This window comes from Quercus lobata, chromosome 11, assembly GCF_001633185.2.
Source record: "Quercus lobata isolate SW786 chromosome 11, ValleyOak3.0 Primary Assembly, whole genome shotgun sequence".
In the NCBI taxonomy this organism is placed as follows: domain Eukaryota; kingdom Viridiplantae; phylum Streptophyta; class Magnoliopsida; order Fagales; family Fagaceae; genus Quercus; species Quercus lobata.
In genome coordinates this window covers 34,030,000-34,102,088 of record NC_044914.1, presented here as the reverse complement: position 1 = coordinate 34,102,088, position 72,089 = coordinate 34,030,000, and the positions used below count along the sequence as shown (strand labels likewise).

The following is a 72,089-nucleotide window of genomic DNA, read 5'->3' as shown; positions in this document are numbered from 1 at the left end:
TTATTTTATTTTTATTTTTTTCAGTGATACTTCCATGGCAGCATCTTCAGCCTAGAGTGTATTGGATTTTCCTGAATCTTGGGTTGGTTGTATGCTCTTCGTCCTCTAGTCCTTTAGGTCTGCATGAAGCCTTGAGATTGACTAGCTAGCTAGGCTGATTGTCCTAACCGGCTAACACTCGATGTTCCATTTACGGTTTTTATGTTTTCTTGGGCCCTAACCTGATCTTAAGGGGTGCCAAGAAACAACCTACTGTGTCTCATTCGAGCAGTGTTGAATTTGAATATTGCTGGCTAGCTCACATGTGCCAACTGCCAAAACCATCTAAAATATAACGTGTTATCGATCTCCAAGCTGGTTAAACTTTACTATGGCAATCTAAGCCCCATATACCTACATTGCTTCCAACCTAGTTTTTCCATGCTAGCACCAAGCACCTTGAGCTTTATTATCGTTTCATCCATGAACTTATCCTATAAACTATTGCTGTGTATACTTTGATCCTTATACCGATCAATCTGTTTATCTCTTCACCAGGGAGCTCCATAAACATCGCAACAGGCTTCTATGTCAAAACTTGTCCTCAGATCATTGAGTTTACAAGGGAAGCGTTAGGCTACCCTGTGAGTACTGCTCTACCACATCTGTATATTATGCTGTATATTATACACAATCAAAGAGCAATGCAAGCGCACAGTTTTTAAGCATTTCTACATGGTTCATAATAACCTATGCCAAATATTAGGAATAAATATCCAACATATCTTTCAGAGTTTCTTTATTGCATATTCTTTCTGCTTCAGTGAGGCACAATAAAACCTATCTTCACGGTATTTCTCCTCAACACCTCCCCAGGCTTTCATTCTTTCCTGTAACATTTAATCGTTGTGCATGAGTATACCATATACGTACTGAGAGAGAGAGAGAGAGAGAGAGATCACTATGCCATCAGAAAGTAAACTTACATGAAAACTATTATTTAATAAGAATGCATCTTATGGGTGATCCCTCGGCACCAACCAACCTAAGGGGTAAGCAATGTACAGAATATATTCCGGGTTGGACGTCATCAAGCTTTAGGCCTTCCACGAGTATGACTTCCTGAAATATTTGAGCAATCTTAGCATCTTGTGTTGACCCTTCTAATTTTACATGAATCCATACATTGTTGCACAAACTAAGTTTTTATTTATCCTGTAAAAGAAGCCAGAGACATATAACGGTATTTCAACTTCAATCTGGAACACCTATAGACTAGTCAAATCATATTTTCCAACTATGATGTTGCACTCTTGATTGCAAGGGACAAACTTGTAGGGAAAAAAATATGTCAACTACTACTCCACAGATCAAGATGAAATCATCCTTCACCTAGTAGATAGTTACTGCTCAACAGCTATACCATATAAAAACGGCAAAACACTCGTAGAAAGTTAACTAGAATGAATCACTAAACTATCAGACATATTTTCTTACCCTGCCTTCATGAAAGACAAGATGAGTTGGGACCAAATGATCATAAGCAGCAGCAGATAAGTAATCAACTCCTACAATTCGTAACAGGAAAATGCGTTAGTGCAACCATTAGATTTGCAATAGAGAGCACATAAATGAGAATATCTTAAACAGAAAGGAGTTTCACCAATGTTCCCTCCCTGTGGATTAGTTGAACATTCCTCTCAATACTTTTCATTGAATTTTAAAGGGGTACTAGCATATTGCAACAAAGAAATTTTACATAGAATGCTTTTTGCAGTATCTGAAGTATTGAAGAACCAATGACAAAGAGATGATTGAACCTTGGCATGTTGCTGAATGCTACAGTAATGGCATATGAAAAGGAGGAGGAGAAAGGAATTTGTTCCTTAGTTCCCACATTTTCTCAAAGATGAGTAAGTAGAGTAGGAACAGGGAAAGAGAATTTATGTGTCAGTCAAAGCATTTAATTTGTGATGCTCAAAACATTTTTTGGAGAGGCTAATTCTCAGACTTGAACTTGCAAACTGTCGCTTTTAGTGGAAGGAACTTGCCATAGCACCAAGGCATGACCTCTCCCAGACCGCACAAAAGTGAGAGCTTTGTGCACTGGGTATGATCTTTTTAGTAAAGGCTATTACCCGTCTTACTCCTTCCCAACAACAACAAAGCCTTAGTCCCCAAAGTTTTTGGGGTTGACTATGGATCCTCAACAAATTAGTAAAGATCAGGGTGAGTAGAACCAAAATATTCATCAATTAGCAACCCACAAAAATACTGTATCTTTTCCATCATCACAAACTTAGGCTGAAAAGGATGCTGCCTATAGAATTAGAACAGCAATATCAAATCAATTAACACCCAGATTATTGCATAATCAATGTTTAATATCACCTTGATGAGGGCATTGAAAACACCATCAGATAGCCCCCTTAACATAAAGAATAATGAACTCCAAGTCTCCAACAATCAACAAATTCATATGAGCATAACTGAAATGGGGATGTGATATAGATAAGAGGCAAGATAAAAGGAGATGAATGACAAATGACAGTCATCTGGGTACAAATTGAGAGATTATGCTAAGATGGCTACATCTTCTACAATGAAGATTATTGACTCCTCCAGTTACAAGTGCCAAAAAGGACAAAGGTTGAGGTGAACAGAATAAGGAACAATGGTATCTTATTAAATGGAAAGTATGATCTAGATACGGTGGAATAGGAATCACAACTAATGTAATTGTACCTTGAAAATTAGAAAAGACACTGTTTAGTTTATTACACTGAGACAGACAAAATAAAGATAGAGAACCTAGGAATCAATGCCTCAGCTTGCTTGGAGTCACCACCAAGCAAGAGACAACTTCAACACCTAGGGTTGGCTAGAGTCAGCACTAGGCCATTGGGACAATTTCAAGAGAAATTTTATTCATAATCAAAATAATCCCCCTCCATAGGAATACATTATTTTGTAGATAGTGTGTTATTTTAGTTCAGTATCTACATTATGTCTCACACATTACTCTTTTAAATTGAATCCAAGGCAACATGGAATCATAATTTTGTCTTGGTATCAAAATAATACATCAATATTAAATATGGCAAAATTCTAATTTTTACTTATACTAAATATTTACTCTAAACTTACTAGATACTGTCCATATCATAAATTAAGTGAAAATTTGTCTGTGATTATTACTTGAAAGATCTTAGACATCCTATGTAGTGATTGAGGTTCCATATCATAAACAGCATACATTAGTGACTACGTTTCGAAAATTAAGTGCTGTCATCTAACATTGATGCAAGATTCCACATGGCAAAAAGGCTTAAAGTGGCTCTGAAATTTATCAAAGTCAATCTATATCTTACCAACAAGTTTGATGTCAGTGTTGTCCACCAACCATTTTGCCCCATCCTTCATAAATCCTACAAAGCTTGTGTCAAACTCCTTTTTGAACATGAGCTTCCTGAAATGGGATAAGTTTTATTTCAAATCAAATTTTATAATTATTACTGTTGCAAAGGTTCAGCATTTTTAACTCAAACAATCATTTTCAGGACGGGGAAGTAGTTGGAAGCAAGCTGAAAGGGAGGCTATAGTCATCACAACAAGACCCTTTCTCGCTTTTCCAATAATACAGCAACTTGCTGAATCCAACAAGCCAGTTTTGTCTAGGAGAATTATTATGTATCCAGAAGAAGAAAGGTGAAGGAGTACAGAGTACTTAAAATCCAAGGATAAAGGCTTTCTCATATATTATAATATTATATCTTACCTTTTCTTAATAACTTCAACTTTCATCTTCACATGGTCATTTTTCCCACTTCATCATCATTAATTATCTGCCTTTCCTATGATGTGCACTATCACATTTTTCATAACATTATAATGGTCTTTGATGCTTAACCCTTAACGACATTCTACTGTCTACAGGTTTACCTCTTTTAGGGCTAGTGTAACCAACAGCGATGATTATGATATTCTGCTGTCAATATGTTTACCTCTTTTAGGGCCACTGTAACCAGTGGCAGAATTTTGACAATGAATATGATATAATGAATTGTGTTATCTAGAGTCATCTAACCACCTGCAAACCATGAGTTTTGAACATGAAGCAACTTATAATGGGAAAATGAAATGAGAAGAGGGGGGGGGGGGGGGGAGAATTCATCTGATAAGGATTTGTAAATAATATAAACTCATTTTGCATCACAAGAGAGAAATCTATATTTGTTAGCTAATATATGAACCCACAAGAACCAAATAAAAGGGAAAACTGATTTTCATTAATATGATTCTAACATCATATATACCTAATAATTTGACCATTAATAAGCTCAAGAGACAATTGAATAGAGAATAAAAGGTAAAGAAAAAATCAGTATGATATGTTGACCTTATGCAAGTACAAAAAATTGTGGCAAATTTTTTTTTTTGATGGGGAACCTGGAAATTTCAATAATCAACAACAGAAGACAAATGGATTACATCCTGAGCACACGCATGCTCAATAAGGCTAGGAGTTTCCACCAGCCAACCCACAAGGTCTTCAACATTGTTTAGCATGCTGAGCAAGTACACGGGCAGGCATGTTAAAATTCTAATTCCTGACCTCCTTTGATGGCATTCTTAAAAGATTGCATGTAGTAAGTACAACCACAAAACAAAAATGACTCTGATCTGAAGATAAACTTTAGTTCACAAATAAAAATGTCTTCCATAAACCTTTGATTGTGAGGGGAAAAAATATAGCAATGAATATTTTCAGTTAAAAAGAATCTTAAAAATTACAGTTTTCTGATATCATGTAAGATGTAAAATTTTCAATCAAACCATTAACCAATTACCAATATCATGAATATTAAACCTATTAAAGCAGATTTATTATTTGTTAGCCAAAATTGTGAACAGAAACTGAAATACTATGGTGAAAATCTTCAAAAAAAAAAATTTAATCTAGAATTACCTGTCAGTATTTAATGTTCTGAAAAGCACACGGCGTACTCCCTTGGGGATATTTAAAGACTGCATAACTTCAGCTGTCAGGAGAAGACTTCATTAGGCCTACTGTCCAAAACTTAAGAACATCATACACAACATGTTCTCATCACTTGTACATTTTCATTTAGCTTTCAAAAAACTTGTTACATAGCAGGGGCATAAGAAGTGCCAAATTTAACATGGCACAATCATACCCTCAATTAAAACTATGCCAAAATACATGATTGGTCCCTAAACTTTATTCCACGAGTTAATTACTTAATTTAGTCCCTAACACACTTTATGCGATCGCTTTTAGTCCATAAAATACTTAAAGTGATCACTTTTAGCTCCTAAATACTTAAAAGTGATCAATTATAGTCCCTAAAACACTTAAAATGATCAATTTTAGTCTAATGGAGTGACGACGTGTCGATTTTTAGTTTAAAAGCGATCACTTTTAAACTTAGAAACCAACAGAGTATTTAAACCAGAAAAGTTGAATAAAAATATACATACCAGTAATGTTCTTATCCCTTGGAACATCAACTAACAATGCCGGACCTATCAAAACAAACAAACACATACATATAATCATCTATCACATCACATTTGCACAATATATAACAACTAAACCTTTAAAAAAAAAAAAAAAAAAAAACCCAAATTAGTATATCAGAACTAGCATCAAACACAAAAAGCAGAGCAGAGCAGAGCAAGAAGGAGTAGACGAGGCTCGACTCGAGAGTGTGAGATAAAGTAGTACCATTAAGAACTCCCAAGTCAAGCGTGTCGATATCGAAGCCGGCATCGAAGTAGTGATCGAACATGTGACCCGGCGCGTCGACGTGGGTGCCGGCGTGAACGAAGAGGTTCCTGAGCTCGGAGCCATTGTAGAGAGAGCCGTTCTTCATGGAGTCCCTGAGCCTGAGAAACTGTCCAACCCCATTTTCAGAATCACCACCTGAGGGAGTTTCAGGAGTGTACTTGTGAGTGATATCTATGATTCGACCGTTATCGTACACTTCTCTGCGTTCAGGTACGAGGTGGTTGTCGTTGGTGGCGGCGATCGGGTGCAGTAGTGAGCAGAGTAGTAAGAAGAGAAGGGGCTTGACCATCATCATGGTGATCATGGCTTTGTGATGACTGATGAGAGAGTGCAAGAGTGCAGAGACAGAGAGAGATTTTTTTTTTTTTTTTGAGAGAGATATATATATTAAATTAATTTGTTACAAATGTATGGCTGTACGTGTTCCGCGTGTTAAGTAGTTAGGATTAGGAAGAGACTTATTTTAGTTTGAGTGACGTGTTTTTTTAAGATTAAATTGACTTGCAAATGTATAGCTGATATAAGAAAAACTAGTAATAATAAATAATTGATTCAAATATTACCAAAAAGAAAAACTAAATAAAATAATTATTACTATAATTAAATGAGACGGGGGCCAAGGCGAAGGACAATATAAAAATGAATAAAAAAGAAAACATAGATTTCAAAGCACTATACTAGTATACCATGCGTGATTGGCAGTTTTGTTGTCTAGTATTAGATGATTAGATTAGATTATATATTATTCACCATACCTAATACCCCTCTATCTAGTATGAAATTATTAATTGTGGACATGGTTTTAAAAACTAGACCGTAGTAAAACTATTTTTGGTTTCCATTCCCAATTCAACCTAGTTTTAGGGGGTTTTTTGGGACCGAATTGGTGGTTGATTCTCAAATCAACAAGTCGGACAAGCTAGTCCAGTCTAGTTTTTAAAACCATGATTGTGGATTCTATCAATATTTTGGTGAAACCTCATTGCCACATAAAAAAAGATAAAGGGTATTGAATTTATTCTCTTTTTTTTTTTTTTTTTTTCAATAATTCAAAAGTTGTGAAGGAGATTTGAACTCTAAATGATTCCATTGGAAATACCATGAAGAATCAACTAGTTAAACTCACTTCTAACAGCTAGATTATTGGAAATGTGATGTCTTGCAATCTAGATACCTAAGAATGTAACTATTTCTATGTTTAGTTTAACTGGGAATCTAATAAGATTCCTAAAAATGTGAGATTATAATGTTTGGTTTATTCATAAGAATCTTAAATGAATTGTTTATTTTTGTCATACTATCCTTAGATTTGTAAATTCAATATCAAGTTTTTTTTTTTTTTAAATCTTCCTCCAAATAAATAATGACAAAGAAAATGTAAACTATAAATTATGACAAATTTATTAAAACTATAGTCTAAGATTTCAAAATGACAAGTACAATACAAAAATAACTATTTAAATTCTTATTCTTTACGAAAATCTTGTTAATAAAAATAAATAGTTTATTTTACTTTAGCATCTAACCAATCCCAAATATGGGATATAAAAAGGGGAAAAAATTAATTTTTAACCATAATTTTAAAAATAGCTTAACCCATAACAAAACAACCTGGCAGAGTTTAGGTATATAAGATATTGATGATTTGTTTTATGTTTTATCTTCATTGCTTAAATGATAAGGAAAAAGGGTTAGAATTGTCAATTTATAAAAAAATATAATTTCCTTTAAGTTTGGGAATCTACATACTTACATATTTTAAAGAGAATCCACATTCCTACAAAACAGAAGTTAAGGGAGAATCCAAATACCTCTGACATGTGATTCCTTGGTGTGATTTGCAACCAAACATAGGAATATTAAACATTCTTAGGAATTCTAGAATATTACTCGGTACCAAACGCCAAGACTCTTAATGAATTTATTCAATTGAGGAAACCTAACTATGACAACATATTAAAATTATTATTAAGAGAATGAGAAGAGGAGAAGAATTAACATAGTTTAGCTTGATAACTGACATCCACAACAAATGGCTATATTTTTACCATATAGAACAATGTATTAGATAATAAGTCTAACATTAAAACAAATTTCACAACTATTAAAATGATAATCGGTAAAGTTTGTAGCGGTCCGACACAAGACTTAGAGGGCAAAATGTTTGCCTGTTTGGTGACATATTTTTTACAATTTGCATGGCCTAATCTCATTGGGTATTATTTGCCCAATAAGCAAAAGACCAAAAATAAGAAAATAGGAAATGGCTCAATAAAACTATTCCTTACAGTTCATGGGTTGGACTTTGCCCAAGACGTCTTTCTCATCTTTTATTTTGTCCCATATCCATATACACCACTACACGAAATGGGATAGAAAACCCACTAAACCAAAAGTTACAAAATTCCCCTTAGAGCCAATCGAGCCAAGGAAAGCCAATTGGGCCCGATGTTTTCTCCACTCACAAGACTACATGGCATGGGCCAAACTTTGTCTGTAAAAACCCAAGATTCATCACCTCACTACTCACAAGCTAGGTAGCCCAAAATCCACCTTATGGGAGCCCAAAGGGAAAGAAGAAACCCACACAAGGAAAAGGCCACTTGGACCATATCAATATCATTAACTATTGCTTTGATTTTGAAATTATATATTGATAACAAAAGGTGAGAGAAGAGATTGGTGATTAAAAGAGCTTTGTTTGCTTCTTTACATCTGTTTGGAGATTGAGAAAATTAAAGCAAATGTTAATGGTAAGAAAGTTTTTGACACAATCTTAAAATTATAATAACTCAAATGAAACATTTCAAAAGATGAGAACCATTTTAAAACTTGGAGACTAAGGGTCCATTTAGAGAGTAGAAAAGTGGGAGGATAGAAAATGATAAGATGATGGAAAAGTAGATAGAAAAAGTGAATTTATATAAATTTATGCATATACCCTTATTAAAAAAAAAAATGATGCCCAATTAAAACCCGAAAAGTGACAAACAACCAAAAAAAAAAAAATCAATCACCTAAATTTATTATAAAAAAAAAAAAATCATATCCATAAAAAATAATAATAAAAAAATCACATCTAAAAAAAAAAAATTACTAGACAAGCCTGCCTAGTAAATCAAAAAAACAAAGGTAGGTAATGTAGGAAAAAAAGAAAGAAAAAAAAAAGTGTGAAGAAAAGCAATGTGAGTGAAGGTGCATGTACTTGGGCATTTTTGTCCAAAAATGATGTTCAATTTCTCTCTTCAGTTTTCTCTCCATTTGGGAGAGAAAATTTTTTGATGGGCCAGGAGAGAAAACACCTGGACCCCACCATTTATTTTTCATCCTTCCCACTCAACCAAACACACTCTTAAAAAAATTTCCTTCCCATTTTCTCTCCAAAGTTTTTCATTAACCCTATTTCACCTTCAAACAAACATACCCTAAATGTGTATAAAAAACTTTCTCCCATTCTTTCATTTCTTTCCATTATGGTGCAAGAGCTAGTACAAGATTGGTTTCCTCATTCTTCTTTCATTAATTAGGATTTGTTATAAGCTGTTCTGTATGCAAACTGCCTGATCTTTCATCGTTCAAACTTCAAAGACATTCAATTCAATGTTACGTTCCATTATCTTTGAAATCAATGAGGGATATAGCCATAAGATTCTAGCTACAGCCTACTGAAACTATTTATTTTTCTGGTTCACATTTATCTCCGATTTATTGATCTAGGTAAGGCACAATGAAATTCAAAAGTAAAAATACTGCCCCTATTTTCTATCTTTACTGTCAAAAAAAAAAAAAAAAAAAAAAAAATACTGCCCCTATTAGCTCCGTAGATGTACATGACCTTGTCCTAGACTCTGCTTCATGAATAGCCGCTGTTATTGCTATAAAGTATAAACTGATTGCGATAAATAAGGGATTATCATCTTCTCCTACCAATAGTAGGCCAGAAATTCCTAGCATGCAACATTTTAAGGTTTGACCTCTCTATTCACCACTCAGTCCAAATGATTATTCTAAGTGATGGATATGTTTTGATGGGCATGTTTAACAATGTAGGTGTGTGTTTGGTTTTCTTTTTTGGCGGTTCTTTTTTGTTGAGTATACAAAAATTAGGAATAATAGTTTTATTACCTGTACAAAATGTCCAAAAAAAGCCCAACCAATTTATTACATTTGCTGAGTTTTTACCATATGTTACTACATCATATCTCTCCTGCTCTAATTTAGCACAAGAAAACCCATCTCCACATTCTGATTCCACTCGCCTTCTTAGGCTAACATTGTTTCCCTGTAACAATTTAACCAATATGCATGAGTATACCACTAAAACCAATAAGAAAACAGGTTTCAGATTAAATGAGGAAAATTATTGCATAAGATAGATCACTTTCAGTAATATACACTTACAAGGAAACTATTATTTATTTGATGAGAATGCATCTTATTGGTGATCCCTCAGCACCCAGCAACCTAAGAGGTAAGCAATTGACAGAGTATATTCCTGGCTGGACGTTATCGAGCTTTAGGCCTTCCACAAGGATGATTTCCTGAATTTTAAAGCGTTATTAGCATCGTGTGTTGACCCTACTACTTCTATATAATCCAAATACAATAAAATTCAATTGTTACTTTATATTTTAAAGCCATGGCATAGACATATAATAGCATTTCAATCCCAATCTGGATCACCTATAGACTAATCAATGATGCTTTCCAAATGGGACATTGCACTCATTAATGTAAAAGAAGATAAATGTGGGAAAACAAACATGTCTGAGATTAAACCAGAACCAGCTGCTCTACAATTCAAGATCCCAGGCATCAACCTTCTGGTAGATGCTTATTAGCCAAATACAGTAAGGGGGAAGAAGACATTGATTGAGAGCTTGACTAAATTAACAATCTCTACAACGGCCAACAGGGGAATATGACTCTTGACCAAGTTATATAAAAAGTCAATGCTGGAAAGATAATGGCAGTTTTTTTACTGTAAATAACTAAATACCACCACAATAGCCAGTCATCCACAACTTTTGCTTGAACAAATTGTTAACAGAATTTTTTAATGTTATTTTAGATTTTTTTAAAAAAAAAATTTAAATACAATATACTTAGAAAAGAACCTAAAAGTGGTTTAAAGAAAAAGCAGTCAAAATACTGTACATAAAGAGGTGAAGCCCCCACTAATATATAGCCCTAATGCCATTTCCTCCTCCCATAATAACGGGATGGAAGGTGAGGTTGTGGGTTCAAGCCCCACTGGTGCGTTTGTAACTTACTAGTCAAAAAATTTTCCATCCAAAATATGAGGTTGAGGTTAAACCAATTAATGACAGTGTTTGTGGGGTCTGGGACAATGATGATTTTCATGATTGGAGAAGGGTAGTAGGGAAGTAGTCTGATGCATTTGGCTCATGTTGACATCACTGCACTAACAGCCAAGAAACACACAGCAAACGGAGGTAGCTATGACCCAATCCTGATATACACTAATGATTCACAATTGAATGACAACATTACTTGAGACCAGATCTTATGTCATATTGGCCCCAATCACCAGGACAACATTACTTCAGATTCATAGACACAGAATCAACCTCAGAAATCTCACAAGAATCTCTAACATAAACCCAAACAATGAAATACCAAACTATATATACAGTTGGACAAAAGAATCTCAATTTTTGAAGCTAGAAAAATGAATCCTCACCATATATATTATGCTCAATTAAAATACTTAGGTAAAATTAGCAAAACATTTCTAAAAGTCAAACATGGAAGATCAAACAAAGATTTTCTTACCCTGTCTTCCAGCAAGACAAGATGAGATGGGATCAAATCATCATAGGCAGCAACAGATAAGTAATCAATTCCTACATTCCATAGCAGCAAAAGGTGTCAGTGCAAACACTAGATTGGCAAGAAAAAGCACAGAAATGCAAATATCATGAACAGTAAGGAAATTGAAATTCACTAATGCCTTCTTGATTTGCTATAACTAAAAACACAACTCTATTTGCAGAGTCAGTTTTCAATGAATTTTATAAGGGTTAGCACATTGCAAGAAAGAAATTTTTTGTAGAATTTTTTGCATTATCTGTTGAATTAGCAGGAACTGTTAAGGTAATTCACAACTGGAATACCCAGTAACAAAAAGAGGAGAGAGAGCGTTGGCCTATCTTACCAACAAGTTTGATGTCTGTGTTGTCTACCAACCATTGTGCCCCATCTTTCATAAATCCCACATAACTTGTGTCAAACTCCTTTTTAAACATAAGCCTCCTGAAATTGCAACGAGTGTTAGCACAAACCAAAATGCGTAATTATTACTTTCATAGTTAAATACGAAATAACCTTTAACAACTTCTTTTTAAAATATGAGAAATGCAATAGTTCTTCTTCTTCTTCTTTTAATTAAACATCAAATGCATTAGTACCAGTATCACCAATGACAACTTATAAATGCGAAAACAACATAATATAAGATAAAGTCATCAGTACAAAAAGTTCCACTACAGTAGGAATTCTGAACTTGCCTGTCAGTATTTAAAGTTCTGAAAAGGACACGACGTACTCCCCTGGGGATATTTAAGGATTTCATAACTTCAGCTGTAAGGAATAGACTTTGTTATCTCCAAATATATCCAAAACTTAGGAAAATATAACGCAGAAAATGTTCTCATCACTTAGAAAATATAACAACATTCCATTTAGCTGAAAAAAAAATCATGTTGTGGTGGGCCTTGTGGCTAATAAGCACCTGCCTTAGATCGCATGGTAAGTCTATTTATAAATGAACACATGTTTTTTAAATTATAATATTCAAGAGGTTCCAATCTTTAAGAAATCAAAAGTGATCTTTTAAATAAAAAAGTGTAATTTTCATACAATTTTTAAATATAAAGTTTAATCCTTGAAATTCTCAATTTTGTTTGACAAATTACTATTGAACTTTATACAAAGTTGAAAGAAAGATATCTAATTAAAACTCATAATGTTAAGAAGTTATTTATCAAAAATAGAACATGAAAATAAGAAACTCAAGAGATATTAAATCAATAATCTTCAAATGGTGTTGGTTTACACCTTTCTCAGAAAACATGATATTTTTCACTAAAACTTACGCAAACACACACATACACAAATATATATATATATATATATATATATTAAATATAACTGTTGAGATCTTGTAAATATATATATATATATATATATAATTCTATTAAAAACACCTTCCCACCCCACCCTCAGCAACAAATCTAGGCTCTGCCCCTGCAGGCGACACCAACTGATGCAGCATCTAATTTCATCACAGACATATAAAGTAGAATTTCAATGTTGCTGCCCAACAAAAATGAAGTAGCATGTTGAAAATTTTGTAGCAGCACCCCCCACCCCCTCCAAAAAAAGTTTCCTTTAAACATAGGGAGAAGCTAATCACAAGTAACAAAAAGAGGGTTCTTTAGAAATACATACCAGTTATGTTCTTGTCTCTTGGAACATCAACTAACAATGCTTGACCTATTGCAATAATCAAATATAATCCCATCATCACCAATAATATCTCATCAAAACAATAAAATGTAATTACTATATATCTAAAATTGATCTTACATTTCATCACAGAAAAAGATGGGAGAAATTCCCATTTAGATGCGCAAGGTATGAAGAGCAAAAACATATCAAAAAATAAAAGAAAGCATGACAGATAGTATAATAAGCATTTCTCGAGAAATCAGGAAGGACACTTTACCAAAACAGTCTCATAGGAACAATGAACTAAACATATCCTTCTGTTTCAAATCAAGCTAAAAAAAAAAATCTAACATTCACATTTCAGATGCACCAATCCACAGAAAGAGAATCTGCTCTCCAAAGGAGGAGGAAAATATCTTCTTTGCAATTACGAGACAATCAGAGAGAAACCAGTAGAAGATTTGACATTTGTTTATATGAATTTAACAGTCTTCATAAACCATAAGATAGAACATGAAACTCGAATTTTATCTTCAACTATATTAGAATGCCCCATCCAACATACATTTTGCCCATTTAAGCTTAACTCATCCCATGAAGAAGTCAACACATAATACCTTACCTTCCTTTTAGTGGAACAGGCACTCTCCAATCCACCATCCATTCAAAATTATTGCACACAAGCCACAGTATCCAACAAGAAAGCGGTAAAGTACAGAGAAATCACACAGAAGAGCTTTGACCACCAAAATACACACTTATACAAAAAAGGTTAAATTTCATATTTACTTTTAAAAAGTGCCATCATTTTTTAGCCATTAGATGATTTATGAAACAATTTTGAAATTATAGGAATTAAATCCAAACACTTTCTAAAAGTAAAAAAGACGATTTTAAAACAAATGTCAACGGTAGAGAACCAAACATGCAATTTAACCAAACAAAAATTATCTAATAACAATAAGATCAAAACCCTCGTTAAATATCAATCAACCAAAAAAAAAAGCAGAACAAAAAGAAACCCTTTTTCAACCTAACAACTGAAGGTAACTTCCACTACCTTTTCCCCCACAAATTCCAACACTAAAAAAAACCATGATTAGTCAAAACATCCACTGATTCAATCTACCACTACACTACACGAAAAAAGACACTGAATATGAACATCATAAATTCACAACTGTGTAAATTAGACATAACATTGACAACTTAGAACACACCAAACTTTTTTTTCTAAAACAAACTGCTGAAATGGACCCCATTGCAATTGATTCATAATAAAAGTTAGGCTTAAAAGTGATTTTTTTTTTTTTTTTTTAATATAAGAAAGTGGTCAAACACAAAGAGCAAAACAAGAACATGATTCAACATCGAACACAAAGCCAAGAAAACAAAACAGAATAAGAACAGTGAATAGAATACACGAACCATTGAGCACGTCCAAGTCAAGCGTGTCGACATCGAAGCCAGCGTCGAAGTAGTGATCGAACACGTGTCCCGGGGCATCAACATGGGTACCCGTATGAGTGGGAAGCTTCATCTCCGAGTTGTTAGCGAGCGAGCCATTCTTCATGCTCTTCGGAAGCCACAGAAACTGACCCACCCCATCAACCGAGTCCCACGACGGCATGTCCGGCGTGTACCGGTGGCTAATATCGATTATTCGGCCGCCGCCGTAGACTTCCCGGCGAACCGGTGCAAGATCAAGCTCGCCATTGTTTGAAAAGTCCGTGGTTGTTTGGGTTCCTGGGATTGAAGGATAGGCTTCTATGTTGGCGGAGGATAGGGTGGGGATCGTGTGCGACGCGGTGCAGAGTAGGAGGATGAGGAGGACCAGTGAGGAAGAAGAAGTAGTCATGTTTTTGTTTGTTTGATGATGATTGCGATGATGGTGGAGTAGTGTGGAGGTGCTTTTATAATGGTGTGTGCGAAGGCGAGTGATAAACACGCGATTTTCGGGAGCGTGGGGATAGAATCTGGTTCTAGTTTATGGATAAATAGATTAGGGGATATTTGGGGACGGGCAGAATAAGGGTATAAAATACGGTAAGTTAATATGCGTCTGAAATATAATTGCAAACTTGCATTTTGAGTGTTAGAAACTTGAGTTTCATATAAAATTAAAGGCTTAGATCTTGTTTGGTTTAAAAAAATGGTCACTCATCACTCAGTTTTTATCACCCATCACTCATTACTCAGTTTTCATCACTCACCACTTAAAACACCCCACCCCGTTTGGTACCATCACTCACTTGTCATCATTCAATATTTTCAACTATTTGTAGGCCTCATACCTGTATCTTGTGCAGCTTTTACTTTTTTTTTTTTTCCCCTTCAACCCCTAGTACCCAAACTCACCGAAACCAGTGAGAAAAAAAAAATTTTAAAAAAGAAAACCCAAACTCACCGAACCCAGTGAAAAAAAAAAAAAAAAAAAAAAAGAGGAAGAATTGAAGACCGAACCAATGAAAAAAAAATGAAAAAAAGAAGAAGAAGACCAAACCCAGGAGGAGAAATGAATAAAAAAAAAAAAAGTCAAAGATCAAAAGATGCGGCTGTATGTCCTTCCATGTGTGTTTAATTACAAAAATGTCATTGAATTATGAGTTATGGAAACTGAAAACAGCTAAAATGTGTTTTTAGTTTCCATAACTCATAACTCAAAAATCAGATAATTGAGTGATGAAAACCGAGTCACGGATCATGAGTCATAGAGTCCAAACAAGTGCTCTTCCGTGGACCCCACCAGTTTTGGATCATGAGTTATGAAAACAAGATAATATCACTCAAAACTCTCTTCATCCAAACATTACCTTAAAGACTCACTTTCTACTTGCTGAGTTGGATACTATTATGTTACATAGATCTTGAGTTTTAAAGACTCTAGTTCTACAAAGCAAAACCAAGTCTTTGAGACTCGATTTTCTTCGAGATATGCCGTTGATCTTGAGCCTGCAAGACTCAATTTCTACCAAAATAAAACCTAAGTGTTTTATGTATCTGGTTTGGGGTTATGTGGAAATAAGGGAAAAACAAAATTCCCAGTGGATTGACGTGGTTTGATAATGAATAAATGGGAGTAGTGATAAAAGATAGGAGAACTACCAAATGTTTGTCAGTAAATATAGAAGGAGAGGGGCCGTGTTTTACTATTGACCTCAATGCGAGATAGTGAAAGAGCTAAGTGAGGTTTTGAGTGAGAGGTCATCGATGAGAGGAGACGAGAGTTTTTTTGCCGCCGATGAGATGCGCTTGTCTCTGGTAGAGTGAGTGTTTGGGGTTTGTATGTTTGGGTGTGAAGGAGAGCGAGAGTGTTCTAAACGCTTAAGTGAGAGTGAGAAGTGAAATAAAAGTTGAGTCTGTGTTTTGTGTTTGAAATATGATCACAAATCGAGTAGTAGAAACTCGATTTCAACATGGCTCCACGTGGAAAAAAGTCCACGTCAGATGTTTGGTAGCTCAGGATCTCGAGTAATAGAAACTCGATTTCTACCCAGAACTCGAGTTTTAAAAACTCGAGATGCTACTTTTCCACTTTGTTTTGAAACTAGGCAACTAACAAAATCCTTAGCAATCTAATGTTAAATGAAAAAAAAAAATTTCAAATAGTTTATGTTGAGACTTGGGACTTGGGAGTGTTGTGTTTGTCGTAAACATAAGGAAAAAAAGAAAAAAAATATCAAGTTGGGATTTTAATTTTTCACTTTCGTTCCTTTGATTGTATTTGGAAGTACCATGAGATTCTAAGAGTTTTAGTTAAGGAGTGTCTTTGGGTCATTTATTAATGGATTATTTTAGAAAAGTTTCAATACAACTTTTTAAAAAAATATAAGAAGTTATTAAAAATTTAGTTACATTTTTCTTTTTCTATAAAAAAATTTAAAAAAATATTTCATAAATCAATACTTTTAGAGCATTCATTAACTTTTCACTAAAATATAAAATTCATTAATAACAATATAAACAAATATCCACATATGTTGAATTGAAATTTTATTATTAATAATGATAAAAAAAAATTGACATAAAATTCATTAATCATAGAAGAAAGTTGAATCAGATTGCTTGCGATTTAAAAAAAAAAAAAAAAAAATCCTAAAATGAAGTTAAGTTTAGGGTTTTGAGGTGATAACTGCTAAGGTTTTGAGGAGGGAAAAGAGACTCCTAATAGGAGTCTTTCTCTATTTTTTTTTTCCCCTTAATCCTAACTCTTTTTTTTTTTTTTGAGTCCTATCAGAATTTTTATTTTTATTTATTTAAATACTGCTAAAATGTAAAATTGTGGAGAGGTCAATATATATATATATATATATAGATTATCAACGTTTTAGTTTAAATTTAAGTTGGACTTGTTAGAAAGATAGAGTTTCAATCCTTGTTAAGTTTGGATTAAACAAAAATAATTTTGTTTATATTAAGAGATTTTATATTTCTAGCTAAATGATTCATAGTTGTCAACTAAAGAAGGATTTAGAGCCCTAGTGAACTTAAACAGCCAACATAGAGGCTATGTTTCAAAGTAAAATAATGGTCATCAAAAATTGTGTTGAACATGAAGTTTTGTGTGTTTAGAGTTTAGATTATGAGTAAAAACTAAAAATCTTGAAAACTTCAATAGAAGAAAATGCGGATTACAAGTAATAACTAACAAATATTATTGTTGTATTTATTATTGCTAATAATATTATTGTTGTATTTAAGTTGGACTTGTTAGAGAGATATAGTTTCACTCCTTATTAAGTTTGGATTAAACAAAAATAATTTTGTTAAAAAAAGTGATAGTGATGAGTTTGAGTTTAAGTTGGACTTGTTAGAGAAATAGAGTTTCACTCCTTGTTAAGTTTGGACTAAAATTATCGTTTTATTTAAATAAAATGATAATTTTATTTAAATACCATGTTGACGTGGAAAATTGTAAGAATTTCAGAGGTTTTGGTTATATATATATATAGATGAATCAATTGTTGATAATTCAATCCATAATATTGAGCATTCACTTGGTCTGGTGCAACAACCGAACACCCTTGGTGCAAAGATCACTACACAAGTATAAGTACTTGTGGGGTGTGGGGGGTAAAGGTCGGGATTTAAGTCTCTAGGAAGGAGTTTTACACACATATATACTTAGATTATGCTAGAGTAGAATTTTTATCTTGTATTTTAAAAAAAAAATGGTTTGGTGCATAAAAAATGTCTTCCATTCCCAAAAACTGTATATAATACAAAGAATTGTGAGCCAATGCATTGTGCCACAACGCTTTAGGAGGCTATCAATTATTATTATAAAATCAGCTTATGTTCTTTGTTCTTAGCAAGTTGTTTACAATGAATGAGATTCTTACCCAACAATATAGCATTATTCATCTTGCCGTAAAGTCCCTTGGTTTCGAAAATTATATTAATGAATCAATTGTTGATAATTCAATTTATAATATTGAGCATCTACTTGGTTTGGTGCATAAAAATGTGTCCTTCATTCCCTAGAACTATACATAATGCAAAAAAGTGTGAGTCAATGCAATGTGTGACAAAACATTAGGAGGCTAGAGTAAAGCTCTAGAAGTCATGGGAAAACTTGTTTGATATAAACTTCAACAATGGGAAAATGCAAATCCCGCTGCGGAGAATAGATAATCACTCAAAGTCCAACTTTAGAAATACAATTACATTAGAGCAATATGGTCTAGATAATGATCTTTATTTTTTCATTGACTATGTGATATTACTAGATTATCTCAATTAACTCTCCAATAGATGTTTAATTATTGTGTCACAAAGAAATTCTTGAACACCATCTATTTGATGATGGATCAAAATAAACATGAATTATTGGATATATGTATAAATATGTTCATTTTGTATGTATAAACATTTTACTTTAATATTTATAACAATTATTATGTAATATGTCTAAAAATGCATTGTTTGAAAATTTTGTAATTGCTTTAGCTATAGAATTTGATGATAAAATTGCAAATTACAACTTTAAAATTGGCAATAAATTTAATTTTGTCCCCTAAAAATATTAAAATTTTTGTTTGTTCCCTTAATGTTAATTAAGTATCGTTTGGATTTACTTCCTTTAGTGTATGTAATTATTTGTTAAGTGTCACTTCAAATAAAAAAATGCATACTTTTAATGTGCCTAAAACAACATCATTTTGTACATGCCAATAAAAAAAAAATATGTTATTTTCATTTTCTAATAAAATTTCCTTCACTTTTTCATTTTGGAAGGGAAAAAAAACCCTCAAACTAAGAGAAATGGCCAGTTTTATATATTAAAAAAAATACTTTAATTATTAACATCATCATTGGTAACATAATATTTACCACTATAAGACCCCCAAGAATTGACTAGTTTGATAAAAATAAATTTAAATTCAACAGTGCCCGGACTAGTCTTGTGGCTGGATCCTTGATATTAACTATTAGGACATTTTTTTTTCTTTATATACTTCAATTCTAGACAAAGCTTTAGGTTCAAACAATTCATTGTTAAACACCCTCTATAAGATATCATACTTACATGTTCTTGCATTGCTAACGGCTACTACTAAAAGATTAACTTAATCTACTTGTTAATTATAACATGACAATTGTACAAGTCATAGATCCTAGGCTACAAGAAAAATCTGAGTTTGTACTCATGTGTCACCATTGTGGTGTTGTTGGTCACACCAAATCAAATTTTCATTCTCAAATTAACTATGAGGACATTTCTTTTCTTTATATACTCCAATAATAGACAAAGTTTTAGATTCAAACAATTCATTGTTAACACCCTCTTGTAAGAGAGCTTACTAGAAAGTTGTAACATTGTTAACGGCTACTACTAACAGACTACCTTAATCTACTTGTTAATTATAACATGACACTTGTGCAAGTCATAGATTCTAGGCTACAAGAAAAATATGAGTTTGTACCCATGTGTCACCATTGTGGTGTTGGTCACACCAAATCAAATTTTCATTCTCAGACAAGAGTATAAGCCTGCATCTAGACTTCCTTTGAAGAAGAAATGTAGTCCTAAGACTACTCATTTTTGCCTTCATTGTGGTGCTACTTGGCACACTCATCCAAACTATTTCAAGTATGAACATGTTTATACATATAACATACTCATGTTTATACATACAACATGGACATGTTTATTCAAACCACAAAAATATAATACAATTCCTCTAACATATAAAGAATATTAGGAGAAAAATCAATTTATTGCCGACAACTTTACTAAAGTTCCATTTAGGAACAACTTATTTAGCTAAAACCGAAAACTTTCTGCTAAAAGTGTATAAAAAAAAGAAAAAGTTAAAAACTAGTTGAATAGTACAATGAGACTTATGAATAGTACCATGAGACTCATGAATAGTACCAAAAAGTGCAATGAAACCCATAAATAATACGAAAAAGAAGCTAAAAACTTAAAAAAGCTGAGATTTTCATCACATTCCAAACAAACTCTAAGTTGCTATAACCATAAGCTATTGTATGTAAAGAGTCATGTGGACTTAAGGAAAAAAAAAATCAAGAATTCATCGTTAGATGGGCCAAAGTATGATAGTTTGATTAATAAGAAGTGAATATGAAGCATCTTCGATAAAAAGTTGTCAAAGTTGATAACTGATGGAGAATCATATAGGTAACTATGACTTAATTTTTAAAATGAAATGGTTGAGCCATACCTTGGCACATGATATAATGCTATTAGAAAATTAACTGTTGTTCTTTATTCTCTTTAAATGTTCACAGTGAACGAGCTTCTTACCTAACAACAAAACATTATTCATTCTACTCTGAAGTTCTAGTTTTGAAAATTATATCCATGAGTCAATTGTTGATAATTCAATTGATAACACTTGGTGTGTTTCATAAAAAATGTGTCATTCAATCTCGAAATCTATATAAAATACAAAGAACTATGACTCAATATGGTGTGCCACACAACTTGAGAAGGTTATCTATTGTATTAAAAAATCAACTTCTATTCATTGTTCTAATTAAGTTGTTTACAATGAATGAGGTTCCTACTCTGCAATATAACAGTATACATCTTGCCCTGAAGTTCTTTGGTTTTGAAAACTATATCCATGAATTAATTGTGGATAATTAAATCCATAATATTGAGCAACTTCTTGGTGGGTTTGACTTACCTCTAGTACTTTTTTAACTGGAATCTCCTTTTATTTTAATAAAAAACTGCCGCATCATGTGGAGATTAAAACTCACTACCACTTGCTATTATATATTAAAAATAAAAGGAGATGTCTAGTTGAAAAGTACTAGGAGTAAGCTAGACTCCTACTTGATATGGTGCATAAAAAAATTGTCCTTCATTCCCAAGAATTGCACATGATACGGAAAATTGTGAGTCAATGCATTATGCCACATAATTTTTGGAGGCTGAAGTCAAGTTCATGAAGTCATTAGAAAACTTATTTGATATAAAATTCAACAATAGGCAAATAGAAATCCTATTATTGATAATAGACAATTACTCAGATTTCAACTTCAAAAATATAATTAAATTAGAGCAATATGGTGATAATTATCTCCATTATTTCATTGACTATGTAAACTTCATGGATTATCTCATTAACTCTTCAAAATATATTGAATTATTGTGTCACAAAGGAATTCTTGAACATTATTTGTTTGATGATGGATCAAACTAAACATGAATTATTGTGTGTGTGTATATATATATGTTTTTTTTTTTTTACACATTATTGTGTTTGTGTGTATATATGTATAAATATGTTCATTTCATATGGATAAACATGTAAATAAAATATATGTTAGCCTTTTTTTTTTCCATTAATCACAATTGGGTATTAACACATTCTCCTACTAATATGAAGCATCAACTCATGACCTTATCTTTCATAGGGATTTCATCCTACTTTATCTCTCCTATTTCCATGTTTGTTCATTCTAGAACCTATAAACATGGACAAACCAATTGCAATAAAATAAAGTAAATAATTATACTTTTTTACCTGAAATTCTATAGATCAATAGCAACAAAATTACAGGAAAAAAAAAAAAAAGAATGACAAAAAAATAATCTACTACATGGTAAAAAGAAAAGAAAAGAAAAAAACAAAACAAGTACGATAAGAAAATGGTGCCGTCCCTTGAAGTTTTGTCATTGACTTCAACCTCATTTGGTCCTTAGTTCCTTACTTTTTGCCCCCACAAAACCAGATATATAACAACTATAATTGCTCCAATAACCCTAAAAATAGTTATACCGAGTACAGCAGTTGCGACCTACTTTGATTCAAAATAAAGGCAAAAGGTGTGGCAACAATACAATGTTTATTATTTCAAATCTTTTTCTTACAATTTCTTTAGCAAATAAATCAAAATCAAATAGCAATAAAAGAAAAAAAGAAAAAGAAAAAGAAACAACACTAAGAGAATTACCTTGTAGGAAAAGACAACTCCTTCCTTTGAGAGAGAACGAGAGAGTTTTTATTTTTATTTTTTTATAGATTAAACAGGAGGAAGAGAGACATTTATTTATATTTGATTTGGGCAACTGACTTGCCATTTAGAAGAAATAAGGAAAAATAGAAGTGCCTAATTTTAAGGGATATGGAAAAAAAGTTATCTTTGAAGTAAAATAAATAGTTAGCTAAAAAAAATAGTGTATTCAAAATAGTATATTATTGTAATTTATGAGTTTTTAAATTAGTAATTTTATATGTCTAATCCTATTGTAGGGCGTAAATGATTTATAGGCCAAGCCGAGGAGGATTATGGCCCAAGTTCAACAAAATAGCCTTTGGGTACCGCCGAGGGTAGTTCAGTCCTCGGCAGACCCAAAGTTCCCCCTCATAAAGAAGGGTAAAAATGGTATAAGACTGAAACTCGGAAAAAAGATCTAAAATATCCGGGGAAAGCTGCTGTTATTATCATTTAATGTTCTGAACCCGACAGGGCCGCGTTCTTTGGCTTTTACAACCACCCCCAACGACTTTGGGGGATAGACTGATGGGACAAGTATCAGCCTTGGAAAGATTGACCCTACACGTGGATGAAGGATAAATGGATACAGGCGAGTATAAAAGGAAAACTAAGTAACCTTGGGAAGGGGCTGGGAAAAATGGCCAAGAAACGAGAGCCTCCCAGCCCACCTCCATGAGAAGTACTCTAGGGGTGACGATCATTTAACCTTGTATGAACCCCCTGAAAAACCCACCGCCTATCGATCAAGGCCTAGCCTTTCAAACCCACGCTCTACAAATGATATTGTTAGGGCCGTTTTACGTGCGAACCCGACACTGTTACGGTCCGCCACGAATCGTGACCCTACACCTATTATTTAAACTTTCTAAATATCTTAATTTGAGGATATTTTAGTATACTAAATGATGAAACTCAAACAAGGGAATCATCTTATAAGTAGTATAGATAAATATTTGGGTAAATTAAAAATTACACCCCTATTAATATATATGAAAATGCATTATTTAGAAATTCTGCTACTGCTATACCTATAAAACCCTGGTACATTTGGTACACTGAATGTAGATTACAACAGGAATGGTAATCTTAATTACCAGGAATAAAATGTGTTGTAATGAAATAATTAAACATATTCATTAGTTTGGTTGTGAGTTGTAACATTAGAATAAAACTTATGATCTATTTTAGGAAATATCTCATTCATACAAATATATTTCCTAGAAAATAATATATTTTAAAATTTAGAAAGATGAGTTATGTAAGGACGCGATTTGTAACGACCCGTAACAGGGTTGGGTTTGCACGTAAAAAGCCCTAAACAATATGATTTATAGAGCGTGGGTTTGAAAGGCTAGGCCTTAGTCACCAGACTGTGGGTTTTTCGTGGTGTTCATACATAATTTAAATCGTGTTCGCTTTGGGAGTCTTTCTCCTGGAGGCGGACTGGGAGACTCTGGTTTTAGTCATTTTTCCCAGCCTCCTGCTTTAGATTGCTTACTTTTCCTTTTATACTAGCCTAGGTTCCTTATCCTTTGTCCACGTGTAGGATTGACTTTTCCAAGACTGATACTTGTCCCATCAGTCCATATCCAGAGTGGTTGGGGGTGATTGTAAAAGCTGGAGAGTATGGCTCTGTCAGGTGCAAAGTATTGAATGGCAGTAAGGGCAGCTTTCCCTGGTCATTATACTTTCCAGCATACCCTTCTCTATTGACCTAGATATTTTAGATTTTTTCCATGCTGTTCCTATACCGTTTTTGCCCTTCTCTCCAGTGAGGCCTCAGATATGCCGAGGACAGAATCATCCTCGGCTATGTCTCAAAACTTTTTGGACTTTAATTACCCATTCTCGGCCATAACCTTCCTCGGCTCGGGCCTTGAGCCCCAATGTAGAAATGGGCCAGGGTCTCAAGTTACTAGACCCCACAATAGCCCCTCAAAATCCTGCTGTCCGACCCCTTAGTCGGAGAGGAGGGTTTTGGTAATGCCACGTCTTTATTGCGGTCTACTTAGATCTGCCCTTCATCAACGCGGGTGTCTCTTCATCTATCCAGGAAACATACCGGGCTACGAGACATTCCTTTGGACTCATTCATGAGGTGTTCTTGCCGCTTCATTATCCGAAACGCGCTTTTAATGATTTCCATTTACGAGACTATTTAAATTCGACAGTTATTGACGGCGTGGGGAAGTGGAATGGGTATATTCCCGTTTACCGATTTTCTTGGAAACTCGGACGAATTAAATGCCTCTTGGTTTGCCCTTTATATAAGAAAAGAAATAAGAGGTTATTTCTTTTGTACAGAGACCCTTTTAATCCTCCTGACATCTGAAACCCTTAGCCTCCTCCAGAGTTTACTCTATCCGCTAGTTACACCTTAAATTGTGATACGTTCAAGATAGGAGTCAGTAATGAAGGAACCATACTCTTCCCAGAAATACCATGTTCTTATGAAGCTAAAAATGGCTCGGTCAAGGCAGGGATGGCAGAGACTCAAGATCCTTCTTACCCTCCTTTCAGCCAAAATTTGAAGCAGGGGCTCGTTGCGTCAAACTTTTGGCGCGACTGAGCTGGGGTCACCCATTATCAGTACCAGCCGCTCTCTCATGAGCATAGCTAACATGACACCAGCGTGTTAGGAGTCAGGACTGATGCAGGGACTAAGTGCCCCTGCTTCTTCCTCTCTTCGTTCACTGGTGCCTCCTTTTGCCTCTCTTTCTTCTTCTTTCCACCACCAGATCCATCCTGGTGCTTTTCCTTCTTCCTCTTCTTCTCCTCTCCCACCGAGGAAGGTCCTCCTCTCAATATGGATGCTAATGGAGCAGAGTTTGGAAAGACTTGGGAGCAGAGCTTAAAAAGATCTTTGGCTATTCGTTTCTTTTTTCTTTTTTTTATTGTTTTAGTAACTCGTTTTCTATATAGGCTTGTTTAAGCCCTTCTTTGTACACTGTAATACCCCTTTATATTAATAAAACTCATCATTGCTTTATTTCGTATGTTCTACCTCTTCTTTTTGGAATGGATATGTCGTAAATAGACGCGCTACTTTGCGACTTCTTTTTTATTTCTGTACTTTGAACGATGTTTAGGGCCAAAATCCTAGTAAAAAAAAAATCTTGCTCTGCGCTTATTGAAACTATCCGGCATAATAGTACCGATTTAAACAAATGATGCTTTGGGTGGAAATCCTTACTAAGAAAAACAGAAAAAGATATTTATAATGAGCTTATTAGAGCTGTTTGACATAATGACGCCGACCTGAGAAAACAATACTTAGGGCTGAAATCCCCTACTAAGAAAAAAGACGTTACTATGAACTTACGAGAGCTGTTCGGCACAATAATACTAACTTGAACAAATGATACTTAGGGTCGAAGCCCTTGCTAAAAAATGATATTATTATGAACTTAACAGAGTTGCCTGGCACGATAATGCCAACCTGAGAAAACGATACATACCTTAAAATAGCCGAGATGATAGCTGAATACTCGGTGTGGCGTAGGAGGTAATCATCGGAAGACATATAACCCAAAAATGAATAGCCCCCACAGGTTACTGAGTAATAAGGTGTTTCACCATCTTCCTAATAATTTTCATAACTTTAACCTCTTCTGATATTTTATCCGAGGATTGAGCAACTTAGAATTTTTATTAAGTAGCCGACCTTTCCATAGGTTTGAGTAAACCTGATATTTATAAGTAGTTGGTTTCCCCATAGGTTTGAGTCCGAGGACTATGCAATACCTTAGTTCTGTCCAAAACTTGATTTTGATAAGTAGTTGGTTTCCCCATAGGTTTGAATCCGAGGACCATGCAATACCTTGGTTCTGTCCAAAACTTGATTTTAATAAGTTGTTGGTTTCCCCATAGGTTTGAGTCTGAGGACCATGCAATACCCTGGTTCTGTCCAAAACTTGATTTTGATAAGTAGCTGATTTCCCCATAGGTTTGAGTCCGAGGACCATGCAATACCTTTGTTCTGTCCAAAACTTGATTTTGATAAGTAGTTGGTTTCCCCATAGGTTTGAGTCCGAGGACCATGCAATACCTTGGTTCTGTCCAAAACTTGATTTTCATAAGTAGTTGGTTTCCCCATAGGTTTGAGTCCGAGGACCATGCAATACCTTGGTTCTGTCCAAAACTTGATTTTCATAAGTAGTTGGTTTCCCCATAGGTTTGAGTCCGAGAACCATGCAATACCCTGGTTTTGTCCAACACTTGATTTTGATAAGTAGTTGGGGGAATTAACCCTTCGGCTATGGCCTGAGACCTTGGTTTTGGGGGAATTAGCTCCTCGGCCAAGCCCTTAGAAACATCTGTGCGGCTGACGCTTCAAAGCGTAGCCCCTAGTAAAGAAACATAGCCCCTAGTGGAACTTTACGCTAGAACACTACAACCGGTTGTTAGAAATGACAAGGGAACTGCCTCGATCTACCGCCTATGCCAACACACAAGCCTTTCCCACAGACGGCGCCAATTGTAAGGACGCGATTTGTAACGACCCGTAACAGGGTTGGATTCACACGTAAAAAGACCCAAACAATATGATTTATAGAGCGTGGGTTTGAAAAGCTAGGTCTTAGTCACCAGACGGTGGGTTTTTCGTGGTGTTCATACATAATTTAAATCGTGTTCGCCCTGGGAGTCTTTCTCCTGGAGGCGGGCTGGGAGGCTCTGGTTTTGGCCATTTTTCCCAGCTTCCTGCTTTAGATTGCTTACTTTTCCTTTTATACTAGCCTAGGTTCCTTATCCTTCGTCCACGTGTAGGATCGACTTTTCCAAGACTGATACTTGTCCCATCAGTCCATATACAGAGTAGTTGGGGGTGGTTGTAAAAGCTGAAGAGTATGGCTCTGTCAGGTGTAGAGTATTGAATGGCAGTAAGGGCAGCTTTCCCTGGTCGTTATACTTTCCAGCGTACCTTTCTCTATTGACCTAGATATTTTAGATTTTTTCCATGCCGTTCCTATACCGTTTTTGCCCTTCTCTCCAGTGAGGCCTCGGATATGTTGAGGACAGAATCATCCTCGACTGTGTCTCAAAACTTTTTGGACTTTAATTACCCATCCTCGGCCATAACCTTCCTCGGCCCGGGCCTTGAGCCCCAATGTAGAAATGGGCCAGGGTCTCAAGTTACTGGACCCCACAATGTATGTATATTGTTATTGTAAGGACACGATTTGTAACGACCCGTAACAAGGTTGGGTTCGCACGTAAAAAGACCCAAACAATATGATTTATAGAGCGTGGGTTTGAAAGGCTAGGCCTTAGTCACCGGACGACGGGTTTTTCGTGGTGTTCATACATAATTTAAATCGTGTTCGCCCTGGGAGTCTTTCTCCTAGAGGCAGGCTGGGAGGCTCTGGCTTTTGGCCATTTTTCCCAGCCCCCTGCTTTAGATTGCTTACTTTTCCTTTTATACTAGCCTAGGTTCCTTATCCTTCGTCCACATGTAGAATCGACTTTTCCAAGACTGATACTTGTCCCATCAGTCCATATCCAGAGTGGTTGGGGGGGGGGGTTATAAAAACTGAAGAGTATGGCTCTGTCAGGTGCAGAGTATTGAATGGCAGTAAGGGCAGCTTTCCCTGGTCGTTATACTTTCCAGCGTACCCTTCTCTATTGACCTAGATATCTTAGATTTTTTCCATGCTGTTCCTATACCGTTTTTGCCCTTCTCTCCAGTGAGGCCTCGGATATGCCGAGGACAGAATCATCCTCGGCTGTGTCTCAAAACTTTTTGGACTTTAATTACCCATCCTCGGCCATAACCTTCCTCGGCCCGGGCCTTGAGTCCCAATGTAGAAATGAGTCAGGGTCTCAAGTTACTGGACCCCACAAGTTATTTTTTGATGATTTTTTATTTCCATAATTGTTAAGTGGATAAGGAAAGTTTATTTATTTGGAAATATATTAATGTTAGAAATTATTACATCTACTAAGGAATAGCTATTACAACCCTTTTAGAGAGAAATAGTTAATCCTCATTTTAAAGAATAGCTATTCATAAGGAATGACTATTCCCTGTAATAAAAATATAACCAAACTATTGAATAACTAAATAACCAAACTATTGAATAACTAAACAATAGGAATAACTATTACATTACAGTGCCTATTACAATCTACCAAATGTGCCCTAAATGTTTAATTAAGACTAAATTGCAAGTTACATTCTTAGAGTTTGTGATAATTTTAAATTTGACCCATAAATATTCAAAATTTTGATTCGCTCCCCTTACGTTAAGTATTGTTTAAACTTCCTTATGTCTGCCAATTTGTCGCACCTAGTTGTTTGTTGAGTGCCACTTCAACTCATAAATGACATAGGTTTTTATTTATTTATTTATTAATACAAGATACTATAGCTTAATCTAAGTGTATATATGTGTGAAACTCCCTTTTAGAGACTTGAATCTCGACCCTTCCCCCCTCCCCCTTCCTACACCCTACAAACATTTATACTTGTAAAGTGATTATCGCACTAAGGGTGTGCAGTAGTATAAATGACATAGTTTTAATTCAATTAAACGACATCATTTTGTACATGTCCATAAAAGAAATTTATTTTATTTTCAATTTTAATCCATTTTTCCACCAACTTTTCATTTTTCTCTTTATTTTATTTAGAAACAACAATACTCTTATAAGGAAAAATTCATATCAGATATAAAATCCTAAAATCCTAAAAAACTGAAATCAACAAAATCCTTTTTATAATTTCTTGAGAACCGAAGAGAGCACAAGATTCCAAAACCCAAACAATGTATTAGTACAAAACACTCAAATTAAATCTTCAAAAATGATGAGAAGTCAGAGATCAATATTATTTTAGGGTAAAAAAGAAAAATAGAGTGAGACTTGATGGCAAACCGATATACCCAAACTAAAATATTTACAACCCACAGCAACCCATCTCAGCAACCAACCGAGAAAGGCTTGAACAAGAATCCGTTTTCCCACCAGGCATGCTTCGGAGTTTTGGCTTGCATATGGCATTGTATGCAAGGATTAGTGAAAACGATTGAATTTTGGGAGACATCTAAATGTTAGGACTCATGACTTGTGAAAACGTAGAGGCTTTGACAAACTTTGAGAATGAGTTCATAAGAAAAAATTGAATGAAGATAATGGATAAATGTTAATTGTAAAAGAAATCAAACATGAAAAGCAAGAAAAACAAAATCAATTGTATTTGTATACGAGTTCCTTAAAAAAAAAAAAAAAAGGATAAATGCCCTTCATAAAAAGAGATGACATCCCTGCGCTGTTTTCATGGGATCATTGTCTCACAGGTATATGAGTCCCACACGATCTTCTCCCTTAAAAGGTTTATGAGAAAAATCAAATCTTGCTTCTCATGTGTAGAGAATGGTTGTGTTGAGGGGAGCTTTTAAGGTTAGCCTCAAACCTAAATCTTTCTTCTCAACCATCATGCTTTGAATTGTTGTGAATAGCTATGACCTGGTTCTTCAAGATGGTCCAGCCTGCTCATTCCAATTCTTGCCCAATCGATATAGTTTATTGCACGAAATTAGGTAAAAAACTGCCAATTTTCTTGAAAAAATAGTGAAAATTTTATTAGGGTTTTCAGTATTTTATTGATATCTTATCTATTTTAACTCCAATTTTGGTCTGTAAACTATCATTTTGAAGGGAAACATATGCCCTACAAGATAGTCCAAAATTCAACACGATCCAACGGTCGGAGTAAAAAGTCAACTTTTGACCATACCCAATTAGGGTTTAGGTATTAATTGTTGTAAAATGGATTTTTCAATCATCATGACTTTTTTTATTCACTGTTCAAACACATTGTACTTATTTTTACCCTTTTTGGCTTTGAAATTCATAATTTTGCACATTTTTCCAATTTTTTGATTTTTTGGTCTTTGATTTGATGCGTGAATTGAGGCCGGACAAAATACTGTATCGATAGATTAGATGAATGATAGGGATATTCAATGTTGTGTGTTAGATGCATGTTATTTATTTATTTATTTTTTGAGAAATAATTACAATATACTGCTAACCTTATAGCTCGAACCCTTTCCCCTCTAGACCCCCAAGCACTTTGTATATGAGGAGGTGCTAATGCTTGTTAGGATATGCTTAGAGTGTGTGTGTGTGTAGAATTATCTATTAGAGGGCCCTTTGATGGGGTTAGGATTTGAAACAAAATAAATGGAGGCCGACCTACGTGTCAGGTGAAGTTGGGTGCTTAACATCTTCCCATCCTCTACCTAAACTTTGGACACATGCTCTGGTAATGAGTCCTTCACATAAGGGTGTTATACATATGATTCCTAGACTTAATCTAGGTGGTGATTCCATTTTTACCCTTTACTCGATCCACTCGGCCGAGCATACTTCCCACAAGAAAGCCACTCGTTGTGGATGCTTACGCCATAATTCAAAAATTGGAACCTTTCCCTATAATAAAGTGTAGGCCTTGTAGATAGTTGTCGCATATAACCCCTCATCCCCGAGGTTGGGTTGAACAAAGAATCAAATTGGGTGAAGAGAAGTTTATGAATCGAGTGAAAATGAAAATGAAAAATTGTAAAAAAAAAAAAATGTCATGCGGTTTTCGAGGAAAACCACACACCCTGTTTTTTAATGTAGTTTAAAAAAATGTTGTTTTGTACATATCAACAAAAAAAAAAAAATTAGTTTATTTTCTTATTCTAATCAATTTTCCATCCCTTTTTCATTTGAAAAAAAAAAAAAAAATCCTCAGACTAATAGAAATGGCCAGCTTTATTTATTTTTAGTTACTTTGATTAATAGCACAATAATTCATAACATGCATAATCTTACTACTACCACACCTCAAAAGAGACAAGCCTTGTGCGGCTGTGTTGCAGGCCATATTTGTATGATGATGATCAATTTCAATAGTAAATAATAGCTTTACGTTTCGACTAATACATGGTCAACACCCTCATGTGGTTTATCAAAAATTAAGAGAAAATATCTAATTCTTATTAATTAATCAAACTAATTACCATTCTGTTTGTATATAATACGAACAAAGTAAGAGAGCTTAGTAGAAATTTGTTGCAGTGCCAACAACTACAACTAACATACTAACTTAATCTTCATGTTAATTACAACATGACAGCTGAACAAGTCATAGATCGTAGGCTATAGGAAAAAACTGATTTTGTATCCAGGTGTCACCATTATGGTATCATTGGTCACATCAAATCAAATTTTAATTAAGAGTGTAAGTTTGCATTTAGACTTCCTTTGAAGAATAAAAGTAGTCCTAAGACTACTCAAGTTTGTACATACAACATGTACAAGTTTATTCATACCACAAAAGCATAAAACATTTTCTTAACAGTACGAAGAATATACAGAGAAAAATCAATTCATTGCCGACAACTTTACTAAATTGATATAACTGTAAGGTAATATGCGTAAAAGAGTCATGTGGACCCATGAACAAAGTCATATTTTGGCCTTGGGGGGCTGCAGCCTCCTCTGATATTTTTTCAAGAAAAATTTCCTTTACACTAAGGTTAAATTAGGATTTAGTCCCCCACTTAATTAACTTTGCCCACTCCCTCCCAAATCTTGGCCCCTGGCCCTTAAATTAAAATATGGTCCAAGAAGAAAACCTAAAGATCAACACTACACAACTCAAAAGTTAACAAAATAAAATAAAAAGCCTACTATTAGCCTAACCAATCAGATTTTAATTCTTAAAAAAGAAAAACTAAAAACGTAATTTGAGATGAGAGAGAAAGAGACTGAGGGAGTGTCTGATTTCTGAAGAACTAAAAGAGAAGCACAAAAATATAAAAATAAAACTGAAAACAAAACCCCAACTTTGGATTGCCCTTCAGAGCTTCACTCATTGGTATTTTTTTTCTCTCTCTCTCTCACAATATAATTAGACAATTGATCACAACTTCATGCAGAGCCAAGATTTGTTGGTTTTTATTTTTTTAGCATTTTCTGCAATCTAGAGGAAGCCGTGCACTTCTCTAGCCTTCTAAGGAATTTTTTTTTCACTTTTTTGTGTTTTGTTATTTGTTCCCCCTCATGAAGTTCTCTATATGATGAATTTTAGTGGACTTTTTTTTTTTTTTTTTTTAATAAAGTTTCATTTTTGACATCCCCATCTGAAATTCTAGTGGAGTTAAACGTCTTTTAAACTTACATTTTGTTTTTTGTTTTTTATTTTTTTTTTTTTTTTTTTTTTTTTTTTTAAATGATGACTTACATTTTTTTTATTTTTAATTTACGTTTAGTTTAATGACTCCAATCTACCTTTTAATATTTGCTCTTGTTTCTCAAAAAAAAGCTCTTAAAAAGTTACCTTTTAACATTATACAATATGTAAATTTAAAAATTAAATAATTATACAATACAAGATATAAATACATTTTGTAGACACCTTATTTTATAACCATTAATAACCTTTAATCCCTGGCCCCAATGATGAGCTTGGCATATTTCAACTAAGGTTAATTAAAGTGTTCTCAATGGTTCAAATGTAATTATAACTCAAAAGTGCTCAAATTCTTTTGAAAACGATGCTGAAAAATGACATTTTCTCACTATTTTGACCAAAAAATTTTAATCATAAATAATTTCTAAATGTGGCTTTTTTCATTGGAAATTGGACATCTTAGGCTTCAACTTGGACAGAAAAAATTTCCTGATTCAGATTTAAAATGATTGAATTATAGCCATTTGAATTTTGGGTCATCATTGCAATCAGATTAGGGTTCTAATTACTCACCTTCACGAGGCTATGAGCATAGCCTCATTTCCAGAACACCATGTTTTCAAATTTAGGGCCCCAAAGTTTGACTTTTCGGGTTGGACAGCCCTCCAGACCCTTGGGAACGTCCAAAAGCCTCTAAAAGACCCAGAAAACTCTAGTTTACTTATATACATACTCACCTTATGCCTCCATCCAAAAACCTATCTAGAGAGAGTTGATTTTTGCCTCCATATATTCTAAAACCCAATTTTCTATTTTCTAATCTCACACATAGCAACTTTTCACGTTTTCTAAGTCTTCAAAACTTCTTTCTCTAACAGTGACTAAGGCAGAAACTAGTTTTTAACTTTGTTCTCGAAACTTTTTTTTCAAAATATTTTGTTCTTGAGTTGTAATTATTTTAGTATTGTTGGGTTCTTTAATTTCTTTTGTTCTCTTAATCCAAATCTATGTTGTAGGCACTAAGGGAGTTTGTTAAATAACCTCAAATCTACGATCCTTAAGCAGTGTATGGCATCCATATGAATCATGTGATGTTGTTTGTTTACAAGCCTATGTTTAATTTGTTTATTTTTTGTTAGTGCAAACATAATAATAATAGATATAGCACAAGAGAAATATAATAAAAAAAATTATATATATATATATATTTGTAAATATTATTTATTTGGAAGAGATTACACAACACTATTTGGACTAAGGTGCAACACTTGCTTTCTTTAAGCAAATTCAAGCCCTCGGTTGGCTAAACTTTGTAATCGGTGCACAGCTATAAATTTTTGTGTGGTTGAATATTGCTCTTATACTTGTGGACTTCATGTTATGGTTTGTTCATATATATATATATATATATTATATTAGAGAGAGAGAGACGAGAGAGAGAGAGAGAGAGGAGAGAGAGAGAGAGAGAGAGAGAGAGAGAGAGAGAGAGAGTGAGAGGGGTGAGAAAAAATGTAACTATTATTTGAATGATTATTATGATTTATTGATAATAATTTTTTTTTTGAGAAACACACACACACACACACAAGGGAGAGGGAAAATGGTTATAACACAAAAGCATACCACAACTCCACTCAAAAGCCATGGTAATTTTTAAGGGAGGATAGGGCAAGTTATACTACACACAACACACTCTCTTAAGTAATGTGGGACTTTATTGATAATAATTAATAAAACACAAAGGAGCTTAACTATTATCTATACTATTATTTAAGGGGCCTCCCCTGTTTGGACCGGATTATTTTGTTCTAAAATACCCCTACAGCCTATGTTTAAGTATGACCAAAACTTAAGGATAACATTGGAAAAATATATCTCTAACTCTCACCTAAAACATTTCCTACAAAATAGGATCACTCTCCTACTAACCCACTTCTTCAATGCAACTATACATTTGTTGTTGTTGTTGTTGTTTTTTTTTTTTTTTTTTTTTTTTTTTTTTTTTTTTTTTTCCTTAAAAATAAAAAATCAACCCCACGTTTATCTTCAAAGAAAAAAAAAATTAAAAATCCTCAAGTTTATCCAAAAAAAAAAACTGAATAGATATATACAATTTTGATTACAATTTAAACTGCTTTTAACTTCTTTTTAAAAATTAAAAACAAGAAACCTAATTGAAAAAAAATCCCCACGTTTTATCAAATAAGTTATCTACCCTATTACAAAAAAAAAAAAAAAAAAAAAAAAAAAAAAAAAAAAAAAAAAAAAAAAAAAAAAAAAAACTATCCCATGTTCTATCCAAAAAAAGCCTACCCTAGCCACTTTTTTTTTTTTTTTTTTCAAATTTGTGGATAACTACACGTTTAAAAACTCTTCAATCAAAAAAAAAAAAAAAAAAAAAAAAACTCAAGTAAAATACTAATGTTCAAATGCTAAAATTAATTTTGAATAAAACTACCACTCTCCCACAATCACAAATTATCTATCTGTATATATTAAGAGGATTCAGAAGGTTAGTTATTGTCTTTTTTCCTATCAAAAATATTCATAAATTAATTAACCAACAACTTAAAAATGGGGATAAAATAGTAAATTGGTAAAATAAAGTTAGTTATTGTTTTTTTTTTTATTATCAAAAATACCCCTACCTAAAACTTAAAAATGAGGTTAAAATAGTAAATTGACAAAAATAATAAATTCTTATTTCTACGTTGAAATGCCTTCCTGCTTCTAATAAGCTCCTACTTTTACGTTAATTTAAATTCTTACTTCTACTCACTAACTCCCTACAAAATAGGATCACCCTTTTGTTAATTTTAAAACTCCTCCAATCTACAAAACTCACCCCACATATTCATATATATATTTTGGTAATTGGAAAAAGTAGAAATCCCAAATTATAATAAATGCAAATTATTAATCTTTACTCAAAAAATAGAAGAGTCTCTGAGCACGCGCGTCCAATCTACAAAACTCACCCCACGTATTCATATATATATATATATATATATTTTGGTAATTAGAAAAAGTAGAAATCTCAAATTATAATAAATGCAAATTATTAATCTTTACTCAAAAAATAGAAGAGACTCTGAGCACGCACGTGAGCGCGTGCTCAGAGGCCAGTATATATTAAAAGGATTTCCTAAAAATACTCGATAGCTTAAAAAACACCCCACGTATTTTCCTTCCCCACATTTTCTAAATAGAACTTCTCACAAACAAAAACACTTCCCATTACTCTGTTATGTGTACAATCAAAGTTCTCAATAGAACTTTTCCCATTACTCTGTTACGTGTACAATAAAAGTTCTCAATATAACTTCTCACAAACAAAAACTCTTCCTATTCCTATTATTCCTAATTGAAATAGAATTTTTGTCAGTTACACATCTACAAAAACTCTTCTCAATCGTGTATCAAAGATTACTATTCCTATTCCTAATTGAAATACAATTTTTGTTAGGCGGCTAATTCTTTGTATAAAAGTAGCATGCGTGGGTTTAATTGAATAAAAGAGAGAAACATGCCAGAAACTAAAAGAGAAAAACACATTCTTTGAGTGCTACATTTGTTGAAGTGTGCTACAGCTAAAGTGAAAAAAATTGTTCTACATCCTTTCCTTTATTTCATTAAAAGGTATGTAACTTTTCTTCAAGGTATCGTTATTATTATTATTATTATTATTATTTTGGAGAATTTGTTTATGGTTGCTAAATCCACTAACCATTACAAATTTACACATGCTATATTTAAGAATCGGTGCATCATTTTTACTTTCAATATTTTTATTTATTGTGTTATTTTGGTGTTTGAACTTTTTTTTTTTACCTCACATCTCTCTACATTGTATTTTTTTTTTCCTTTTAATTATAGACTTTTCTCTACAATAATTTCTAACGTGATAAAAAAATAAAAATAAAAAACACAACAACCATGTATTTGTTTTTTTTTGTTTTTTTTTAAACGCGGGATGACTTTTTTAGTGGATTACATAAAGGCCAAAGCATCGCAGTTTGGTGTTAGTTGAGTTTGGGTGAGAGAAGAAGTTAAAACTTGCATTCAATCATGCACAACTCCTTAGTAATTCTTTGTTTTGTAAAAGAAATAATTGCTTTATTATGTCTAAGTTTATTGATATGTGTAACACTTACATTCTTTAATTAGCTTATTTTTTGGAATTAGTGTTATAATTTTTCACTTATTTCAATGTGAGGTTTACACTTTTTGATGGATCAATAATTGCACATTTATTCCATTAAAAAAAAAAAAAACTGCACATTTTTTTTTCAGTAAATAATAATACTTATTAGAATACACACGAAAATAGTAATATTAGAGTTTTAAACTGGGTTTATAATACATTACTAACCAGAGTACAACTACAAAATGGTCTAACCTTTGTAGTTATAAACTGAGGTTAGAAACAGCAGACACTAAACACACAATCAATGTGGGATAAAAATCCCTATTTTTAGAACCACTAATATGACCAAAACAAATTCATACCCAAATATATGATTTCAATGATATTTTGGTGTCATGTCCCCTAACCGTTGATAGCAAAATTTTATCCTGAAAAATATAAAACAGCCTTATTTAGGAGAAAGAAGGGGAGAGATTAGGAAAAAATTAACAGAGAATTTTATTTATTTATTTATTTTTAAAAGTGATAATTGATTATCCTATCCAATTTTTATTAAGACCTAAGTTTGTACTTTTAAGTGGATACTGAAACGTCAGTGTAGAAGTGTAGGTGTAAGGGATTTTTTTTTTTTTTTTTTTTTTTTTTGAGAAAGAAATTTTAGATAAGTTAAAACTTAAGATTTTTAAGTTTTAACTTATCTAAAATTTTTAAGTTTAGTTAAGGAGTAACCTAGTAAGAGAGATTTCTAAGAGTACAGCTTGAATTACAAGCTATACTCCCATTTACAATATTCCAAAAAAAAAAAAATAAATAACGATACCTTGAAGAAAAGTTACATACCTTTTAATGAAATAAAGCAAAGTTTGTAGGACAATTTTTTTCACTTCAGTTGTAGCACACTTCAACGGATGTAGCACTCAAAGAACGTGTTTTTCTCTTCTAGTTTCTGGCATGTTTCTCTCTTCTATTCAATTAAACCACACGTAAGCTACTTTTATACAAAGAATTAGCCGTCTGATAGAAATTGTATTTCAATTAGGAATAGGAATAGTAATCTTTGATAAACGATTGGGAAGAGTTTTTGTAGATGTGCAACTGACAAAAATTCTATTTAAACTAGCTTGTAATCACATGCATATGGACGGATATACTTAAAAGATACATAGTATAATTATTACATATATAATTTAAATATTATTATAGTCATTCTTATAGTTTTTTTTAACTTTTTAAAAAGTTTTGTAAGAATGTTATTACACAAAAAATGTAAATTGTTTTTTTAAAAAATATTTTTATGTTCAATAATTCTAGAGTCTTTGATTTTTATACACAATAACTCACTTGAATAGATATTTATGATATGGTTCCATTTGATTCCAAAATTAAGAAATAAGACTCTCACTAAATATAAATATTTAAGACACATGGTGCAAAATTAGACTTCAATTGTAGAATTTAATTGGATTTTCTCTAATTTTTACCTATTAATATAAATATATATATACATATAATGACTTATAAAATTTGAATTGTTTTTAGTTATACAAAAAAAAAAAAAGGCTCATAAATATAAAATCATTCAAATTCTCTCTTCCTCTAATTTTATATATAGTGTTAAATATATGATTATATTTTTTATGATTTATTTATATTGAACTCCTCGTTTTTTACACTAAATTAACTCATTTGGCACAAAAATTTAAAAATTTCAATTAGATAGGACACGTCACATAAAATTAAGTTCTAATTTAAATCCAATTTTTACACTAAATTAACTGACTTAGCACAAAATTTAAAAATTTTGATTAGATGGGACACGTGGTGCAAAATTATATTCTAATTGAATTTCAATTTGAAACCTAATTGAATTTTTTCTCAGTTTTACCTATTAATATATATATATATATATATGACTTATAAACTTGAATTGTTTTTAGTTCTACCAAAAAAAAAAAAAAAAGGCTCATAAATATAAAATCATTTAAAAATTATGTTTTTTACTGTTTACTTATATTGGACTCCTCTTTTTTTTTACACTAAATTAACTCATTTGGCATAAAAATTAAAAAAACTTAGATTAGATGAGACACATGTGGTAAAATTAAACTCAAATTGAAATCCAATTTTTACAGTAAATTAACTCACTTGGCACAAAAATTAAAAAATTTAGATTAGCTGGGACACGTGGCACAAAATTAGATTCTAATTGAATTCCATTTTGAAATCTAATTGGATTTTCTCATAGTTTTGTCTATTATTATATATATATAGATTAGAAATAACAGGAATAGGAAGAGTTTTTGTTTGTGAGAAGTTATATTGAGAACTTTTATTGTACACGTAATAGAGTAATGGGAAAAGTTCTATTGAGAACTTTTATTGTACACATAACAGAGTAATGGGAAGTGTTTTTGTTTGTGAGAAGTTTTATTCAGAAAACGTGGGGAAGGTAAATATGTGGGGTGTTTTTTAAGCTATTGACTATTTTTAAAGAATCTTCTTACTATATACAGATAATCTGTGATTGTGGGAGAGTGGTAGTCTTATTTGAAATTTTAGCATTTGAACATTAATATATTTACTTGAGTAGGTTTTTTTTTTTTTTTTTATTGAATATTTTTTAAACATGTAGTTATCCACAAATTAAAAAAAAAAAAAGGTGGCTAGGTAGGCTTTTTTGGATAGAACTTTTTTTTTTTTTTCTTTTTTTCTTTTTTTAAGTTAAGAACGTGGGTAGATATTTTTTTTTCTTTTTTTGTAATGGGTGGACAACTTATTTGATAGAACGTGGGGAATTTTTTTTTTCATTAGGTTTTTTTTTTTCTTATTTTTTTTTTATAAGATGGCTTCTTGTTTTTAATTTTTAAAATGAAGTTAAAAGCAGTTTAAATTGTAATTAAACTTGTATATATCTATTTATTTATTTATTTTTATTTTTTTGATAAACTTGAGGATGTTTAAAAAAAAAATTCTTTGAAGATAAGCGTGGGGTTGATTTTTTTTTTTTTTTTTAAGGAAAAAAAAAAAAAAAACAACAACAACAACAACAAATGTATAGTTGCATTGAAGAAGTGGGTTAGTGGGAGAGTGATCCTATTTTGTAGGAAATGTTTTAGGTGAGAGTTAAAGATATATTTTTTCATTGTTATCCTCAAGTCTGAACCCAACAGGGGAAGCCCCTTAAATAGTAGTATAGATAAGGGAATAGAAGAAGTGAGTTAGTGGGAGAGTAATCCTATTTTATAGGAAATGTTTTAGGTGAGATTTAGAGATATATTTTTTTAGTGTTATCCTCAAATTTTGGCCATACTTAAACGTAGGTTGTAGGAGTATTTTAGAACAAAAAAAATCTAGTCCAAACAGAAGAAACCCCTTAAATAGTAGTATAAATAAGGGAATAGAAGAAGTGGGTTAGTGGGAGAGTGATCCTATTTTGTAGGAAATATTTTAGGTGAGAGTTAAAGATATATTTTTTCAGTGTTATCCTCAAGTTTTGGTCATACTTAAACATAGGCTGTCAGGGTATTTTAGAACAAAAAAATCTGATTCAAACCGAGGAAGCTCCTTAAATAGTAGTATAGATAAGGGAATATAAGAAGTGGGTTAGTGGGAGAGTGATCCTATTTTGTAGGAAATATTTTAGATGAGAGTTAGAGATATATTTTTTTAGTGTTATCCTCAAGTTTTGGCCATACTTAAACATAGGCTATCGGGGTATTTTAGAACAAAAAAATTTGGTTCAAACAGAGGAATTCCCTTAAATAGTAGTATAGATAAGGGAATAGAAGAAATGAGTTAGAGGGAGAGTGATCCTATTTTGTAGGAAATGTTTTAGGTGAAAGTTAGAGATATATTTTTTCAGTGTTATCCTCAAGTTTTGGCCATACTTAAACGTAGGCTATAGGGGTATTTTAGAATAGAAAAATCTGGTCCAAACAGGGAAACCCCTTAAATAGTAGTATAGATAAGGGAATAGAAGAAGCGGGTTAGTGGGAGAGTGGTCCTATTTTGTAGGAAATGTTTTAGGTGAGAGTTAGAGATATATTTTTTCAGTGTTATCCTCAAGTTTTGGCCATACTTAAACATAGGCTGTCGGGGTATTTTAGAACAAAAAAATCTGGTTCAAACAGAGGAAGCCCCTTAAATAGTAGTATAGATAAGGGAATAGAAAAAGTGAGTTAGAGGGAGAGTGATCCTATTTTGTAGGAAATGTTTTAGGTGAGAGTTAGAGATATATTTTTTTAGTGTTATCCTCAAGTTTTGGCCATACATAAACGTAGGCTATAGGGGTATTTTAGAATAGAAAAATATGGTCCAAACAGGGGAAACCCCTTAAATAGTAGTATAGATAAGGGAATAGAAGAAGCGGGTTAGTGGGAGAGTGATCCTATTTTGTAGGAAATGTTTTAGGTGAGAGTTAGAGATATATTTTTTCAGTGTTATCCTCAAGTTTTGGTCATACTTAAACGTAGGTTGTAGGAGTATTTTAGAACAAAAAAATCCGGTCAAAATAGGGGAAACCCTTTAAATAGTAGTATAGATAAGAGAATAGAGCTCATCATTTTTTTTTTTTTTTTAAGATAAGTTTAAAATTTGAAGTGTAAGAATTCTTTTTGTGATAAAGATAATCTCCTTAATTTAAAACACAAAAGAGTTTGAACAAATATGTAGGATCTACCGTTTTCAAGTTATTTACAACTATGTCATTAAAAACAATTTCTGTATCCTGAAAACACCTCATTAACTGTTTTCAAAATTTTGTTTTAAATCAGGAAAATAGAATATAGTTTTTTGAAAACTGTATTTAGAAAATATTAGGTAAACAATAAATTCAAATGTAGGACTTATCATTTTATGGATATATTACAAAACAAAAAATTATGTTTAAATACTCTTAACAAACTCACCCTTAGTTTTCTTCTTTAAAAAAAAAAAAAAAAACACTTAGTTAAGCATAAACGTGCGTGAAGTATCATTACCTCAAATGAGTGCTTTCCAACCCTTCGAATTCCACAAACAACACAGCATTGCGTGACAGTATACACACTACCCCACTTCCATTACACAGTTTCACACCTATACACAGTACATAACATAAGCTTACACTGCATTTACCCTCTCAATTTTCACAATCTCTGTATATAGAACTCTCTCTCTCTCTCTCTCTCTCTCACAAAAGTCTCTGCAACCCCAAGGAAAAACCCAAACTTCCAAAAATGTCAGCACCAACTATCCCCGACTTCCTACTCTTCCTCCTTCTCCACCTCTGTCTCTTCCACACCAAAACTCTCCAAGTCCAAGCCCTCACTTCACCCACAGATATCTCAGCCCTCAAATCCTTCAAAGCCTCAATCAAACCCTCCTCTATTCCACCTTGGTCTTGCTTAGCCTCTTGGAACTTCACCACCGACCCATGTACCGTCCCTCACCGCACCTCCTTCACTTGTGGCCTCACCTGCAACCCTGACTCGACCCGAGTCATCCAGCTCGTTCTCGACCCAGCAGGTTACTCAGGTTCACTCACCCCACTCATTTCTCAACTCTCCCAACTCACTTACCTTGACCTCTCTGATAACTCTTTCTTTGGCCCTATACCTTCTTCCATTTCCTCTCTTTCAAACCTCCAAACCCTTAGTCTCCGATCCAACTCATTCTCTGGCTCAGTCCCTGTATCCATTGCCAGCCTTAAATCTCTTGACTCGTTGGACCTTTCTCACAATTCTCTAACTGGGTTTCTTCCAAATTCATTCAACTCGCTCTCAAACTTGAGAAGACTCGATCTGAGTTACAACAAACTCACTGGGTCGCTCCCTAAACTCCCACCAAACTTGCTTGAACTCGCTCTAAAGCACAACTCATTATCTGGGTATCTCTCAAACTCGTCTTTTGACGGGCTGACTCAGTTGGAAGTGGTGGAACTCAGTGAAAACTCTTTCACGGGCACACTACAACCTTGGTTTTTTCTCTTGCCGTCACTTCAACAAGTTGACTTAGCCAATAACAGCTTGACACGTGTCGAGGTTTGGAAGCCCGCTGGTGGCAACAGCAACCTCGTGGCCGTTGATTTGGGATTCAACGGCATTAATGGGTACTTGCCTGTGAATTTCGCTAGTTATCCTGTGTTAGCGTCTCTAACACTTCGTTACAACCGAATACGTGGCAAAATCCCATTGGAGTACAGCAAGAACAAGTTTTTAAGGAGGTTGTATTTGGACGGAAATTTCTTGATCGGAAAGCCTCCGGCGGAGTTCTTCGCCGGCGGCACGTCAGTTTCCGGTAGCTTGGGGTACAATTGTCTACAGGGCTGCCCTGCTTCTTCACAACTGTGTGTGCCTTCTCAGAAACCCAATGCTATGTGCAAACATGCCTATGGTCATCATGGTGATGAAAAACCAAGGTCCTAAATGGTCAGATAATTGTCAGTCATATATTTTTATTTTTATTTTTGTTCCTTCTAAGAGAATGAATAAGAAAATGTATCGATTTGAAATGCTTAACATCGAAGCAAGCTGTACCAAAAAATTGTATAAGATAAATATTGATATAGGCTGGTACACATATTATTAAAATCATAGGGATGCTTGTACATAGAATATAGTAGTTTTTTACATATATTTTCTGATCAAGTTTGTATCTTTGGTTAGCTTTACTTTACCTCTAGCCCTTTGATTTGTAATTCATGAATGGGTTAAAAATATAAAAAAATATAAAAAAATAAAAAAATAAAACCTTAAACATTCTATTAGTCCTTGAATTTTAATTCATAAACAATTTTAACCATTAAATTTCTAGAAACATCTCACTAATGATTTCTTTTAAAAAAATATATATATTGTAAGAGAAATTGTGAAAAAAGTGTGAGCAGGCTGTCCAGTACAAAAAATGTCTTGGATCTTTCGTTACAGTTAGGCAGAATGTAAACTGACCGTGACAGAAATGTTTGGCATATTTTTCACTTTGAGTTCGGAGAAATTTCCACGTGTTAACTTTTATAGTGAAAGCATCTCTATCTCTTTCTCTGCATAAATGTGGATAACCTTTTTTTTTTTTTTTTTTTGAGAAACTAAATGTGGATAACCTGAATGTAAAATTTGCCTTTTGTTTTTTATTTTTACTGCTACTGAGTACTGACTGTGTGTGTCTTGGTATGGAAAACCACAATAAACTCATAAAGCAAAGTCGTTAAATGCAGTTGATTTTGACATGTATCGTTGATGACGACGCACTTTCTTATTATTTGGCGTATGCTGTGGCTGTACCGTGTCGGTGGTACTGACGACTATCGATCAAAAATGTCATATTTTTCACTGATTTTTATGACATTGCTTGTGCATAAATGTCCAATCTTGAATTGAACCTTCAAAACAAAGCTACCATAAAATTATTATAGCAAAATTACACCCGTGTTTTTAGTTATGCTAAGTTATTAATGGAAAATATTAATGGGCACTGTATGGTGCTTAGGATGAATTATTGAGAGGATCTAACTAATAAAAAATTGTAATGAATGTAGGAGAAAGTCTGAAAATACGGCTGAAATAATAAGTAAGATTTAAAAAATTAGCTTTAATGACTACACTTTATAAAGTCCGTAAAAAATTACATTACTTTGTACATAATGTCCAATCTTAAATTGAACCTTCAAAACAAAGCTACCATTAAAGATCATCAATTATTATAGCAAAGTTACACCCGTGTTTCTAGTTATGTTTTAAGTTATTAATTACTACTTATTATAAAGTTTGCTTTTCCCTTAATTACCTTGCAGTGAAGGAAAGTGTTTGACAGTTAACTTGGAGTCAAAACAGAAAAGGAAAAGGAGAATTTTCAATTTTGATTGCCAAAAGTAAAGACCAAATACTGTAGCCCTTCTATAATGAGTCCAAGGCTACTATGAGTACTAGCTTTCATGACCTAAGTTCTAAAGTCTACCTGGTTTCCTGACCCTTTTGTAGTAACACACAGTTTATTTTGTACATGAATTAAAATTTGCTTGCGAAAGGCTTAAATGTCAAAAGTGCTGGCATGATGTAGGATATTAATTACAAAGAATAAGTATGGGGACCTACATTTGTGCTTGCCACTTGCCTTATCCTGTTATATAGTTCTAAATAAGTAAGTCTATATAACAATCATTTTTATTATTTTGCTACAATTTATCCGTAAAATTGTAAATTTATCATTTTAATTTTACCACCTATAACTTACCATTAGGTAAGTTGTGGCCAAAATTAAAGAAATGATTGCGGCAATAAATTTGCTCAATTTTGAATACTCAAGCTTCAAAAAAAATTGACTAACTAGCTCCGTAGGATTTCACTTATATTTTAAGGTTCATAATCAAGGTTCATAATTACCCACTAGTATGCAAAAGTAGATTGGATACTACTTTCAGCTTTACATGGTTCCCTGTTCCCCACCCACAATAATTACATTTTTCTTTATGCCAAATTGAACATCTTTCAAGTCTTCTTTTTCTTTTATGATCTTTTTTCTCTTTCACGTAACAGGGTATCCGTATAAGTTTTCCTTATTCTTAGAGAAATGAATCAAATGATTGATGTGTACAAGATAGGTGAGGATGGTTATTGTCTTTCAACCAGCTGTGTGTCATGACAAAAGCTCAAGGACCCATGATATGGCCGTGGGGGACCAGGCAAAAGCTCAATCCACCACCATATACCTAACCTAAAGTGATGTCAAGTACTGTTAAATTTTTCTTAGGTATATAGTGATGGACCAGAAGCCAAAGAAATATTTTGGGGTTATCAAATGCTACTCATCATTATTTAAAAACTTGTTACTTGTTAGGGTGATATTTTTAGATTAGCATATCCAAGTTAAAATGTACTTTTTCTATACTTGAGTCTTTGGTTGAGTGTCTGTAATTGTATTTAAGTGGTACGGATTCAATGAAGACACAATAAATCAATTTTTTTTTTTTTGAAAGTGACACAATAAATCAATTTAAGAAACTGCTCAAGAAAAATTGTTGTAAATGTCCCTAGATACCTGTGACTCTATTGAGATTTACTAAAGTTTGATATCTGGTTCAATAACTCGATTTATTAAGCTATAGAAATTCAGAACAGTAAATTCCATTCTGGCCCAGGATGACATGACTTGTATTGGGATTTGTGCACTAGAGTTGTTGCAACATTTGTGCATCTAGTGTTCCATACTGAGTTGCTACTGGTTCATAGAAGAACTTTGCACCCAAACTACAACAATCACTAATTGTTGTAGAGTTAGACATAGATAGGAGATTTTTGCACAAAAGAAATCTTCTGCAAGGAGTCCAATTGGATTGGAGATGAGTTGTCTTATTAATCAATAAGTTCTACGGTAGTTAGGTGCAAGGTAAGATTCTTATATTTGGAACCTCAATTCTTGTTAGTAAATTTTTTAGGAGCGGTGACCTAAATAATCACCCGTTGGAGTTTTCCTTGCAAAATTTTTTTCCATTGTAACTATATCGTCATGTCAAAAATTATTTTATGTTGCACTTAACTCTAGATTGGCGATTTAGTTGTATCTTAATTGAATCTTGTATATAGTTGGACTAATTAATCAATTTGTATAATTCGTTAATTTAATTGGGGTCAATTTATAACCCAACAAAACTTAGTCAAACAGTAAGATGTTCAAGTTTTATTCATTTGGATTATTGGAGAGTTTAGGCCAAAGTTGAACTTAAGATTAAGCTTTACATAATGTTCAAGTTTGATTAGTTCAAAATGAATTTAAACATATTTATGAACTTAAATAAGTTGAATGAAGTTTTTTACTAACTAGTTTTGGGGGATTTTCTCCATCAATTTATTACATAATGATTTAAATAACTACTTTTATATATATATATATATATATATTTATTTTTTGTAATCACATGACTTATCAAATCATTTAATAAGTCATATGCCTATCATATAGGTCATATAATACCACCGCACACCCTTAGTGCGTTGGTCACTTCATAAATATAAGTGTTTGTGGGGTGGGGGGCAAGGGCTGGGATTCAAGTCTCCAGAAGGGAGCTTCACACACATATACACTTAAATTAGGTTAAAGTAGAAATTTTATCTTATATAAAAAAATAAAAAATAAAATAAAAAAAGGTCGTATAATTAAGAAAAAACATGTAAATGACTATTTTAATTAGTGGGTTATAGAAAATTTTCTTGAATAAGGAAATTTATGTCATCAATATGCCCTAGAGATACTTATGAAATGATTGCTAATCAAAGGCAAGGGCGGCTCCACATTAAAGCCATGGTGGTCACAGACCATCCCAACCTGAAAAAAAATTAATATATATAAATTTTAAAAATTTTATGATTTTTAACCCTCAGCCCACCCAAAAATATTAAGGTAGTTGGTTTCTTAATCAATTTTGCCACTCCCATTGTTCCCATTTTAAAATTTGAATTTTTTAAATTATTTTCTCTTTTTATATTCATGGATTTGTTTAATGTGTTTCATTTTTTTTTTTTCATTTATATAATAACTAATAGACTATTAAAATATCATTAAGTATACAAATGAATGGGCTCTTATCATGCAAAGCTAAAACATTTTTTTCATATCCCTAAAGTTTGGATGAATTTCATTTTTTATCTCTAAAATTAAAAAAGTCAGTTTTGTGTTCCTAAACTATTGAAAATGCTACACTTTTTGTTCCTAAACTTTTTAATTTTTTTAAATCATCCCTAAAATATTGAAAAAAAAAAAAAACTCTTTAAAAAGTATAGGAACGAAAAAAAAAAAAGTTTTTAATGTTTAGAGACCAAAACAAAATTCATGCAAAATTTAAAAACGAAAACAATATTCTACCTATTATTCAAATTAATTGGTCTTAAGTACCCGCATGCACATGTGTGCATGTATGTGTCATTTTTGCGAATAAAATCATGACACAGTCTCTACCAACAGTGAAGCACTGGATGTTCCATGAAGAAAGATAAGTGTAAATGAATTTTTGTTGTGAAAAGAATAGTATTTTCATAGCTTCGACTTTCCCACTTTGTTTTATTTCAAAGAACCGTCAAAAAAAATAAAATAATACTTTGAATCCCGGATTCAGGTCGAGCTACTACTGTAAAGTTTCATTTCTTAATTATCATAGAGCAAGCTGGCAAAATTTTCTACTACAATTATATAACTTAGATTGATGAAAAAAAAAACCAAAAAAGGGACTGCAGAATCACAGTTTGGCTATTTTAAAATACTTTGACAATTTATTTTTGACTCGTATTATTATAATGATTAATTTCCCTAAGAATCAACTGCTTTCCAATTCTTTACAGTAAACACAGGAATCGTTAATGTAGTTGCAGTGGCTAGAAGCCTAGAACTTATTTTATGTTAAGAACAGGAAGCAAAGATATCCATAAAGGGTTTGTTTTATATGTACTTCAAAGTATAGCATACGTCGTTCAACCAATTCTTTATATGAAAAATACCAGTTGGCAAGATGCTTTGTCTTTAACATTCCCCAATAATTAATCTACTCTAATTTCTAATATGGATATAGAAAAATATCAACAAAGGGGCCAAGAGATTTGTCTTGTGCTTAGAGGTATTACGAGGATAACAACTAATAATATATCAATCACCCACTTCATGTAAGCAAAAATAAAATATAAAAATATATCAACCATAGAGAGGCACTTGTCAATGCTCCAAACTAATGAAATTTTCGCAGACTTGTAACCTAATTGACACCTATCATGTTCACAATTCTCATGACACATGCTTATATATTGCATAGGAACTTGGTTTTAAATTTATAAACTTGCAAATTGATTTTGAAATTGTGATTTGTTGGCTAACAACAAATGGGACTATGGCTCCAGCTTTGGCTCTCTTAATTTATGATTACAGGACCCTCCTGAGCAGAACATAGACCATCCTACCACATCACGTATTCCATGAAGCAAATAATGTTGCAGTTTGGCCAAGAGATGAGCTAAGCAAATGAGTAGCATTGTAGAATATGAACAATGTCCAACTTTTGTAACTAATCCTTATATATGCATGGGATCTTTTGGAAATAGGCACTCCTAGAGAGTGCTCTTTAACATCTTTGAAAACTAGACATCCTCAAAGGATGTCATATGGATCATCTTATGTAACTGCTAGTTAATTAAATAAGACCTCCTCTCTTTAAAAAAAAAAAAGCAATGGAATTTTATCTGTTTAATAAAATCTATTTTGTTTTTCCATCAATTTAAGGATTAAACCATTGAGGCCGAGGGTGAGTAGTCTAGTTAAGGATGTCGTATGGACCATCTCAAAGGGGTGGTGCTGGTTTACTCAGGACACCCATCAATTGTTACTAGGACCTCAATGGGACTAATGTTAAGCTATGGTTGAACCTAGATGAGAAAAAACAAAAACAAAAAAATGCTTAAAGCCCCTCATCTCCATATAGGGTTTTAAGGCAATGAGTCTTCAAGGGATAGGTATTGCTATGTTCAGGTCTATATAACACCTTAGACCACATAAGCAACCAGTTAGGTAATTCCATTATTTCTTCTAAAGTATTCGTTGAAGGACAGGTTAGGTGTGGATTAGGTTTTTTAAAGTATTATTGCAACCCACCTCAAATTAGTATCAAAGTCTTAAGTATTGGTTGCTAAATAGTAGTTAAATTTATCTAGCTTGTCAATTCCTCCTCTCTCTTTAAAGTCATGCAAGAGACATTGTTTAACGAATTAAAAAATGCAAACATAACTAACTAATTATGCCCAAAGAAAAAGTTTCAAATATGCTGTTGCTAACAGATTAATTTATGTTTGACAGTGATGTTTTCCATTTGGTTAGATAAGTACCAAATAATTGGAAGGATGAGCACCAAATCATTAGTTTGTTTGGTGAGGAACTTGAAAATTGAAATACCAAGAGAAGGCCCTTTTTTTTTTTTTACTCTATATTTTGTCAATCACAACCTGTCATATATTCTTTTTACTTTTCTTATGAAATAATCAAAGTTTAAATTTTTTATTTAAAAAAAATACATGATATATCACAATTGTGCCGCATAACATGGCACATGGTTCTGTCAACTTAGCCATTGCTGATTGGTTTCAAATTGTGAATTTGTGATAGAGGGCTCACAAGAAGAATAAGGTATATATCTTATGCATTAAATATATGCATTCTTCATTTTATATCGTGCGGGCGGAGAATAAGGTATATATCTTATGCATCAAATATATGCATTCTTCATTTTATATTGTGCGGCGCCGCCCACACAATATGAGAGGGAGGCATAAGAAAATTATTTTCACCAGGAGAAAGGGGATTTGGTTTTTCAAACTCTCTCTCTCATGATAAAAAATAAATAAATAAAAAATAAATAAATGTACATACATTCAAAATTTCGCTAATGGCTTGCTCAATATTTTTATTCTTTTTTTAAGTAAATGGATTTAGTACTTGTCAGATTCATCCAATTTCGTTAAACACTGATACCTCAGGAAACTACCTACAAAAGAAGTAATTAACACAAAATTAGCCACACGATGACCCATCTTTTAAGAGTATGCCACAGAGGTGATACCTTAGTAAGAGAAATGAAAGTAAATACAATAAATTGTGGACTGGAAAAAAATTGTGATTTCTATTTTTTGGTTCGATCAAGATTGGACCATTGGTTGAACAAGTGATGTCATAAAAAATTAGATTAATAATGATTTAAAAATATAAATATATACAATAAATTTATAATAATTAATAATAGTTACAAAAAAATCCAAAAATAACATTTTTTTTTTCTTTGGAGAAGTATAACATTAAATTGGTTTACGTTCTTACTCTTTGAAACATGCATACAATAAATGGTAAGGTTTAAAGTTCTTTTTTGTTTTTGTTTTTGTTTGTTATGAGATTCATTTATGTATCTTCTCAAAAAAAAATAATAATAAAAGATTCATTTATGTAAATATTACACACACTTCATCAAATTTTTTTTTTTTGATAAGAGCTTCATCAAATTTTTTAAACATGAAATGGAATGTATGATCTGACTTTTATGTGGCACTTATATTCTTTAGTTCAACATTGGTTTGCTATGAGATTCATTTACTCCCTTAATTAAAAATAATAATGTATGTAACTTACTTTTTATTGGATAAGTCAAATTTTGTTGGAAAAACTATACAAAATTTCATGTGATTTCTCTGTAAAATACGGAACTTTCCTAAAATTTTGAGTGTAATACTTAACCTTTTTTGGTATTGTTTTTGAATATATATCACAAAATTTCCATGTGATTTTTTTTTTTTTTAAAAGTAAAAACTGTCCAATTCTTTTTTGAGAATGAAAAACTGTCCAATTCTTGATCCTAGTAGTTCAACCAATGGTAGATTGATTTTGACTAGTTTTCAACAATTTACAGTGGACTGGACCAACATAAATCCCTGTTCAAGATTGATAGCTGTTGTCGGCTTCTAATGCTAGGGTGGATTAGTTTTACAAACAATTTAACTATTTAACCTTTGTATTTTGCATCTTATTCAACATGTCAATTCATATCAGTATATAATTTATTTTAAAATAAAACTTTAGATGTTATTCTATGCATTATCTTGGCATATTCTAATATGTGGTTAATAGTGGGACAAACCATATTCTTCATCATTCAAGTCTTGAAAAATCAGTCTAAAACAAAAAGTACTCAAATAGACTGCCAAAAACATCGTTATTAGTTATCACATTTTAGCCAACTAAGTTCAAAATTCACTCATATCAAATCATGTAAAATTATGTAAAAATATATAATTGTTACTTTAATCATATAAATTTACATTGACATTATTCATTTTGCATTTAATTTTTTTTTTTATTCTTTCTTTACATATCTCGATGATAAAGGAAGAGAGTAAATGGTAGTTATTGTGTGTGAAAAAATAGAAACAATTAAAAAATCAAGAAATTTTTTTATTTTAATGAATATAATGTGAAATAGATAATCTAATGTAAAGTGTTTTGAAAAGTAAGTATTTAAAATAAATAAATAAAAGATAGATTCTTCTATATACTAAAATAAAAATTAATTGTTGTATGAATTGATGCGAATGCTCTTATCACCTTTAAAAATTAAAAAAAAATACAAAATTAATAATTTAGTCATTTCACGGCAACATGACCATATTCATCCCCACAAACGAGATGACAACTCAACAAAATAATTTCATAAATATTTTTTTTTGAAATGAAGATAAAAACAAAATAATTTCATGGTTTGGCCCATTAAAAGAATCAATCTGTGCTGCATTAAACGAAGCCACCATAAACAAATCCAACATGTGAAATTGGGCTAGCTTTTTCAGCTCAGTTAGCTATTAATTTAGGCCTAAAAAATAAGGCCCAAAATCTGATTTTCAATCTTCAACTTTCAACTCACATTTTCTTTTCTTCCAAACACACCCGTGACCCGACCCGACCCGCCGTATCTATATTTTCTTTTCTTTATATTTCGGCTTTCTCTTCCCTTCGTTGTCTCTTCCTCTCCTCACTGTATATTAAGAGTGACAGAAGCTAGATGATTCAGTTTAGTTATCTCTAAATTCCAGTTTCTCTTGAGCTCTATTCTTCTGTCTGCCCCGCATATATAATAATTTAATGTAAGTTTCTTTTGATTTTAATCCTTTTTCAATTTTGTTAGTACCTCTTTCATGCTGTGATGTGGTGTGGGGGATTTTTCTTTCTACTTGATTTGTTTTAGGATGTTGAATTTTTGATTGCTAGGTTTTTTTAATTGGAGCTCGATCTACCTCTTTTGTGTTGTGGGTCTGTTCATTTTAAGTATTTGGGTTGGGTCTTAGTGGTGACTCTGATTTCTTTGTTTACTGAACCCATTATTAATTCAATCCATATTTTCGTGTAATGAGAGAGGCTGAACAGTTTATGTAGAGTATCCTTGACATTGGAAAGGTTGGGTTGATATATTTTGAACTTATGGTCTTACAAAAATGGCATTAATTAAATATGATTAGTTTTGGGTATTCTTGTCGGATTGATTTTAAATCTTTGATTTTTGTTTCTGGGTTAGATTTTGTTTTGATAACAGTATTTGGTTAGCAATCTGCTTTCTTTTTAGGATATTTGTGTCACATTTGGTTTGCTTTGCTTTTGTTTAGAGTATTTGGGTTAATTGGTTTTGGGTATTTGTCAATGAGGTTTTTAAAATAGGGCCCATTAAACATCCTCTGGGTTTGAGTTTAATGGCAGAGTGCATTACGTCCATGGAAATAATAGTGATTTTAATGATTCAGTGTGAGTGTGTTTGTGTGTTTATATATATATATATATATATTTTATCCTCATTGTGTTTGTTTAATCCATATAATCATTGTTAAAATTAGAGATATGTTGATGTTTTGATCCTACCCACTTTGAGATGTACATGTATATTCTTGATTGACGTTTTGATCTGTAGCTGATATTTCTGCCATAATTGTTAAAATTATGCTGTAAACTCTGTCAATTATAAATTTCTGCTTGAGCATACTCTTAACAGTTTTGACTTCCAAAGAATGGCCAAGTGCTACCTGTTGATTATAAATTTGAAGATATTGTTTAATGAAGAAATGATATAACCATTTATAAATTACATATATCAGAGTGTGATTAAAAAGGTGCAGTGATATCTAGGCTTCCAAAATTTGCTTAAAATTTTGCAGGTCAAGGATTCTGTTATAAAGAAAACAAACTTTTCCCTATCTTAGCTACCTTGACTAAGTTCAGCAAGAAGTATCATATTATTTTTTTCTTCATCTTGGATTTGTTCAAGGAGAACGAACACCTTCTGGCCATTTTGGATGTAGACTGTCTATTTTTCAATATGAAATTTTACTGAATTACATCCCCACAGTATGAAAGAATATAGAACTCAGACAAGTTTCTCAAAATTTGAACCCTAAGTGAAGAACAGTCCATTCAAACCTTCAAGATGAAAAATTGGGGAAATTTTGTACAAAAAATAAATCCAAATGCTTTAGAACCACATGATCAATTGTAAATAGCAAAAACAGAAGGGGATAAAAATAAAAAATAAATAAAAAACCGAGGTTGGTCTATATCCAATCTTCTAGCACTGGTACACTCTTCCTCCATCCATATCCCCTCCAAAGTGAACAGTAACAAATTCTAACTTTGATTGTAGAATGACATAAGATTTATTATTAAGCAAGACTTGTGAATAAATTTTTGGTCATAAGATTTATTGACGAGCTGAAGCTTGCATTAAGTTAAACCCTTCAAAACCTAGAAAATAACGTAACAAATAAACTAAATATTTTAAACTCTATGATTAACAGACTGAGAAACAAAAATGTAAAGGGTTTTTTTTTTTTTTTTTTTTTCCCTATATGTTGCTACAACTTTGTTTTCTCTTCCCAAGAATGATTCGAGTAAACCGTTATGCATATGACATATATAGGTAGAATTACTATAATATGAACAAAATTCTGGCAGTTCGGTCCACATATATGAGCAACTTTCTGTTTATTTGAGCGACCAAGTTTATTATCTTTTTGTTAGGAGTAATTCAATCAAGCTTTTTCAAACATCTATGATATGGGATAAGATAGTGTCTATATTGTAGAAATCTTTTTTCTTTTCTTTTCTTTTCTTTTTTTTTTTATTTTTTTATTTTTTTTTATTTTTATTTTTTAAATAGACAATACTTAAAATATTTGTTACTTTTTATATATTACACCTCATTACATATTATTGATATATTCCCACGCATCGCATGGGTCTACGGCTAGTAGCTATAAAACCCAAATCCTCTGTTTTCTTTGCTCTGCCTCTCTTTCCTCTCCTACTTACTCAGTTTCATCAGCCAAACCCAAAACCTCTAATCTGTGGGTTTCAACTTTTGATTCTCTGGAAGCTCCAAACCTTCAGTGATGGGCAAGTCACGCTCACTGTAAGACTATCATTATCATATTGGCAAACTTTTTTTTTATTCAATTCATGCCTGGTTCATCATTAGAACCAAAAAAAAAAAATTCTACTTATGAATAATTATGCAGGCTGGAATTGATGTCTAAAGCAGACCTTAAATTTGAGAAGAAACGCCAGTTTTATACAAGTAAGTTTCTTTCTTTTTCTTTTTCTTTTTTTCTTTTTTTTTAATGAATTGGTCCAAGTATGACAATTTTTAAAGTTGCTCCTACAAAAGAATCAGATGCATTTAGATTATTTATGCAAATTCTGAATACCCATTTCAGTATATGGAAATTTATGGGGTTTTAATGCTCTTTTAGATATGCATCACCAGCATGGAGTAATAGTATTTCTAGAACATTTGATGTTTTCCCACATTGTTTGTTCCTGTTTAGTGTTCATTTGTTACATCTTTTGGTCATGTGGAATCTTTTTTATCCTCTATAGTTTGATAATTTTGGGTCCCATAAGGATTGATTGTAAATAGTTTTCTTTTTTATTTTATTTTATGAAGGATAAAAAGAAATCATCATTATAGATCTTCATTTGTGCTTTAATAATATGCAGAGGTTAAAGATACTGTTGCTGCCCTGAGTGCCCAGAAGGCTATTGGCAAGGTGAGATTCTTAAATTAACATTCGCGTTGTTTATTGTTATACATTTGCCAGAGTTAATTTTTGGTGCTGTTGTTGGGTAGTTTGAACTGTGTTTACTTGCTTATTGGCAGTTTGGTTATTGCATTGGTTAGTATGTTGTTAAGATTTATATCATTTTTTGTTTTGTTTTTGTCACTAGCAAGAAAGTTCCAGTCAGGACTTGCATTGCCAAATTGTAAAGTTTGTCTTCCTTTTGATGGACTGAATTTCAGCTCCATTACACGTTGTTTGCCTATCTATTTCAAGATAGATTTAATTTAAGTAAATCTTGCACTTGCAATAAAATATAGCATTGATTTTGGGTCAATCTTTTAGAGTCAAGACATTACCTCCAAAAGGGAATTTTGTACATAAAAGTTAAAAGAGTGTCGGAGTTTCCATACTTTTTAAAGTGATTTAGAAAATGAATTGGCATAAATTTTTGGTACTTGTAAAATAAATTATACAATATTTAGCAAAATGCAACCTTTTCCAAAACCGCAAGGATGTAGACAAATTTTAATCAAGTGGTATGCAGGATCCACAAATACATTTTGTGGCTGCTAGTGTGGTGCAACTCTGTTCTTGGTATGGCAAGTTAAGGGAGTAGCATTGAAAAATGACACATGGTGCCAGGTATAGATAGAGCCAGATTGTTCAACTTACATGTAAAGGTGAGTACCTTCAATCAACCTCTAGGATGCAAGATACAAAATTGAGTAGTTTATTCACTACTTAATTTGGGTCAGTGACAAAGGTTTACGGAATGTGGTTCGATTGGGATCAACGTTTTGAGTTTGAGGGAGTGATGTAGGTTCAAGCAGGATACCCCCTGGATGATGCTACTTGAACCCCATGAGTTGAGGTCAGGCTTTGACCTTTATGAGGGTGTGTCTCTACAGCCCCTTTATTGTTTAGGCCCTTAAAGCATTGGTTCCTCTGTAGATAGGTGCTACTATGGTTAGGACTCTATTGTGTTCCACAAGTACCAGATTGTTTGTTACAATTGTGTATTAAAATTGTATACCTCTATTTACCAATATATGAAGAAAAAAAATGTATGCCTTTATTTGATATCTGAATCTAAGGTGATGCCTTTCTTTTGTTTCGTTTAAAACTTTTGAACTAATATGTTGTGGCAAATGTTTGATAACACTTGTAAAACTTATTTTTGAGTAATATTCATAATCTTTATTATGTTAAATATGTATTTATGTTCTGCCAGAAGAAGAAACTTAGAAGCCGACAGAAGAAATTGAAAGTATATGATCTCTCGACCCTCTCAGATTTCCTTCCTGATTTGAAGACCCCGGGGCAACCAACTCCTCCTACAGATGAGTTGAAGCCAAATTGTAAATCTATGAAAAAGTTAATGTGAGCATATGAATTCCATGATTTACTTCCTGTTGCAAGCTTTTTCATGGTGATATCTGTCTTAATGTAATATCGGGTTCATTTTCATCAGCTTGAAGGAAGGAAAACAGCTGAGTACAGTTCTTAATCATCCTGCTTTCCAGTTGGATCCTTTGGCTGCCATTCATCAACACCTGCAGAGCACACAACCTGTTCTAGATGAGAAACCAAAGAAAAAGAAGAATAAAAATGGAGGGAGGAAGAAAAAAGCTAAGAAATCTAAGGCTTCAGATGGACCTCAATCTATGGTTATGTGAAATAAACTTTTGTCAATCTACTTCTATAAGCCATATTTGTTCAGATCTGATCCTGAATCATTCCAATACTTACATTTTGAATACGAAATATAGTCTGATCAATGTAATTTTTTCCCCCTTAGATCATTAGCTTTATCAATCTGCTTCTATAATCCATATTCGTGCGTATCTGATCCTGAAACATTCCTATGCTTACATTTTGAATTCGAAATATGTTCACCTTGTTAACAAGTCTATGTGGATTTGTTTCTTTTCTATTTTCTAGAACTTGGTCTCAGAAAGGATTTTCTTTCAATTATAGATTTCCGTGATTATTCATTTTTTTGGAAGGATGAAGTATAAAGCTGTATATTCACTTAACTCAATCTATATTTGAGTCCTACAAGCTATAAATGAAGCTAACTTGCTTGGAGTGCAGAATTACGGTTATTTCAGCACACATATATAGTTCTTTTACCATGTAACCTTCTAGGTGAAGAAAGGTTCATTTTATACATGTCTTTAAGTTCAGTTCTCTTCCCATCTGTTATTCTATATATTGGTATTTGGATTAATAATCAATGATATACTTGTGATATTTTGTCAGTCCTCTCAAGAAAAGGAATCTGCATGCGCATGTTATTTTTATGAGCGCAACCATCTGCTTTTCAAGTGTGAAACAACCAACTAAAGCTAAACGCCTCCTAAGCCGGAAAATGTTTTGCAATGGATGTTATCTTCTTGTACACCAATACTAGCAGTTCATTCATAACATTAACATTGGAATAATGTGCATGCAGCTGATCTTAATAAATACTCCTTAAGATAGATCAATTCCCAACTGATTACAGCAACTATCTCGATCAGGCAAAAAAAAAAAAAAAAAAAAAAGATTGTACTAAACATTCTCAATTGGATAATGATCCAACCAGTGGTTATAATTTATCATATAATATTTGCAGATAAGAGTTGTTCCACTACCAAGTACCAACTGCTGCTTGAGATATCACAATTTAAATTTGAAATACATGTTTGCCGGCCTGCTTAGGAGAGTTCTCCACTAATGCTCCAATTAGGTTGGGTTTTCACAAAAACTCTTCTCTTTTTAGTACTTATCACATTTGGTTCTAGTGATTAAACCCAGGTCAAACTTAGTTGGTATAATTTTCCACGTCTTAGTTGTTGTAAGAGGCATTGGGAAGAGATCATATCATGTAGTTTTGTTAGAAATGTTGTTCTATAACCAATCAATACCTTCATTTAGTCCTTGGCCAGAGGTGGTAGAAGCACTCTGGACGTACCTGCACAATGAATTAAGTCAATCAACCAATACCACGATTCAGGCTACATGTATTTTGGGCAATCTCATTTGTGTGTTTGGATCGTCTTATTAGTTGATTTGTTTATATCTTGAACGTGGATAAAAAGTACCTTTATACATAGGAAAAGTGGGATTTTAAAAAGCTGTACATAAGCAAACAAGCTTAGAAGGCTAAACCAAATGCACACTGATTTGAGATAATAAGACTTTTAATTTAGATCAAATGCATAAATCACAATAGACCATGTTAGCAGTTATGCAAAAAAGTGATAAAAAAACATAACTTAATTTATATTTAGATAATTTTTTTCAAGAGAAAACTATATTAAGAGTGGTTTCTTCTTCTGTTTGTATTTCTGTCTACTAAAGGGTTTGCCTGGTAGGGTGAAAATGTACACTATAGAAAGGAGAGCTAAAGGGAAGAAACAAATAAAATAGTACAGATCATTGAATGAAAACATGACTGATAAATTAGCCAAACAAATAAACGGGAAGAACATGACTGATAAGACATTCTTTTTCTTTTTGATGGGGTATAGGGAAAGCAAATGCTTACCAGGGACGCTGATTGAGTGAGTATAGGCCAAGTTTATCAGCAACCTCAGAAGCACTCATAGAATTTGGAAGGTCCTGCTTATTGGCAAAGACAAGAAGGACGGCATTGCGTAATTCAAACTGCACACAAAAAAAATGATAAAAAGTGAATCTTTATTTATACGATTATAGTTACTCATCAATGCAATACTTCTATAAGCACTGATTTTTTTTGTTCTTTCTATATTGGGATGAAGAATTCTCTAAGCATAGGTTTAACTGCACTAAAAGAAATTCAAGATATAATCATAATGGAGATTTTCAATACTGAAACATTGATTTGGAATCTGTTTAACAATGAAATTCTAAGTTAAGAAGGTAAAATCTAATTCCAAGTTCCTAAGTTCTAACACGTTGTCCTTACTAACCTCAACAAGAATACGATGTAGCTCATTCCTGGCTTCTGCAACTCTTTCTCTATCATTGCTGTCCACGACAAAGATTAGTCCTTGAGTATTTTGAAAGTAATGTCTCCATAAAGGTCGAATCTGTTTAATAATGAAATTCAAAGCATATGCAGCATTATTAAATTTCATAGAACATAATGACAAAACCGTTATTATTTTAATATTTTTCAAGAATAAAGATGAATTCTTTTATTAATTACAAATGGGGTACCCTTCAACCTTTCTTTTCTACTTTAAAGAAAATAAAATGTCTTTCACTATATTATAACCGGTAGAGCCAGAGTTCGAATCCTTGTTGTAAGCAAAAACAAAAATTTCCATGGTTCAAAATTGAAATGGCAATTACTAATTATATAGCAGTATTAGAGACAATGGAAGGTACATGAGATTAATTCTATGAAATGTGTCTCATCAATGTATGAAATATTTGAGAGAAATAACCTTGGAAAATTATAAGGTACTCATGATTTGGTTAATGGATTGGGATACTTTGATCTTTGTTGAAAGTTGATAGATGAGCTAGATTAACTAATTCATCTTTCTTCATAATCAAACTTAACCCTTACATAACTCAGTTGAGTTACTGCAACCACTTGATTTTATTATGGATAAATATTTGTTATTTTCACTTTCTCATCATGCAGAAATCCATTTTTCATTTTTGAGGCCAGAAGAGAGGAGGCAGAAATTTATGTGCAAATCACTAACAAAAGAGTTATGCCATAGAATGATATCAAGCTGGTACCTTATCTTGTCCTCCTACATCCCAGACAGTGAAGCTAATATTCTTGTACTCTACAGTCTCCACATTAAAACCTGTTCCATTAAAAATGAAGGCAATAGATCATTATGTATGAACAGTAAATCAAACAACAAGGAATTATCACAGATAAAAGAGCTGAAAAAGTTTCTAGCTCAATCTATAAAACCATCACACATATACAATGAAAAAACTATAAAAAGAAATAAATTCTACCTAAACTTTGAAATATCTTGTGCTTAAGCAACAGAAAAGGAGGTAGTTCCATTGTGACATTATGCATTAAACATAATCATCTTATTTAAATTGTAAGAGTTTCTAATGTAATAGTTACCAATTGTAGGTATGGATGTAACAATCTCTCCCAGTTTGAGCTTCTACAAGATGGTGGTCTTCCCAGAAGCATCAAGACCCACCATCAGAATCCTCATCTCACATTTTGTAAGAAACCTCTTTGCTAGTCTAGATATGATAGCACCCATGCCACTCTACCAACAAAAAAAGATCAACTAGGATTAAAATTTTCAAACAAAACCTCAGCAACAGAGAAATATTGGAAGAGAAAGAAAATGGATTGTTTCATCAATATGAGAACTTATGCAAGAGACAAACTTAAGGAGAAACATGGGAAAAAGGATATCTCTTGTAGTTAAAGCAAGCACCAAATGGGACATTGTTGGGTGGAAAGGGAAAGGAGAATAAATTCTGATTTTAGAGGAGAGGCACGAATTATATACTTATATTGTATTGTTCAACTTCATTAGTACTTGCCATCATATGGGAACCCTCACAAAAAATGTTGGTGTAATAGATAGCCAAAATTCTTTTGGTTGCTTTGAAGTTAAACAGTGGTGTGTACTGTGTATTGGACATTTTATAAAGCCTACACACACGTCTTTGTGCCTAACAAAGCTGAAACAATAGATCCTTCTCAATAAGCACTTAGAATGATGCCCCAACAAGAGCTAATTGATTCCAGATGGTCCAGGTTATTGTTCTTTCCTGGAATCCAATCTATTTTAAATAATCTTAACTCTTAATAATACAATCTTTTTCTTCACACTGCTTATCATAAGCTTTTTTTTCATGCAAGCCTGTCCAAAAGTGTAGAAGCAAATATTCCCAGTATCATCATTGAGCTAAATAAACTCTTATGCACTTATTATCCTTAAAATAATACTACTATTTGGAAAAATATTTCTTAAGATAGTGCCATATTTTATTTTATTTTGTTGAAATATACTAAATTCAAGTATCATTGTGATGCTTTCAGTCAAGGCAAACGTTTAAATATTATGTTTATATGAAATATGCTTTCCAATAAGATGTTGATAAAGTAGATAAATCACATTTGGTCAATTTGATATCATGTACATTTCAAAATTTAAATGATTCGGGGTTAAAACGACTATGTTTGGCCAAGCATATGGATTCTGTAACAATATTTCAAAATATTATAATTATGGAAGTATCAAGATCTTTGTAGTTTAATTGGAGTTTCTGACGGAGATGTCCATCCCCCTCAACTGTTACAACCTAGAATTGCCTAAAGTACCACTGACATATAAAAATTGTCAAAAATCAACTTGTGAAAAGCAAGAAAACTATTAATTTGGAGAGCTGTTAAAGAGACACAGGTCGCTCTTAAAACATAAAGTTCAGCTCGATAAATTATTTTTGTAGTGTTTTCCTTGCAGCCTCTTTCAGAGATGACATGTAGAGACAATCTCTCGCCTTAAAATTCTCAAGTCGCCTCAACAACTGCTTTTCAGTGATATGGGGATACCCTTTTGCGCCATAACCCACAAACACAATTCCATTTCCATCCCACTCCAAGACACTAATAGCTGTTGCACTTTCACTTCCATTTCCTAAATGCAAACTATATGTCAACTTTCAAGTGTCAACAGACTCAACCCCCTTCAATCCTATGGCCAAGGAAAAATGCATCCCTCCTTTCAAACCTAACATGGTATATTTGTAGTTGTCACTCAAACCTTAAGAAAATAATAAATGCAAACTAGGCTTTTATAACATCAATAGTATTATATTTAGAAAAAAAAAAATCACAACTGCATTATTTTTTGAGAATATTTTTTACAAATAGCATTAGGGTAAGGAAAAGCTCCAGTGTAGCACTAAAGAATAAGTGAAAGTAACACCACAGAGAAAAGCCTTTACATATATTGAAGTTTCCATATCTGGTACATTCTCAAATCTTAATGTCAATGTTTTTTGGTTACAAGAAGTGGGGGAGGGCGATTTGAACCAATGATTGGGGTAAGTATGTGGTTTATTTGTTACATTATTTTCTAGGTTTTGAAGGGTTTTAACTTAATGCCAGCTTCAGCTCATCAATAAATCTTATGACCAAAAATTTATTCACAAGTCTTGCTTAATAATAAATCTTATGTCATTCTACGATCAAAGTTAGAATTTGTTACTGTTCATTTGGAAGGGATATGGATGGGGCAAGAGTGCTAGAAGATTGGATATAGAACAACCTCGGTTTTTTATTTTTATTTTTTATCTCCCTCTGTTTTTGCTATTTACAATTGAACATGTGGTTCTAAAGCATTTGGATTTATTTTTTATATAAAATTCCCCCAATTTTTCATCTTGAAGGCTTGAATGGACTGTTCTTCACTTAGGGTTCAAATTTTGAGAAACTTGTCTGGGTTGTATATTCTTTCATACTGTGGGGATGTAATTCAGTAAAATTTCATATTGAAAAATAGACACTCTACATCCAAAATGGCCAGAACGTGTTCGTTCTCCTTGAACAAATCCAACTGCAGATTTCATCTCTCTACACGTGCCTCTTACACCTACTACATCAAAAATTCTCAATGATGATACTTTTGCAAAGATGAAGAAAGGAGTTTGAATTGTCAATGTTGCTCGTGGAGGAGTAATTGATGAAGATGCACTAGATGCTGGAATTGTTGCTCAGGTTCTTACATTCTCATACTTGATTCACATATATCTTACGGTTGAGGAAAGTCAATAACATGGTCTCTTTGTTATAGGCGGCACTTGATGTTTTCACAAAGGAGCCACCAGCAGCAGACAATAAGTTGGTTCTGCACGAGAATGTTACTGCAACTCCTCATGTTGTGTCATTCCATTTCTATGTTCAGGTGTTATCGGAGCTGAAGCCATATGTTGTACTTGCTGAGAAGCTGGGGAGACTTGCTGTGCAATTAGTAGCAGGAGGAAGTAGTGTGAAAACTGTTAAAGTGACGTATGCTTCTGCTAGAGCTCCTGATGATCTTGACACCAGCCTTCTTCGTGCAGTGTGTTTGTGAATTTGGTTAATGCAGAGAGGTCTGAGGATATCAGAGGAGAGAATTGTTCCAGATGGTTCACCTGAGAGCCCACTTGATTTCATCCAAGTTCTAGATTGCGAATGTGGAATCCAAATTTGCCTCTGCAATATCAGTCTGGGGAGATTAAGGTCGAGGGATAGGTGATGGATGGGATTCCCCATCTGACAAGGGTAGGATCTTTCAAAGTTGATGTCAGCTTGGAAGGTAGTATTTTACTCTGCAGACAGGTCGATCAGCCAGGTATGATTGGAACAGTTGGGAGCATTTTGGGTGAGGATAATGTGAATTTCAGCTTTATGAGTTTGGGAAGGATTGCCCCTAGAAAGCAAGCTGTAATGGCAATTGGTGTGGATGACCAACCAAGCAAGGAAGCTTTGAAGAAGATTGGTGAAGTTTCGGCCATTGAAGAGTTTCTTTTTCTCAAGTTGTAGTGTGGATCACAATTACTACATCTTTCTTTTTTCCTTTTTGGTTGGTTGGTATTAGTCATAACCGCATCCTAGCGCCGATTTTGATAGTTTCTATGAGTGTTGTTGTAGCTTGATGGAAAGGAAGAACAATAAATTAGCTTTGCGATGAAAAGTTTGTACTGCATTGAGTTGCCATGTTCCCAAATTCAATTTTCTATTTCAATCTGCCCAGTTGTAATTGTATTACTTAATGGATGCATGCTTGGTTCTGTCTTGGTGTAGTGTTGCAGTCGTTTTCCATGAAAAATTTACATTTGTTGCAGTCATTTTCCAGGAAAATTTTACATTTCTTTTCGCATTGAGAGATTTAAGTATTCAACCATGATGACTGATTGATGAGCTTTTTCTTTTTAATAGGCGAGACCCAACATGTGAGATTTTAAATAAGAGGTAAAGTGGAGAAAATAAGAATCAAACTTAGGATCTCGTGCTCTGATACTATGTTAAATTACTGATTGTTTCAAAAGCTTAAGCTATTGGAATATGATAAATTTAATCATTTGAAATGCAAGCTATCTAACTATATTTAATTTTCTCTACTTCAAAAATACATCTTAAAAGAAAGTAAAGTTAAACTCCTTGCAAATACATCACTATATTCAAAGATGTGTACTTCGCAATTGATATTACCCCAATCATTCTAACCTTGAAAGTAAGACTCGTTGGATATAAAGCATATCATTACATTTCTCACTGAATTCATCATATTGTGAATCTGACTGACCTGTGGTCAGAATAATCTCAACCTATCTTTTCCACTGGTCTTCCTTTGACTTTTGATATCTCAAAAAACCATATCCACATTCCGAACAACCAGGTGCTCTCAATCTTCACTAGACTAATGTGAATTGCAACATTTCTTTACTGCCTTGTTTGAAGCCAGGGAAACATCCAAGCAAAAGCTCTCTATAGTTTATGAACCAGAAAGGAAAGGAACCTGAGCTACAGTCGTAGATAGAGAGATGGGGAGATTATGTATCGCTAGATAGGCGGCAATACCAGCAACATAACCTGCAAAAGCATAACCACTCACCTGCACAAAGAAGAATGACTTCTTTTACTAAAAAGAAAAATAAAAGTTCAGTCAATAAAATGTCACTACACAGCAGTCCATACCTTCCGTAAGTACCAAAAGAAGTCCACCTTTTCCATTCCCATGAATGCTACTCCAGCTGCCGAGCCAATAACTAACATGGATCCACCAGTGCCAGCACAATATGCAATCAACTGCCAAAACTGAGAATCCTGGGGGAAGGAGGTGAGGTCATACATCCCCATCGTTGCTGCAACCAGTGGAACATTATCTACAATTGCTGATATGACTCCTATTGCACTGGCAATCACTTCACTACTAGGAATGTGAGCGTCAAGGTAATTCGCCAATTCCCGAAGAATCCCTGCAGCCTCAAGGCTAGGGGAAGAAAAAAAAAACAAGTTTGTTATAATGCAGAAGTAATAACTTAGCATATCTCACGTGTATATGTATCCAAGTATGTTTTTTAGGAAATCAGATTAATATATCACAAATATCTTGATTATAATTCTTCCAGAGACACATAAATACAACTACTATATCTAACAATATATTATGTAGCATAAGAGTACATGAAACACAGAAGTTCAAAATGTGTTCCGTATTCACCTGCTAACGGACAAAAGTATTCCAAGGAAGAAAAGAACTCCTTGAGTGTCAATCCGTGATAAAGCTTGTGGCACTTTTAACTTCTGCCTTTCAGATTCACCATAGTGTATAGCATCAGTTAGAATCCAAAGAACTCCAAGTCCAAGCAGGATACCCATAAAAGGAGGCAAACCGGTTAGGGCCTTGAACACTGGAAGAAAAATCAAAGCTCCAATACCTACAAAAAAAACAAGCTGTCCTCGGGGAGCCATCTGTTCGGATGCCATAACATTGGAAGAGTCCTGTCTGTATCCATTAACTTCACTGGACGGAAGAAGAGAAACTCATATCACATCATCCATAATCCAAAAACTTAAACCTAGCCTTTCTAAACTAAAATTCACTGGCTTTGCTTTGACAATACAAGGAGCAAGACTGTTTAAACCTAGATCCTAGGATCACTGAATGGTCTACAAGATTGGATTGTAAAATTGGATTGGGGAATTGTAAGATTTGACACACTATGTTTAATAACTATAAAAAATTATCGTCTTATATTAACAAATTCAAGAAGTAGAATAGTTTGGAATGTAGCTCAAAAGGTAAAACTTTTTGTTTACAAGTTATAGATAATTTGTTAAGGTTCAAATCCTGCATCCTTGCAATTAAAACTTGATACAATGTATATAGAGTAATATGTAAGCATATTCTTATTAACAATATCAATATTTTAGATAAGCACATAAAATCACAGCTCACAAGATGATAAAAGTTTTCTATTAAATTGAAAAGTAAATAAGATCTTACTTAAAATATAGATTTTTTACAATTTAAATCTAGATTCCACCATGGTTTGAGACTAAGGCATGGTTATTATTCCACCAGATTCTACAACATGGTGTTTTTTAAAGCATTTCGGATTGTTTGATGGAGTTGGGATTATAAAATCATAAGGTTTTACAACTTAAATCTATATTTTAACAACCATAGCAAGAAGAGTACCTGGTCAGGGACATAAGAGCCAGTGGGACAGCTAGAGAAACAGCTGAAGGTACAAATAAGTCCTGTAACAAAAGAAAATGCTATAATGGGAACTCTTTATTTAATTTCAGCACTGTGCTTCTGTAATTAAACATTCCCAGTCACTGCAATTGAACAAGTATATCTCAAGTGATTTAAGGACCTGGCATTGAAAGAGCCACAGCTGGGGAGTGCTAAACTTTAACCAAATGCTTTATAAGCTTTTCTTATCACTAATTATAAACAGGTTTCCTTCCCCATATATATATAAAGGTGTTTAAAATTTCATCATTGCAGAGTAGATTTTATGAGTGAAGTGGTTGACACTCAACTTTGCTGCAGTTAAAATCATCATCAATAAAATTAACTTTTATTAAAAAAGTGAATTCCATAAATTTACAGGAGAAATTTCAACTCCGAGAGTTACAAAAGTTTAACATACCTGAAGTCTAAAGTTTGAACAGAAAAGTGTTTTTCACCACTACAGTTAACTCACATTATACAGCATTTACACCCCCAGTTTTTTTCAACATAGATTCATTTGGACCAGCTCATGATAGGATCCTGCTTAACTGTCTTTCTCAGACACATATGCAGCAGATAAAGAGAGAGCAAGTATGAGTTGATTACATTAAACACTAAAATCTTGCAAGCTTCACCTTTTACATAATGTATATTTAGCTACTTGGAACACGCAAGCACACATGCGCATCCAACCACACACATATCCAGTCTGTGAACCGAACTCCTAGGGTCATAAAATTCAAAAGTTTTATATTCTATTACGTTTTAGTGACATTAGGGGAAGACAGTCAGCTAATGCAGATGTTTTGGTTGGATGTCATTGGATTAAATATGCAACAGCAGCATGAAATGTATTGTATCAAGACAATATAATGAATACCTTGGTGAGAATAAATCACACGCATCATGCATAAGTCCCATATATGGACAATGTAACACATAAATGCAAGCATATTCCGTACATGTGATGATTTAGTTAGAATGATGTTAAAAGACCTTCATTGTCTGCAAAGTTGATATCTGACCGTGTATCCACAGCATAGTAGTGGTAACATCACCTATGGGAGTCCATGCACCACCTGCATTTGCGGCTATCACAACAACAGCTCCCAGAAGCCTGTCAATTAAATCTGAATCAGAAAATGGAGATTTATCAATAAAATCAATAATTGAAAAAGAAAAATACGATTAGCAAGGACTTGATCTAAAGTTTTCTAGAAGAGATAAGATAGCAAGCACACAGCAAGTTTCAATGTAGCAGAGATCTCCTTAAAGCCATTAAAGTCAAGCCATTTGGACATGGCAGCAGATAAAAGTGTCTGAGAAACACAATTATCCTGTTATGATATCGTTATCTGCACTTCAACAGCATCCCCTTAAACATTTTTAGTTAAGATAAGGTTCATGACTATGAAGGCATTAAATTCTCTGAAGTTTTGCACATTTTATTGTCCTTGATTCTGGAAAGAAATAAAAAGATGACATACCAGTCATGTCTTCTAAGATTGTGGCTCAGTTAAGGTAAGTACATGGTCAGAATATGCAGTGACAAATAGAAAACCTATCTATCATATTAGAGAACCCCTAGTAGATAAAGATCGAGAATAGGATCTTTAATTCTTTATCTTCCTTACTGATGTGACCGCTAACTCCACATTCTTAATGATAACCATCTTGTACTTTAGTAAGTATTAAGAGTGTTGGAGCATATCAATATATAAATCATACCCATGCCCATCATTTTAAGCTTTTAGAGAAACTATTTGGTTAATCTGGTATCAAAGCTAAATTCCCTGGTTCAAGCCTCCACGCTTTCTGATACTATAAGTAAAATACACAAACTAAACAACCCCCCTTTTAAATGCACTGAATTAAGAGATCCACCATTAACATATATTCCTGAAATGCATTCTCAAGAAAATAATTATGAAAAAGCTACATTTAAGAACCCCAGCTCTAAGTTAAACACCCTAATTTCATATAGTTTTTGAGGATTGTACAGCAGAACTCAAACTTGTAATACTGTAGTAAATATTTTTATTTGAATGAACTGTTGAAATTCAATACATGATAAGAGACTAATGAAATGCAAAACTCATGAAGATTTAAATCACATGAGATAAAATAGAGTAATAGTCAGCTCATACTTGCGAAATTCTGATGGAGGTACTAGTTTCCTCAATAAAGAAACCATGACAATGGTAGACGCCAGGTTATCAAAGACCGAACTAAGGAAAAAAGTCACCAAACCAATCTGCAATTTTCATGGCTGTGTCAAACTTCATTAACTGTTAAGGAAATGTAGTGTAGAAGGAAGAGGCTGATACAGGAAGATTTAGAATAAAATAGACCACTAAGGTCCCTGCAGAGAAATGCATTGGTGAAATAAGACAAGTTATAGCTAATTTATATAAAAATAAAAATTAAAAAATTCAATATTTTGGAATTTCTTACTGAAAGAGGGACTAGACATCATAGTTATGATAGAAAATTAGCTAATAATTTCTGTATAGCATTTAACTTAAAGAGAAGAATAGCAATTCCATTTTTGATGAATCAGCAGGGGAAACACTTCAGCATCAAGGAATGATGCTGACAAGCAATGTTCGCTAAGGGACATGGATAAGCTATCCCTATATACCAACTAATCCAAGTTATTCGATTGATGTATAATAGAAACTGAAGTTTGGACTACAGTGAACAGACAACTTGGTTTGCCCAAGGTTTTTATCAATATATCCTTTCTTTTTGTAATTTTCCAAGGCTTTTGTTGACCACCAAACCGAATACCAATACCTTGAGTGATCAAAACCTTGGACCATAGGGAAAAAATGTTAGTTTAGATGTCAAGATTAAATTTGATATATTAAAACTTCCACCTTAGTTAATATGGTTATGTCAGCAAAAATAGAGCACTCACCACCCAGAGGAGAGTTCTCGGCTTTCGGGTGGTTATATTGTCGGTAACCAGCTTAAAACCTTGATGAGCATCAACTATCTCCACAATGGTCATTGCACCAAACAAGAAAAATACTATTTCACTGACTTCTGCAGATGCGTTCGTTAGCTCTGAAACAGCTATATCAGTTGAAGGAGCCTACACAAGTCAAACACCCACACAAAGTAATTAAGATTGAAAAAAAAAAAGAAAAAAACCCCGCATTGCAATCAATACGTTTCTAACATACAATAAGTTTGTATACACAGGCATTAAGACCTTGAAGTTTGTATAGAAGGATAAAGAAAGTAGATTGCACTAAAAACATACAATAAGTTTATTTCAGATGAAACTTACGAGAGAAAGCTATTATTTCACAATACCAAACATATAAAAAGTTTATAAGAATCGTCAAACATAAATATCCTCATCTCTCTTGCTCATGGGGGCTGTTGTTTTTGGGGGGGGGTTCCTTTTTTCCATATAAATGATTCTATCTAGAGATAAACAATAATACTATAAATTGTTTTTTATACATGTCTATGAATGGAACATAGACGAGATGGTCCCGATACACGCAAAGTAACTAAGAAAGAGGAAGAAATAGAACTGGTATAGGGCCTAGCCAATGCATCCAGCCAGCAAGGTTGGTCTGAATGAAAAATACTTATGAATTAGATTTCCCAAAATAGCATCAATGTATAGATATTCTTCAATGACTTGAATTTGACTGGTAAGAGTAGAAATAATACTTGACTTTAAGGAAGCCTTACCCAAATCTCTATTACATTAAAAAAAAAAAAAAAAAAAAAAAGGATCATAAAACCCACTATAAAGAGCAACACTTTGAATTTACTGTTTTAGGGGGGGGGGGATTCAATTCAGCACCTGTCATATCTAAAGCTAAAAATTAACCTAAGTGTTCAAAAGTTTGATCTCATTTCATATCATAAGTAACCATATATTATCAACATCTGGCAGAAGAATTAGTCAGTCCCATAAGCAACTTTGATGTCTTAATCTCAACGCCAAACGAAGTAACAAACTCATCAATTAAACCGATGTTAATGGTGGTCCCAGTGAAAGTGATGTTGCACTAATTACAATCTGTCACCTCCACAAGTAGTGAAATTTGTAGTATTGTTATGTCTATAGCATTGTTGAATTTACATTACTATGCCGAGGAACTCAGCATTAGAAAAGGATGTATCAACTGAAAACAGCCCATAAATGCCTACTTGGATGTATGAAGCCTTCCTTGCCAGCAAAACTCATATCATAGAAGGAATCATCAACGGGTCTTGGCTAGATAATATGTCATTAATTTCAATTAGTGAGAAAGAATCTTACCCCAATGCTGCGCACTGCCCATAAGCTCACGGCCATCAGTAATCCTACTCCACTTTTATTGAAAGCAAACGATTCTTCAAAAATGATGCCTGCATATCCTATTCCAAATATCAATGCCATCGCAACATCCTATATCACAAGGCACGATCAAAACAACCAACGTTATACTAGTATCTCAAAAAAAAAAAAAAAACAATTTAGTAACTAAAGTAATTTAATAATAATTTAGCACAAGAAATTTAGAGTTGAATTTCCACCTACACCAAAAATCAATTAATGTTTTAATTTGATAATGAAGAATAATCATCAAAAGCATACAACATAAATTGAAACTATCTCTCAACAAATTAGAACGGCCCGTTTGGTACATGTGTTTAAACTCATGTTTTTAGTATTTAAACAACATTACATATATTTCCATACACTTTTTCATCCACACGTTTTTAAAAAAAAACTGAAAACTGTTGTTTAAATACATGTACTAAACGTGTCTCAACAAATCGTAAATTGTAATGATTCTCATGAAATAATTCCCAAAAACTTACAAACATGTATCGATATTAGAGAGTTATAACACTTGGATAGATGAAAAAAAGTGGCATATGAAGCTATTATAAATGAAAAGAGTTACAACTTACAATTGAAGGAATTCGGAACATTGGATAGTTTAGTTACAAAAGGATTTTTTTCATATAGAGAATTGGATGCTAGGAAACACCACGTCCTATATTCTGGGAAAGACTCCTTTAAATAAGCTTAGAAAGAAGCCTCTTGAGTCTTGAAGGATGAAGTTTCTTCTTCCTTTTAGTTATTTTATGATATGTTTAACTAAATTATGCATTTTAGTTCCTATATTTTGGGGTCATTTATATTTTAGTTCTTACATTTTTATTTACCACTTTTAGTCCCTAAAATAAAAAACGCATTCCAATGTTCCATTTT

The 72,089-nt window shown here is 32.9% G+C and overlaps 5 protein-coding genes and 2 pseudogenes across 9 annotated transcripts; 3 read left to right on the top strand and 4 right to left on the bottom strand.

Annotated features, from left to right (window-relative positions):
* Window positions 1–591: 591 nt before the first annotated feature.
* Window positions 592–6,154, bottom strand: LOC115968287 (cyclase-like protein 2). Its single transcript, XM_031087634.1, has 7 exons — window positions 5,729–6,154; window positions 5,482–5,526; window positions 4,949–5,021; window positions 3,351–3,448; window positions 1,477–1,547; window positions 966–1,101; window positions 592–869 (listed from the first exon to the last, which is right to left on the bottom strand). Exons 1-6 carry the CDS (start codon window positions 6,093–6,095, stop codon window positions 976–978), a joined length of 780 nt encoding a protein of 259 aa, XP_030943494.1. The 5' UTR covers window positions 6,096–6,154; the 3' UTR covers window positions 592–869; window positions 966–975.
* Window positions 6,155–9,886: 3,732 nt separating this feature from the next.
* LOC115967346 (cyclase-like protein 2) lies at window positions 9,887–15,219 on the bottom strand. The gene is made up of 7 exons (XM_031086423.1): window positions 14,693–15,219; window positions 13,265–13,309; window positions 12,322–12,394; window positions 11,970–12,067; window positions 11,588–11,658; window positions 10,193–10,332; window positions 9,887–10,073 (listed from the first exon to the last, which is right to left on the bottom strand). The coding sequence occupies exons 1-6, from the start codon at window positions 15,120–15,122 to the stop codon at window positions 10,207–10,209; spliced, it is 843 nt and encodes a 280-aa protein (XP_030942283.1). The 5' UTR covers window positions 15,123–15,219; the 3' UTR covers window positions 9,887–10,073; window positions 10,193–10,206.
* Window positions 15,220–42,106: 26,887 nt separating this feature from the next.
* Window positions 42,107–43,683, top strand: LOC115966286 (receptor-like protein 30). Its single transcript, XM_031085544.1, has one exon. The coding sequence runs from the start codon at window positions 42,288–42,290 to the stop codon at window positions 43,473–43,475; it is 1,188 nt and encodes a 395-aa protein (XP_030941404.1). The 5' UTR covers window positions 42,107–42,287; the 3' UTR covers window positions 43,476–43,683.
* Window positions 43,684–52,547: 8,864 nt separating this feature from the next.
* Window positions 52,548–57,652, top strand: LOC115969572. 5 transcript variants are annotated; one of them, XM_031089250.1, is made up of 6 exons: window positions 52,548–52,700; window positions 54,974–55,009; window positions 55,116–55,174; window positions 55,597–55,646; window positions 56,890–57,038; window positions 57,130–57,652. In XM_031089250.1, the coding sequence occupies exons 2-6, from the start codon at window positions 54,990–54,992 to the stop codon at window positions 57,332–57,334; spliced, it is 483 nt and encodes a 160-aa protein (XP_030945110.1). In that variant the 5' UTR covers window positions 52,548–52,700; window positions 54,974–54,989; the 3' UTR covers window positions 57,335–57,652. The 5 variants fall into 5 exon arrangements, with proteins under 5 accessions (XP_030945110.1, XP_030945108.1, XP_030945107.1 ...); XM_031089248.1 differs by having other exon boundaries at window positions 54,923–55,009; XM_031089247.1 differs by having other exon boundaries at window positions 54,914–55,009.
* Window positions 57,653–58,118: 466 nt separating this feature from the next.
* LOC115969569 lies at window positions 58,119–61,067 on the bottom strand (annotated as a pseudogene).
* A 2,110-nt stretch (window positions 61,068–63,177) lies between these two features.
* Window positions 63,178–64,384, top strand: LOC115966759 (annotated as a pseudogene).
* A 336-nt stretch (window positions 64,385–64,720) lies between these two features.
* On the bottom strand, window positions 64,721–71,863 carry LOC115969566 (sodium/proton antiporter 1). The gene is made up of 9 exons (XM_031089242.1): window positions 71,786–71,863; window positions 71,148–71,276; window positions 69,780–69,956; window positions 69,007–69,113; window positions 67,856–67,976; window positions 66,818–66,879; window positions 65,837–66,139; window positions 65,311–65,605; window positions 64,721–65,227 (listed from the first exon to the last, which is right to left on the bottom strand). Exons 1-9 carry the CDS (start codon window positions 71,804–71,806, stop codon window positions 65,108–65,110), a joined length of 1,335 nt encoding a protein of 444 aa, XP_030945102.1. The 5' UTR covers window positions 71,807–71,863; the 3' UTR covers window positions 64,721–65,107.
* Window positions 71,864–72,089: the final 226 nt, after the last annotated feature.

Coding starts and splice junctions, on each gene's coding strand:
- LOC115968287 (XM_031087634.1), bottom strand. CDS start 6,095: ATGATCACCATGATGATGGTCAAGCCCCTTCTCTTCTTACTACTCTGC. Junction 5,022..5,481: donor AAGGGATAAGAACATTACTG/GTATGTATATTT, acceptor TTCTCCTGACAG/CTGAAGTTATGCAGTCTTTA. Junction 1,102..1,476: donor TTGTCTTTCATGAAGGCAGG/GTAAGAAAATAT, acceptor CAAATATTTCAG/GAAGTCATACTCGTGGAAGG.
- LOC115966286 (XM_031085544.1), top strand. CDS start 42,288: ATGTCAGCACCAACTATCCCCGACTTCCTACTCTTCCTCCTTCTCCAC.
- LOC115969572 (XM_031089250.1), top strand. CDS start 54,990: ATGGGCAAGTCACGCTCACT. Junction 55,010..55,115: donor ATGGGCAAGTCACGCTCACT/GTAAGACTATCA, acceptor ATAATTATGCAG/GCTGGAATTGATGTCTAAAG. Junction 57,039..57,129: donor AAATCTATGAAAAAGTTAAT/GTGAGCATATGA, acceptor CATTTTCATCAG/CTTGAAGGAAGGAAAACAGC.
- LOC115967346 (XM_031086423.1), bottom strand. CDS start 15,122: ATGACTACTTCTTCTTCCTCACTGGTCCTCCTCATCCTCCTACTCTGC. Junction 12,395..13,264: donor AAGAGACAAGAACATAACTG/GTATGTATTTCT, acceptor TATTCCTTACAG/CTGAAGTTATGAAATCCTTA. Junction 12,068..12,321: donor AGAACTTTAAATACTGACAG/GCAAGTTCAGAA, acceptor TTGCAATTTCAG/GAGGCTTATGTTTAAAAAGG.
- LOC115969566 (XM_031089242.1), bottom strand. CDS start 71,806: ATGTTCCGAATTCCTTCAATT. Junction 69,114..69,779: donor CGAGAACTCTCCTCTGGGTG/GTGAGTGCTCTA, acceptor TGAAAATTGCAG/ATTGGTTTGGTGACTTTTTT. Junction 67,977..69,006: donor CCTCCATCAGAATTTCGCAA/GTATGAGCTGAC, acceptor TTTAATTGACAG/GCTTCTGGGAGCTGTTGTTG.